This window comes from Dasypus novemcinctus, chromosome 1 (genome assembly GCF_030445035.2).
Source record: "Dasypus novemcinctus isolate mDasNov1 chromosome 1, mDasNov1.1.hap2, whole genome shotgun sequence".
Lineage (NCBI taxonomy): Eukaryota > Metazoa > Chordata > Mammalia > Cingulata > Dasypodidae > Dasypus > Dasypus novemcinctus.
The window spans coordinates 170,821,632-170,882,579 of NC_080673.1; the positions used below are offsets into that span (position 1 = coordinate 170,821,632).

General features: G+C 36.8%; 1 pseudogene; it reads right to left on the reverse strand.

Moving 5' to 3' along the window:
* Positions 1-22,472: 22,472 nt before the first annotated feature.
* LOC101411762 (small ribosomal subunit protein uS5-like) lies at positions 22,473-60,453 on the reverse strand (annotated as a pseudogene).
* Between the last annotated feature and the right edge of the window lie 495 nt (positions 60,454-60,948).

A 60,948-nucleotide genomic window follows, 5' to 3' on the forward strand; every position in this document is an offset into this window, starting at 1 on the left:
TTTGACTGACTGTTTTCAATCACACTGTTCCTCTAGTATGCCAAGTTACTACTGTCTTCAGGCTTTTGCTCTAGCTATTCTCCCTGCCTGGAATGTTCTGCATTGAGATTCTATGCTCGGCTCACTTCTTTTGACATTTGGTTTACAGCATAAATATTATTTCTTTTGCAAATCCTTCCCTGATCACTGAATCTAAATAAGACCCCAGACTTTTTCCATCATATTAGCCTGTAGTATTTTTTCAATGTGAATATGAACTGCCTTATATGCTCATATTTATTTGTCTATTGCTTATCTCCTACCACTATAATGTATGTCTTCTAATAGCAGAGCCTTTGAATATATCATTAATTGCCAGGCACATTGTTCGTACTCAGAAAATATCTGCTTAATGAATCACTATCCTGATGTTACATGATTTGCATGCTAGCACCTCACTATAACATTTTTAATGATCAGTTTGATTTATGGATTACATTATTGAAATTTCATAGTATGTGTATAAAAATGTGTTCAAGTCTTTGTATGTTGCTGGTCTATACACAATTTGAATACTGGAAGTAGCAGTGGAATAGAATCATAATTCCTGTTCTCCAACTGGATACCCATTGGCAAAAGTACAAGAGAGAATTACCATCTCATACTTTACACAAAAATCAACTCCAGATGGATCAAAGATCTAAATATAAGAGTCAAGACCATAAACTTCTTGGAAGACAATGTAGGCAAGCATCTACAAGACTTTGTAATAGGAAATGACTTCATGAACATCATGCCCAAAGCATGAGCAGCAAAAGAACAAGTAGATAAATGGAACCTCCTCAAAATTAAAGCCTTCACACCTCAATGGAGTTTATCAGGAAGGTGAAAAGAGAGCCTACCAATGGGAGAAAATATTTGGTAACCATATATCTGATAGGAATCTAATATCCAACATATATAAAGAAATCCTATATCTCAAAAATAAAAAGACAAACAACCCATTCAAAAAATGAGCAAGAGGTTTGAACAGACACTTTTCCAAAAAAGAAATACAAATGACTAAAAAGCACATGAAAAGATGCTCAACATCACTAGCTATTAGGGAAATGCAAATCAAAACTACAATGAGATACCACCTAACAACCATTAGACTGGCAGCTATTCATAAACCAGAAGACTACAGGTGTTGGAGAGGATATGGAGGAATGTGAACACTACAAGTGTTGGAGAGGATATGGAAGAATGGGAACACTCATCCACTGCTGATGGGAATGCAGAAGAATCCAGCCATTCTAGAGAACAGTTTGGCAGTCCCTCAAAAAACTAGCTATAGATTTGCCATATGACCCAGCAATTCCACTGCTGGGTATATACCCAGAAGAACTGAAAACAAGGACAAACTGATATATGCATATCAATGTTCATAGCAGCATTATTCACTATTGCCAAAAGTTGGAATCAACCCAAATGCCTGTCAGCAGAGGAATGGATAAACAAAACGTGGTATACACATGCAATGAATTACTACTCAACTGTAAGAAAGAATATGGTACTAACACCTGGGATAACATGGATGAATCTTGAGAGCCTTATTTTGAGTGAAGCAAGCCAGGCATTGAAGGACTAATACTACATGACCTCTCTGATATGAATTAAGCAAATCAAGCTCTCTCAGAGAATCAGAGAATGGTCGATAGGCTTATAGGAAATGGAGGGGAGAGGAAGGTTGTGACACCTACATGGGAGAAATCTATGATAAAGTGGAGATAAGTAGTTGTGTAGTGAAGGGATAGGATGGGGGCATAGGGTCACTATTGAGTGGGGCTTTGCAGGCTTGAGGGGCACTAGGGTTGGGAAGATGGGTCAGATGGCCCATGGAATTGGGGAGAGGAATTGGGGGGTGGGTGAACATGGGAGATTGTCAGATATGTGGTTGAAATTATAATGTTGAGAAAACTCTTTAGAAATATAATAAGGAAGGGTTACTAGTTTAAGGTGTTTGACGGGGGGCATCTGGCACAGGGTGCACCTGGGACAGATTCTAGGGAGTGTGTGAGTGCTTATTTTGTCATATTGTGTTACATCAGTGTGTGGAGATATATACAATGTGCAGGAGATTTTTCTACCCCTATCCTGGGGAGGCCTGATATTTTCAAACAGAGGAGACGATGTCTCTTGAGAGCATGGGTGGCTCCCAATGCGGGAGGACAGATTAGAGTATCATGACCTCAGCATCGTTGTATCTGTGAATCTTGTCCTTCAAGTAGTGAAGCTTGGTTGTCACTGTAGGCCTAGAGGGGAGGAGGAGAAAGGAATAGAATAGATGGAAGAGAGGGTAACTGGGGGACAATGGTAGTGTGCCAAAAGATCATGCAATGATGGATATAAGCCATGTTAAATTTCACCAAAAATTTATAAAAGGGTATAATCTAAAATGTAATCCAAAATGCAACTAAAAACTTAGAAAAGTCTGTAGTCTAAAATATAAAACATAATGATAGCTATAATGGAACCATGGTTAGTATCTATGTTTCAATATCTGTGCATCAACTGTAGAAAATATAACATACACATGTAAAAAATCATTGCTGGGGAAGGAGAAAAGTGTTTGATATAAGGTATATGGGAATCCCCTATACTGTATATATGACTTTACTGTGATCTAAAACTTTTTAGAAGGCAAAATTTAAAATTACAAAAAAACAGCAACAAAGGAATGTAGACACTGAGGAAGGAATGACAGATATTACCTTGCCACTGTACATGCAGGGTAACACCTAGTACTGTGATGAAAGGCAAAATGTCAAAAAGTTTTATATTTTTCATTTTTTAAAACCCCAATTTATTTTTTTACTTTATTTTAGTTTTTCTAAATTATTGTGTATTCTATTTCAAATCTTTAAACCTGTCAAGACTATTTCATTTTCCTACCAATTGAATTTGGCAATATATTAGACTTCATTTTTGAAGAAGTTTAGGATCATAGAGGGGTACAACTATGGCAGGGTAGGAACACTGGTATGGGGTGTCATTGATTGGGGATGCAGGGATGGGAGGGAGTTCTTCAGGGCATGCATATAGGGTATATAGATATGTTTGGATGTTCGTTGGGTATTGTCATAGTGGATAGGTTACACATGACAACTGAGGGAGTGCTGAGTTCCCATCTGAGCAAACTCTGTCTATTCCCAGTGGAACAGCAACAATCCCCCAAGTGCAAGGGCAAAGACCAGTGAAGGATGGTCTAATGATGGGCCCTTGATACTGACGACTATGTTTATGAGCCTATGTGCTTGAAATTTCAATTAGGCCTATAGCTGCAGGGTATCTAAGACTCACCTCCTGAGAGCCTCCAGGTTGTTCAAATGTGGCCACTCTCTAAGTCAAACTCAACATGTAAATGCATTACTTTCCCCCAGTGTGGGACATGACTCGTTGGGATGAGCCTTCCTGGTTCCAAGGGATTAATACCCACCACCAGCTGGTGATGCAACTAGAAAAAGACCTTGAATAAAAGGGGGACATGGTAAGACAAATGAGTTTATATGGCTAAGAGACTTCAAATTGAGTCGGAAGGTCATCGGAGGGTTTGCACTTAGGCACATCTCAGCAGGATCCCAGAGAGCCAAAGATGGTACAACCCCAGTTACTGGTGCTCCTGAGGGAAACAGAGACACACAGGTTCTATGGTCATGACAGATGGCTCTGGAGTTCATTGCCTTGCCAATGGGCCCTACCTTGGAATTTGTGCTCCTGATTGTGATAGAGTCGGACTCAGCTGAGACCTCTCTATACATGCCATTTCTGTCACTTTTACTGAACCTGTGGTAGGCACTTGGATTTTTGTATGCTCAGGGACTTGAATCTCTGAACTGTCCATGTGCTGGCTGGGTGCTGAGCCTCAGCAGAGTTGCAACACCTACTCTCCAGTTCATTATACTTACCCAGGTCAGCTGACAGGGAGGTGAGAATGGTCAAACACCACACCAGGAAACTGAGAGTGTCTACAACTGTAAGCAGGAGTATTGCATCCATCAGTCAGGTGGAATTTATGCCCCTTCCCAATTTAGAGGTGGAGTGGACATCACCATCCAAGGGTCCACAGGATGGAGGAATATAACATGGATTGGACTTGCTGGTATTCTACTATAGAACTGTTGTGACTCTAGCAATTGAAGAAACTGTATCATTAATATGGATATAGTGGCTACTGGAGTTGCTGAGGTCAGGAAGAGAAAGGAAGAGTTGTGATATGCGGCATTTTTGGGACTTGGAGTTGTCTTGAATGATATTGCAGGGACAGATGCAGGACATTTTATATCCTGCCATAACCCTCTGGATAGACTGGGGGAGACTGTGAGCTACAGTGTAAACTATTGCCCAGGAGGTGTAGCAATGCTCCAGGGTGTATTCACTGAATGCAATGAATGTGCCTTACTGATGAAAGGGAATGTTGGTGTGGGAGGAGCAAGGGTGGGGTGGGGAGTGGGCTATATGGGAATCTCTTATGATTTTTAAAGTAACATTTTATGTGATCTATTTATCTTTAAAAAAAGACAATAAAAAAAGAAAAAACATTACCTGTTCTCCATATTATAGTTTTGTGTATTTTTAGTATAATTTTCTCATTTCAGGTTGTTAATCATACGTACATTAATCATACGTGGTAGCTATTGGTTTAGGCTAGTCTATACACGTCAGTTCTGCACAGCAGTTAATATCATTCCCAATTTATAGATGAAGAAATGGAATTTCAGTCCAAGAAAAATGAATGCATTTCCTTTGACTTCATGGTCAAATTTCTCCACACTATTCCTTATTATTTCTTAAAATTAAAGCACAATAAATATCATATACTTTCTTTTTCTGTATACCCCCATGATGATGAAAGTGGGAGTAATATTTTTAAAATAATTATATAATTTATGTAAATTACAATTGAAAGTAATGAACATAATTCCTAAAATTAAAATCAAAGTGAAGAGAAATATTGAATAAAACATTATTAAAGTTTAGCTAAATAGAAAACTTTTCTATCAAGTAGTATAAAAGTTTGATATTATTGATGAATTCTAAAGAAAATATTGGATTATGTTTGTAAACTGATCTTTTCCTCTGGGCATATTAGAATATACTGGATTCAGAGGTTTGCTTGATTAAGTAACATGTAAACCTCTGTGCCAGTAGGGCATTGAGTCCCCGCTCTTTATTTTTTTATTTTTTGTTTATTTATTTTTCTTAAAGATTTATTTATTTATTTAATTCCCCCCCCCTCCGCCCCCGGTTGTCTGTTCTCTGTGTCTATTTGCTGTGTCTTGTTTCTTTGTCCACTTCTGTTGTCGTCAGCGGCATAGGAAGTGTGGGTGGCGCCATTCCTGGGCAGGTTGCACTTTCTTTCATGCTGGGCGGCTCTCCTTATGGGGCGCACTCCTTGCATGTGGGACTCCCCTATGCGGGGGACACCCCTGCGTGGCACTGCACTCCTTGCGCGCATCAGCACTGCGCATGGGCCAGCTCCACAAGTGTCAAGGAGGCCCGGGGTTTGAACCACGGACCTCCCATGTGGTAGACGGACGCCCTAACCACTGGGCCAAGTCCATTTCCCGAGTCCCTGCTCTTTAATGGGGATTCACAGATAAAAGGCATGGCAAAGAAAAGAGTTGGGGATTTTAATGTTGGAGTCTTGATGTTGGAGTTTGATGCTGAAGCTGGAGCCCCAGGGAGAGAGACAGAGCCATTGGACTTATAGTCTACAGCTGACCTTGTGGAGAGAGGCAAAGCCTAGAGAGCCTCATAGTCTATAGCTGGCCTTGTGGAGAAACCAGAGGAGCTGAGCCCAGAGGAACCCAACAAGCCTGAACCCTCGCAGCCTTTGGCAGCCATCTTGCTTCAACATATGAAAATAGATTTTGGTGAAGGAAGTAACTTTTGCTTTATGGCTTGGTATCTGTAAGCTCCTGCCCCAAATAAATACCCTTTATCAAAACCAACCAATTTCTGGTATTTTGCATCATTTGGCTGACTAATACAGAATTTGGTATCAAGGAGTGAGGAAGTGCTTTTGCAATTACCGAAATACTAGAACAGTTTTATAAATGGGTAAGGGGTATTTTGGGGGGGAATTGTGAAATGCTGGATGGAAAAGGCCTAGGTCACTTTGAAGAGACTGTTAATAACAATATGGATGCTAGACAGACTTTTTATGATGCCTTAGAACTAAATGATGAAACTATTTTTGCAACCTGGAGGAAAGGCAATTGTGTTTTAAAGTTGCAGAGAAATTAGCAAGATTATCTGCTGGTGTTTTATGGAAGGCAGAATTTTAAATGGTGAGCCTGGGCATTTAGCTCAGCAAATTTACAAAGTAAACCCAGAGAATGTAACTTGGCTTCTGCTTGCAGCTTATAGCAAAATGCAAGATGAGAGAGATATGCTGAGGGCTGAACTGTCATGTACAAAGAAAACAGAAACTGATTCTGGAAACTGCAAACCTCTGGAAATCAAGCTCCACTGGAGGACTTAACTAAACCTGGAACTTGTAAATTAGGATTAAAGATGCAGTTATCTCAGAAAGACTTGTGGAAAGTCTTGCTGTCTGATGAATTGGACCCCTGCTTCCTATATACTAAACCAACAAGCTTTTGAGAGAACTGTATGAACAAAACCACTGTCAGCCTGGAATAAAAAGAACATGGAAAGGAGAGACTGAAGGAGAAAGAGCTTTAACAGGAAAACCATGGAAGCTGAGGTCTGGAATCAGGACATCACTTTGGGCCAAGAGAGGAACCCCACCCATATGTACAGAGAGGGTGAGTTTGCCCCAGCAGTTGAAGAGGGTGGATGCTCCTGTCCAATGTTCTGGGAGAGTTTTGCCACCCCAGGGTACAGAGAGGGTGGAGCACATTCCCCAAAGATTAGGGCAGTTAAGGTCAGCATCCCACTGGTTAGAGAGGGGTGGACCTGTCCCCTAAAGATTAGGAAAGGCCACAGGGTCAACTCATTGCTCTGAGAGGGTTGAGCCTGTATGCCAAAGGTTAGGGGGAATGTTGTCTTCACATCACTATACTAGGGGAGTTAAGACTCTAACCCAAAGATTGGGTAAGGTGTGGCAATCACCCCAACACTCTTGGAGCAAGAGGTCTGGAGCTTGGTCAACACTCAGATGCTTTATGAGGGTGGAACCAAGGAAATGGCTGTTGGGCAAACTGGTGGAAAGAGTGGGTCCCCATATGGTTTCAAGGAGAAGAAACCATCATCTTAAGAATGACTCTCAGGGGAAGCAGATTTGGCTCAACTGATAGAGCATCTGCCTTCCACATGGGAGGTCTAGGGTTCAAACCCAGGGCCTCCTGACCCATGTGGTGAGCTGGCCCACATGCAGTGCTGATGCGTGCAAGAAGTGCTGTGCCATGCAGGGGTGTCCCCCATGTAGGAGAGCCCCATGCACAAGGAGTGTGCCCTGTAAGGAGAGCTGCCCTGCATGAAAAAAAGCACAGCCTGCTCAGGAGTGGCACCGAACACAAGAAGAGCTGACACAGCAAGATGATGCAACAAAAAAAGAGACACATATTCCTGGTGTCTCAGACAAGAATACAAGCAGACACAGAGGAACACACAGTGAATGGCCACAGAGAGCAGACAACAGGGTGGGGGGGTCAGGGGGAAGGGGAGATAAATAAATAAATATTAAAAAAAAAAGAATGACTCAGACTGAAATTGAATGGAGGATGCCCTGTGGGTTTATGAATATAGAGGACCCATGACTCATTCCCTTCCAGTTTCTCCTTATTGTAATGAAAATATTTATCCTTTGTCCATTTGTATACTGGAAGCCAGTGAATTGTTTTGTAAGTTTCAGTGATCTATAGCAGACAGGACTTTGCCCCAAGACAAACTATTGCTTTAAATTGATTGTGATATGATTTAGTCTTTGTATTGTAACTGATTTAAGGTTTTCTTTTTTGAATATTGTAATGTCTTTTTGGAAATCAGAGGGTGGAGTGTAGCAGTTTGATATTATTGATGTATTCCAAATAGAAATATTGGATTATGTTTGTAAACTGATCTTTTCCTCTGGGCATATTAGATTATATTGGATTCAGAGGTGTGCTTGAATAAGTAATCATGTAAACCTCTTGTGTCAGTAGGGTATTGATTTCCAGTGGGAACTCACAGATAAAAAGCATGGCAAAGGACAGAGTTGGGGGTTTTAATGTCGTAGTTTTGATGTTAGAGTTTGATGCTGAAGCTGGAACCCCAGGGAGAGAGACAGAGCCATTCAATTTAAAATCTACAGCTGATATTGTGGAGAGAGGCAAAGCCTAGAGACCCTCTTAGTCTATAGCTGGCCTTGTGGAGAAACCAGAGGAGCTGAGCCCAGAGGAACCCAGGAAGCCTGAACCCTCACAGTTGTTGGCAACCATCTTGCTCAATATGTAAAAATAGACTTTGGTGAAGGAAGTAACTTGTGTTTTATGACCTGGTATCTGGAAGTTCCTACCCCCAAAAAAGTGCACTTTATCAAGACTAGCCAATTTCTGGTATTTTGCATCAATACCCCTTTGGCTAACTAATACAGGTAGTGATAAGGTTAATTTGTCCACTGGAAAGAAAATTGGAATGAGAGGAAAGCAAAAACAAAACAAAACATAAAATCCAATCAAACAACCAAGAAAAACTTAAAAAAAAAATTCAACTAGCTTTCATTTTTTGATCTGAAATTAGTTTTCTTAATTTTAGATGTATGATCATATTTATTTAGCTTGGTTTATTCATGTGTAAGATAAAGATCATCCATTTCTTATTAATCTTTTAGTACTGCTAAAAAAAAGAGTTGAAGAAATGTTAAACTTGCTTTGATAAAGCAGAGTGTGTTTGTATTGGAATAATGACAAGTCCAGAGAAGCAAAGTGATGCATTGCACTGGAATCCTGCAGTCTTTCTTTGTCAAAGTCAGTGTTCATACCTTGTAAACTGAGAGGTTTACTCCCTTGTTTAGGCAAGAAGCTTGGGTTTCTACTCCAAGTGGATTTATAATGAAATCTCAGTTTTTGTTTTACATGTGTAATGTTTTAGAATTAGGAACTTTTAATGCTTATTTATTACTTCCTGTAGCAGTCTGGCATTATGAATTCCAAAAATAGATATTGGATTATGTTTGTGAACTGGTCTGTTCCTCTGGGCATATTAGATTGTATTGGATTCAGAGGTTTCACTTTTACTTGATATTTATGACTAAGTCTTTGATTTGGCCACATTAGTGGGATGTTGAGTGCCTGCCCCTTGGTGGACAGGGACTCACAGAGAAAATGACAAGGCAGAGGAGTTAGAATTTAATGCTGGAACCCAGGAAGTAAGCACATGGGAGAGCTGATACATGAGGAAAGAGAGAAGGCTCTACTGGACATGGCAGAGACCCTTGGAAGAGAGATGAACCATTTGCCTGATAGTCTACAGCTGACCTTGTGGAGAGAGGAGAGCAGCTGAGCCCAGAGTAAAACAAGCCATGGGAGAGAGCCAAGACTTATCCCAGCCTACAGATGAAATTGGAAGAAGCTGAGACCATGGAGCCTTAAGAGGAAGAGGAAGCTTGGACCCTTGTAGATGTCAACAGCCATCTTGCTCCAAAATGTGGCAATGGACTTTGGTGAGGGAAGTAACTTATACTTTATGGTCTGGTAACTGTAAGCTTCTACCTTAAATAAATACTCTTTATAAAAGCCAAAGATTTCTGGTGTTTTACATCAGCACCCCTTTGGCTGACTAATACACTTTCTTTTCCTGGTATGTGTTTCATATGTACTTATTTATCATAAAGAGTTGAATTCTACTTCATACAAGAGGTAAATAAGCCTTTAAACAGTATGTGTCAAGGAATAAAGTGTAGGGGAAGCACGGCTAAGACCTAGTCATATACTGTGTATATTCTAAAGCATAATTTACGAGCACAACTTTTCCTTTGTTTCAGGGAAGTAGTTTGTAGGGACCCAGATGCTCTTTGAGCTGTTTTGTGGCCACCACAACTGCTATTATGATTTTGTCTACTCTTACCTCACATTTCATTGTCATCAATAACTTCTTTCCTACTGACATTGTTTTTAAGTTATTCCCTTTTAATAGCATGGTTTCTTCCTTGAGCATAAGAAAAAAAAAGAATCATTTGGATAGGCATTTTCACTTGCAAATACTATAAGTAACTAAGTTTGATGGCTTATTACAAAAGCTATGGCTTGTTATTCTCTCTATAGTCAGCATCTTCATTATAGAAAAGTTCCTCTCCCCAATATTCAAAATTTCTCATTACAGTAAAAAATCCTTCAAGTATAGAAAACTAAATAATGGTTTCAATGGGATTATACAATGTCTTTAATTCCATTTCCATGCTAACAAAATTAAAATATAACAGGATTCAGTAAGATCATAAATCTGTAATCTAAGGTGATCTGATTATGGAAATAAGATGCTTCTTTTGCCAATGAGTAAGCTCAGTTTATTTTGTTGATCGTTTTACTTTTTATGATAAAGACAGCATTTATGTATCCACCAAAGTAACATGAAATGGGGCAAAATATGAAAGTGCATTTGTTTTGTTCCACAGTGAAACATCCAATTAGAAATCTTTATTTTAGTTTGGGATCCCTTTTTGCATATCAAACCTTGCAATTCAATATATACTTTTATTTCAAAGATCTATTTTTACCTATTTCCTACTAGCTATGTTACCTCTCTGCCATAGTTCTGAGTTGAGTGTGCATCAAGATTGCCAGGAGGGCTGTTAAAACAGGAATTTCTGAGCCCATTGTCCCCAGAGTTTCTCCATCTGTAGGTGTGAGGTGGCCCATGATTTTGCATTTCCAAGAAGTTCCCAGAGGATGTTGATGCTGCTGGTCCATGACCACACTTGGCCTTCATCCATTCCATCTGTGAATTAATGGTGTTAAAATAAATGACCATTCCACCTAAGTGATTGAAGTGACTTAAATATAGCAAGTGCTATGCTAAGGCATGGTCTTGTCTTTGAGAAGATTGCAGAAAAGAAAGTAACTTTTTCCCTGCAACAAGATATTCTGAGAACATTTTATAGAGGACATGATAAATTCAAAACCAGGGAAGCTTGTTGAAAATCTAAAAACTGAAACATAAATGGATACTAACACACATACTAACTAAAATTAAAAATCAAGGTCAGATAATATCATCAGAGGGGTGTTGTATGGGAATTCCACCAATGTGCATGATTGTTTTGTAAGTTCACAACTTCTCTAATAAAATTTATATTTTTAAAAATCAAGGTAAAGGGCAGCATTGACTAAAATACTATCAGAGAATCTGTGTAAATATACAGAAATACTAAAATTACAAGAAGAAAACATTTACCTCTTTTTTTTAAAGATTCATTAATCCAACCCCCCCCCCCCCCCACCATTGTCTGTTCTCTATGTCCATTCACTGTGTGTTCTTCTGTGTCTGCTTGTCTTCTCTTTAAGTAGCACTGGGAACTGATCCTGGGGACTTTTGAAGTGGGAAAGAGGTGCTCAATCTCTTGTGCCACCTCAGGCCCCTTAGCTGCAACATCTCTTATTGTCTCTCCTCTGTGTCTCTTTTTGTTGTGTCATCTTGCTGCACCATCTCTCCGCTAGAGTCAACTTACCACATGAGCCAGCACTTCTGCGTGGGCCAGTTTGCCTTCACCAGGAGGCCCTCAGAAATTGAACCCTGGGCCTCCCACATGGTAGATGGGAGCCCAATTGCTTGAGCCATATCTGTTTCCCAACATTTATCTCTTGATGTCTATCTCCATAATTCCCACTCCATAGATATTATGTTGTTAACATTTTCAAATGAAATCTATCATTGATGTCTGCAAGTTCTCCAGATTTCTGAAATGATTCGTTACATATCCAAATACAGTGACTCAAGCTCTATGCCTCATATGTATAGAAATTTGAGTACCTTTGCAAGTATTTCCCAGGATTCCCAAATATGTAAGGAAGTATTTACTGTTACTTTGAGCTCCAACTTCTGTTTTCATTCTTTGTTTTTATTCTCAGTTTCTCCTTCTTTGGCTACTGTCTTCTTTGCACTGGTTTGTTTAAAGCGTGGGCACAGTCTGCACACTTTCCCTTTCCAAATATATATATAGGTATATAAATTTGAAGGCTCCCTAAAGACTGTTGCTTTAACAAGTCTTATTCCTCACTGTGTGGTTAAATAACACATTATATAAATGTTCAGGCATTGAAGCATCATAGAAATAATTCCTTCCCTCAACATGCAAGTAAGGTGTCATCACATGGTGAAATGAAAAAAATCATATTGAATTTTGCAAGCCACTTTTTGGTTATAAAAATATATCATTTCTAACACCTGTGCATAATATAATGAGAAGACTGCTATGCTTTTGCTAGGTCTCCACAGATTGAAATGTTTTCAAAAGGTTTAGGATTCCCTGGCATTCAATTTTATGCTCTAAAATCCAATCTCCTCAGAATATTTTCTCCTTTCATGAGACTGACCTCTCAAAGTTGCCTTTAACCTTAAGGAATCTATAAGAATTTTTATTTAAAAAATGGACTCCGGGTTTGCTAGTACTATAACATCTCTTTTAAAATGTAAGATATATAAATTCCTTTGCCAACAAATATGTTACTGGTTTCTGTTTTGTTTTGTTGTTATTTGTGTAAAAAGACTCCATCTATGAAAAGGAATATCTTATTGAACCTAAAGCTTTATTTCTCCTCATGATATATTGCATTTTGTCCTATTTTTAAAACCTCTTTATTGAGATAAAATTTGCATACCATAATATTTTAATACATTCAGAGTTGTGCAACCACCAAAAAATAAACTGTTTAAATCACTGTCAGAACCCCACAAGATATATACCTATTAACAGTTACCCCATTCTCCAGACCGAAGCTGTAGGCAACCGCTAATCTAACTTCTATTTCTACAGATTTGTCTATTCCATATGAATGTAAACATTCAATATGTGGTCTTTTTGTGCCTAACTTCTTTCCTTAAGCATGTTTTAAACTTTCAGTGTTGTAGTATGTAACAGAATTTCATTCCTTTCAACTGTCAAATAATATTTTTATTTCATCAGTTGGAGGGCATTTGAGTTGTTTTCGCTTTTTGAAATTGTGTGTAAAAATTTTTGTGTGTAAATACATTTCCATTTCTCTTACATATGTATCTAGCAGTAAAATTGCTGGGTCATAGAATAACTCAATACTGAAAATTTTGGGGTAACTGCAAACTATTTTCCAATATGACTGCAAAACTTTACATTCCCACCAGCAATGTATAAGGGTTGCAATTTATCCACATCCTCACCAATACCTGTTATTGCACATCTCTTTTATTGCAGCCACCCTAGTGGATGCAAAGTGGTATATCATTTTGTTTTTGATTGGTTTTCCCTAATGCACTTATTGGTCATTTGTATATCTTCTTTGGAGAACTATCTGAAGAAGACACTTTGCCTCCTTTTTTGATTGGGCTAGTTGACATTTTCTTATTGTGTTGTATATTTCTTTATATATTCTGGTTCCAAGTCCATTATCAGATAAAAGATTTAAAATATTTTTTCTCAATCTGTGAGTTGTCCTTTCTCTTTTTCAATGATATAATTTGCAGCACAATATTTTAAAATTTTATGTGGTCCAATTTGTTTTTCTTTGGTTGCTTGTGTTTTTTGGTATCAACTAAGAAAACTTGTTTCTGTTTCATTTAAGAGTTCAGTATTTTTTTTTAAGATTTATTTATTTATTTATTTTTCTTTCCTTCCCCCTCCATCCCGGTTGTCTGTTCTCTGTGTCTATTTGCTGTGTCGTCTTCTTTGTCCATTTCTGTTGTCGTCAGCAGGCATGGGAATCTGTGTTTCTTTTTGTTGTGTCATCTTGTTGTGTCAGCTCTCCGTGTGTGTGGCACCATTCCTGGGCAGGCTGCACTTTCTTTCATGCTGGGCGGCTCTCCTTACAGGGTGCACTCCTTGTGCGTGGGGTTCCCCTATGTGGGGGACACCCCTGCGTGGCACGGCACTCCTTGTGCGCATCAATACTGTGCATGGGCCAGCTCCACATGAGTCAAGGAGGCCCGGGATTTGAACCATGGACCTCCCATGTGGTAGATGGATGCCCTAACCACTGGGCCAAGTCCACTGCCAAGAGTTTAGTATTTTTAGTTCTTACATTTATGCCTATAATTAATTTTGATTGAATTTTTTTCAACTGTTTGTTGAAAATGTAATTTATCATGTGGTAAATAAGTTTTTCTCTGTACAATATAATACCAGAATACTTCATATAAATCTTTTTTTTAATAATAATATAGTTTTTATTTATTTTTAAAATATACATAGATCACACAAATTGTTGTATTAAAAATATAGGAGGTTCCCATATACACCACTCCCCACATTCCCAGTTTTCTCACATCAACAACTTCTTTCATTAGTGTGGTATATTCATTGCATTTTTTTAATACTTTTTAATTAAAGTTAATAAATCGAAAAGAATGTTACATTAAAAAAATGTAAAAAAGCATAAAAAACACGAGGTTCCCATATACCCCATTCCCCACCCCCCACCTTATCATTTTTGTAAATTGTATTCTTTTCAAGAAATACAAATTCATCACCAAAAAAATGTTACATTAAAAAAAGATAAGAGGTTCACATATACCCTTCCACCCCCCGACCCCACTCCTCCCACACCAACAACCTCCTCCATCTTTGTGGCACACTCATCACAATCGGTGAACACATTTTGGAGCACTGCTGCACCACATAGATAATAGTTTACCCTGTGAGTCTAACTCTCCCCCAGTACATTAAGTGGGTTATGGCAGGATATATAATGTCCAGCCTCCCGTCCTGCAATATCATTTAGGACAAATCAAAGTCCCAAAAATGCCCCCACATCACATCTTTTCTTCCCTGTCCCTGCCCTCAGTCACTACTGTGGCCACTTTCTCCACCTCAATGATACAATTTCTTCTATTACTAGTCACAATTGTTTTATAGTAGAATATCAGTAAGTGTGCTCTAATCCATATTTCATTCCTCCATCCTGAGGACCCTGGGATGGTGATGTCCACTCCACCTCTAATTCAAGAGGGGGCTTTGATTCACATGGATGATGGATGCAATTCCTTTGCTTGTAGTTGTTGGCATTCTTGATTCCCTGGTGTGGTGGTTGGCCATCTTCACATCCCTGTTAGCTGACCTAGGTAAGTCCAATGAACCAGAGAGTAGGAGTTACAACTTTGCTGAGGCTTAGGGCCAAGTTGGCACATGAGCAGTCCAGAGATTCAAGTCCCCTGAGTATGCACCATCCCTAGCACCAACCGCAGGTTCAGAAAAAGTGACAGAGAGGCATTGCATTTGATGAATACATTTTGGAGCACTGCTACACAGCATGGATTATAGTTTACATTGTAGTTTACACTCTCTCCCACTCCATTCAGTGGGTTATGGCAGGATATATAATGTCCTGCATCTGTCCCTGCAACATCATTTAGGACAACTCCAAGTCTCAAAAATGCCCCCATATCACACCTCCTTTTCCTTCTCCCTGTGTTCAGCAGCTACCATTGCCAATGTCTTCACTTCAATGATATAATTTCTTCCATTGCTAGAGTCACAATAATTCTATAGAAGAACACCAGTAAGTCCATTCTAATCCATATTTTATTTCTCCATCCTGAGGACCCTGGGATGGTGATACCCAATCCATCTGTCAATTGAGAGGGGACTTCAACTCCACATGGGTGGTGGAAGGGACTCTGGTGCCTGCAGCTGTAGACTCTCTCGGTTCCGTGGTGTGGTGGTTATCCATCCTCACTTCCCTGTCAGCTGACCTGGGTAAGTCCAACAAACTGGAGAGTAGTTGCTGCAATACTGCTGAGGCTCAGGGCCCAGCTGGCGCATGGACAACCCAGAGATTCAAGTCTCCTGGGCATCCACCAACCCCAGCACCAACTACAGATTCAATAAAAGGAACAGAAGAGGCATGTGTAGAGAAGTCACATCTGGGTCCAAGTCCCTCACAATTAGGAGCTCAAATTTTAAAGTAAGGCCCACTGGCAAGGCATCCAACTCTGCAGCCATTTGCCATGACGGTAGGATCTGTGTGCCTCCGTAGCCCTCAGGAGCATTTTTTACCTGACCTGAATCTACTTCGGCTGTCCCCAAGATCCTGCTGAGATGTGTATGAGTACAAACCTTCTGATGAACTTCTGATTCATTTTGAAGTCTCTTAGCTACATAAACTCATTTGTCTTTACCATTTCACCTTTTTATTCAAGATCTTTTTCTAGTTGCATCACCAGCTTGTCCCTGGTTGACTGAATTTTTATATATGTGAATATCCAGTTATCCCAGCATCATTTGTTAAAAAGACTATTCTTTTCCCATTGAATTATCTTGGCACTTTTATTGAAAATCTATTTCCCATTAATGTATAGGTTTATTTCTGTACTCTCAATTCTATTTCATTGCTTGTATTACTTTTGTCCTGTCAGAATCACACTGTGGTTGGTGATTACTATAGGTGTGCAGTAAGTTTTGAAATCAGGAAATGTGACTCCACCAATTTTGTTCTTTCTGAAGATTGTTTTGGCTATTCTGTCCCTTAAATTTTCACTTAATTTTTGGATTGCCTTGCCAATTTTTGCATCAAAAGCAGCTGGGATTTTGATTCAGTTTATTTTGAATTTGTGGATCAATTTCGAGTGTTCCATCTTTGTAATATTAGGTCTTCTAATCCATAAACATGGGATATCTTTCCATTTATTTAGGTCTTTCTTAATTTCTTTCATCAATGTTTTGTAGTTTTCAGTGTACAAATCTCGCATTTCTTTTGTTAAATTTATTCTTAAATTTTTTTTTTTTTACTTTTGGTTATATTACAAATATATTTTTTATTAATTTCATTTTGTATTGTTTAATGATTTTCTATAGAAATGCTTTTGAACTTTTCATATTCTCCTGTATCTTGCAAACTTGATATATTTTTAAGTTTAATAGATTTTAAAAATTCATTATGATTTTCTATATACAGATCATATCTTCCACAAATGGTTTAGCTATAATTTTTCTTTTCCAATCTGGATGCATTTAATATGCATTTTACTTGCTTAATTGCTCTTGCTAGCACTTCTAGTACAAGATTGAAGTGGTGAGAGTAGACCTTTTTTCTTGGTCTTAATTTTAAAGCAAAAGCATTCAGTTTTTCATCAAGTCTGATGTTAGCAGTAGGTTTTGTTAGGTTGAGAAAGTTCTTTTCATCTCCTGTTTATTGACTGTTTTTATTGTGAAGGTGTGTTGGATTCTCTACATCTATTTAGATGATTATGTGGTTTTGTTCTTTATTATATCATTATGATATACAACATTGGTTTATTCTTATAATTGAAACCAATCTTGTAATCTCTTGAATAATTTCACTTGATCATGATGTATAATCCTTTTTAATTGTTGCTGAATTCAGTTTGCTAGTACTTTGTTGGTTTTTTTTTTTTTTTGCATCTGTAATCACAGGAAATATTGAACTGTGGTTTTTTTGTCATCATCTGGTTTTGGTATCAGGGTGATATTGGCCTAATAGAATAAGGTGAGAAACTATCTGTCATTTTCTATTTTTTAGAAGAGTTTGAGAAGGATTTGTATTAAATCCCCTGTATATGTTTGATAAGAGTCATCAGGGAAGCATTATGGGCCTCAGTTTTCTGGTGAGAAGGTTTTTTTTTTTTTAATTGCTAAGTCAATTTCTTTACTTGTTAAAAGTTCTTTGAAGATTTTCTATTTCTTCTCAAGTTTGTGTTAGTAATTCTTACATTTCTAATAATTTGACCATTTCACCTAGGTTATTTACTTCTTTGGCATACAAGTTTTTATGGTATTTTCTTATAATCCTTTTTTACTTCTGTAAGGTCAGTCATGAAGTCTCCACTTCATTCTTTATTTTAATCATTTAAACCTCTTTTTTTTTCTTTGTTAGTCTAAATAAACATTTGGCAATTTGGTTGATCTTTTCAAAAATTGTTTTTCTTTTTTATTTCACTTATTTTCTTTCTATTCCTTATTATACCCTCCCTACTAATGCTTTAGACTTAGTTTTTTTATACTTTTTCTAGTTTCTTAAGGTGAAAGATTAAGTTATTGATTTGAGATCTTCTTTTCCTGTTATAAAAATCTACAACCACATATTCCTCTGTGAGTGCTACTGTAGCTGCATCCGTTTTTGATTGCTGTGTTTTCATTTATCTTCAGTTATTATTTTTTTTTGAATTTCCTTTGTGCCTTCTTATTTGACTATGATTATTTAGAAGTGTTTTGCTTTATTTCCACTAATATTGAATTGCCAAATATCCTTTGGTTATTGATTTATAATTTAATTCCATTGTGGTTAGAGAACGCACTGTATAATTTCAGTCTTTTCAAATTTATTGAGTCTGGTTTTAAGTCCTAATTTATTGTCTATTCTGACAATGCTTTGTGCACTTGAGGAGAATATCTGTTGCTCTTGGGTGGAGTGTTCTATAGATAGCTGTTAAGTTTAGTTGCTATAGTGTTGTCCAAGTCTTCTATTTCTTTGTCTAATGTTTTTTCTATTATTGAAAGTGGGGTATTGAACCTTCAATCATTACTTTTGAATTACTTATTTCTCTCTTTAAATTTGTTAGCTTTCCTTCATGTGCTTGGTACTCTTTTGTTAGGTGCATATCTATTTAAAATTGCTATATTTTTCTGATGGATGATGCTTTATTCATTGTGGAATGTACCTATTTATCTCTTGGGACATTTTTTAAAAGTCTGTTTTTCTGGTACCATTACTGTTCTCTTATGGTTGTTCTTTGTGTGGTATATCTTTTCCCATCATTTTACTTTCAACACTTTTTGTTCTTTGAATCTAAGCTGTGTCTCTTATAAACAGAATATAGTTGGATCTTGTTTATTTTTCTAATCTGATAATCTCTGACTTTGGTGTTTAATATCTTCCATTTGTCTTCCACTTTTAATTTTGAAATAATTTCAAACTTACAGGAAAGTTGCAAAAATAATACAAAACTCATATAAAGAACTACAATATAACAAATCTCCTCCCCTTGCCACATACCCAGATCCACCAATATTAGCAATTTTCCACATTTGCTGTATTGTTAGATCTACTAATCCATTCACATTAATGCTGCTGCTGACATAGTTACATTTACATATGCCATTTTGCTTTTTTATTTTATTTGTCTTTTTCAATTTCTTTGTTCCTTTAGTGCCTTCTTTATGTTAGGTGGATATTTCCTAGTGTAATATTTTAATTTATTTAATAAATTTTCATTCCATTTTAGAACTATTTTATTTAGTGTTGCTCTAGGGTTTTCAATATATATCACTTTTATATAACAAACTTTATTTTTAAAGAAGTTTTAGATTATAAAAATGTTACATTGAAAGTATAGGAGATTTCCATATACCCCACCCCTTCCCCTCTCACATTTTCCCCTATTAATAATATCTTACATTAGTGTGGTACATTTGTTATAATTGATGAACAAATATTGAAGCAATGCTACTAACCAAGGTCTATATTGTACATTATGGTTTACACTTTGCACTGTACAATTTTGTAGGATTTGTAAAAATGTATAATGGTCTGTATCTGACATTGGTGTATCATGCAGAAAAAATCCAATGCTCTAAAAATGTCCCAAGTCTATTTCTCCCTTTAGTTTTGCCAGTATTTGCTTCATGTATTTTTCTCTTGCCACTATCAGAATTCTGTCTTTGTCTTGAGCATATGACAATCTAATAGGTATGTGTCTTGGGTTAGATCTGCTAGTATTTATTGCGCTTGGAGTTTCTGTACTTCCTCGACATGTATTAATACATCCATGCCTCTTATAAAAGTTGGGAAATTTTCAATCATTTTCTCCTCAATCAGTCCTACTGTCCCTTTCCCATTATCTTTTCCCCCTGGGATGGGCATAACATACATGTTTGTGCATTTCATGTTGTCATTCAAATCCCCCAGTCCCTGCTGAATTTCTTCTATTTTTTTTTCTATCTGTGCTACTATATGTGTGAATTTGGATGTCCTATCTTTGATGTCACTAATTATTTATTCTGCCTGTTCAAATCTGCTGTTTTGTGCTTCTAGTGTGTTTTTAATTTCTTGCATTGTGACTCTCAGTACCATAAGATCTGTTATCTTTCTATCTATACTTACAATTTCTTCTGTATGTTATCCCAGGGTCTTCTTGATATCTTTTATCTCTTTCTTCACTTCATTGAGTTAATTAAGATTATATGTTTGGACATCATTGATTAGTTGTTCCACATTGTACATCTCATGCTTTTTAGATTGTTCATTTGACTGGGCCATGACTTTCAGTTTCTTAGTCTGCCTTCTAATTTTTTGCTGATGTTTAAGCATCTGTTCATCTTGTTGGGCTTGTTTAGTTGGTTAATTTCTTTCTATTCTAGGATTTTATTTTTGTATGGCTTCATGTTAAGATCCTTCTTTACACTTGGTTCCACTTATTCTATATCCTTGTAGTTGTAGTCACCCATGTTGAATGGAAAAAATATTAGGTCCACAAAAAAGGAAATAAGAGATAAAAGAAAAAAGAAAAGAAAAAATTAAAAAAGGAAAGAAGGAAAAAGAGCAAAAAATGTACAAAAATAATAAGAGGAAAAATATGAAACAGAAATAAAAATATAAAAGGGTGAGGAAAAAAACAGGAAATAAAATAAAAGACCAGATAAATGAGAAGAGAAGAAAGAAGGAAAAAACAGGAAAGGCAACAGGGAGGAAAAAAAGAAGGCAAATGAAAGAAAGAAACTTTAAAAACAGCAAGGAAGGAGGAAAAAAAGATTGTAAAAATAAAAAATAATAAAAGGAGGTAAAGAAGAAAGGGAAAAATAAAAGAAAAAAAGAAAAATGGGAGAAGAAGGAAAGAAAATAAGGAAAAGGAGAAGAAAAAACAAACAAGTACAGAACAAAAATCTGGGCCTCCCTTTCAGAGCACCAGAATGGACTAGGCTCCTCTTCTCAGGTTGCCTGTTTTGGCCAATCGATCACTCCACAGTCTGCCTCTCTGAAGGTATTTGGGTGGGGGGGGGGGAAGAGAGAGAGAGAGAGAGAAACAGACCTCTCTCTGAGGCCCCCAGTGACCCACTAGTCTACTCCTCTCCAGCTGCTTGTACCCATCAATCAATTACCCTACAGTTGTCTCTTTGCCAGTACCTGGATGAAGAGGGGAAAAAAGGGAGAAAGGAAATAGGAAAAAAGAAAGAAAGACAAAGGAACCAAAAAAACCCTCCCTGGCTACATTCCTTCAGCTCACCCCATGGCTCACTCCCTTCCTCCTTAGCCTAAGCAGGCCTGCCTGTGGGATCATTCCTCAGCAGTTCCCCCTCCCCTAGAGTTAGCAGCATGCCTCCCATGTCCCAGGCCCTCCTGGGTCATCTTCCTCTCCCACTTGGCTGTCTGGTCTGCTCCTCTCTTCCCTGGTGCTCAGCTGGGCACCCGCTCTCCATTCGCTCTCTCCTATCACCTTGCAACACCCCAGCTTCCCTAATGCCCAGCAGCCTGCCTGCCTACCTTCTCACAGTTTCTAGAGGAAAAGTACAGTCTGCCTTTCCTTACTCCACCATCTTGTCTCTCTCCCACAATATACATGTTAACTTATCAAAATTTACCTTACATTAAATGGAACTTTATTGCAATCACTAGACACTTTATTCCTAGGTAGCTTCGTTCTCTTTCCCTCTTTTTTGGTGTTCATTATTACATATGTTTGATTTATATATGTTACAAATCCAACAATACATTGTTATAATTATTACTTTATATAATTTTATGTCTTACAAATAAACTAGGAGAAGAAAGGATAATAAGTATATATTTATAGAATTTGTTATATTAACTTTATTTACTGTTTCTGATTCTCTCCATTTCTTCTTGTGAATTCAAGTTATCATCTTGTTTTATTTCCTCACTCCAATACATCTTTGTTCCCACCCACCTCCTTCTGCTGTTATTGTCAAATATATTACATTTTATGTGGTATACATGTGCAACTAAACAACTATATATGTATGTCAATGTAATTACTTTTTAAGATCAGTACAAAAAGAAAGAGAAAAAATATAAATTATGTTCTTTATTTATATAATTATCTTTACCTAAACTCTGTGTTTGTATATGTGAATTAAAATTACTCCTTGATAGCTTCTTTAGCATTTTTTTTGTAAGACAACTCTACTAGCAACAAATTTCCTCAACTTTGATATACCTGGGAATGTTTTTTACTTTGTTTTCATATAAAAAAGTTCATTTTTCTGTATATAAGTTTCTTGACCGATGTGGTTGTTTGAAGCTGTATATAACCTGTGACAACACATCCATTTAATCCATTCCTGTGAGTGTGGACAAATCATAAGACCATTATTTTTTTCCAGTGAATTCAAGCATTTATTATTTTTCTCATAAAAGCCTATGTGGTGGCCACAGTGGGACTTGGGCCCCTTTCACAGGTATCCTGGAATACATCTTGATGAGATGGTTGGTGACCTTCTAATAGGGAGACTTGGTGAGCATGGTCTCCTTTCAGAGGTTGGGGTGAGATAGCTGTAGGTCTAGGAGATGGCATCAAATGTGGCCTTGGGGGAAGCAGATGTAGCTCAACTGATAGAGCGTCTGCTTACCAAATGGAAGGTCCAGGGTTCAAACCCAGGGCCTCCTGACCTGTGTGGTGAGCTGGCCCACGCACAGTGCTGATGTGCCCAAGGAGTGCCGTGCCACGCAGGGGTGTCCCCCGCGTAGGGGAGCCCCATGTGCGAGGAGTGCACCCCACAAGGAGAGCTGCCCCGTGTGTAAAAAGCACAGCCCGCCCAGGAGTGGCGCCACACACATGGAGAGCTGATGAGGCAAGATGATGCAACAAAAAGAGACGCAGATTCCCAGTGCCACTGATAAGGATGCAAGTGGACACAGAAGAACACATAGCGAATGGACACAGAGAGCAAACAAAGTGGGGAGGGGGGAAGAAATAAATAAACCTTTAAACAAACAAACAAACAAACAAACAAAAACAAATGTGGCCTTGGTGTAATTTCCCATGGTGGCCATGCAACCACTGGCCGAGGTATAGCAGTCATCGATACTGACCATTAACAGCAGCTTCTTACGCACAGGGACTGAGACAATACTAGTGTCTCTGGGGACAGGGATGAGGTGCACCAGCATGGAGCAGCAGCATCCTCTCACCTTGAAAGAGACAGTGTGGGTCTTGCTGATCTTGTTCCCCCAATAGCCCTGCTGCACAGAGATGATGGAGAGCTTGGCCCAAATGATGGCCCCACATTAGGCAATGGCTACCTCCTTGGAGCACTTCACATCCAGATCCCATGGGCATTGTAGTCCCCAATGGCAACAAAGACCTTGAACCTGGTCTGCCAGCAGTGCAGGTCTACTTCTGCACAGGCATAATTTTCAGATCCTTATCCTCGAGGGACATCCTTACAAAATAAGTCAACGATCTCAGACTCTCTCATGGGCAGAGAGAAAAGACAGATCTCCAGGGATTTGATCTTTGTTCCCTTGACCAAGTGGCTCAAATTAGTGACATGGAGCCATTCCTTGTATTCGGCCTTGATGCTGTGTGCTCCATGGATGTGGCCACATTCAGATCCCTGCTGTAATCTTAGCCCTGGACCCCACTGCCAAAGCCCCCACAGAAGTCACTGTGGTCTCCCATTTAGGGCCCCTGGGGCCTCCTGAAGCCCAAGCATCACCTGCTATTTGGTGTTTTCTTAAAGAAGAAGCATAAATAAGACTTTTTAATGAAGTTTCTTGAGGTAAGGTGTGGCCCACCTCAATCAGGATGGCTCTTAATCCTATTACTAGAGTCCTTTATAAGTGGAATGAAATTCATGGAGAGAAAAAGCCAAAGGAATCCAGAAGCTGACATTGACAGAACCTGGAAGAGAAGGGAAAGATTAGGAGATGCAGTCATGGGCCTTGTCATGTGACAGAAGCACGAAGGATCACCAGCAGCCAGTCCCAGAATGCCAGTCTTTGGGAAGAAAATATCACCTTGATGGCACCTTGCTTTGAACTTTCTTTTAACCTCAATATCATAAGCAAATAAATTCCCTTTGTTTAACCTAACACATTTCCTGGTGTTTGCTTGAGCAACCTAAGAAACTAAAGCAGTTGACAATAGTTTACTTTTAACACTTTGAATATGTCATTCCACTGGCTTCTGTTTTCCGTTGTTTCTTATGAAAGCCAGTCCTTAATCTTATTAGGGTTCCCTTGAAAGTGGTGAATTATTTTTCTCTTAATGACTTTAAGATTGTTTCCTCTCTTTGGCATTCAACATTTTGACTACAATATATCTAGGTTTGGATCTTCTTGAATTTATTCTACTTATACTTAGTTGGGCTTTTTTGATGGGGAGATTAATGTTTTATATCTATTTTGGGATGTTTTCAGCTATTATTTCTTTGAATATTTATTCTGTCCCTTCTCTCTCTTGATAATCCTGACAATGTATGTTGAAATGCTTAACGGTGTTCCACATTTCCTGAGGCTCTATCCATCATATTTCTTCATTATTTTTACTAATTGTTTTCAGATTGCCTAATCTCTATTGTTCTACATACAAGTTCGTTGACTGTGTCTTCTGCCACTTCAAATCTACTATTGATTTCCTCTAATGAATATTTTAATTTTGATTATTGTATTTTCCCGCACCAGAATTTCTGCATAAATGTCTACTGACCAACTGAAAACTTGGCATTTTATTCCTATTCACATTCAGAAAACTATTCATTTTTTAAAAAGAAATGACATTTTAACTTGCATAATAATCCATATAGGAAGTGTTTCCAGTTAATTAAAAATATTTCTAATAGTGAAAACAATATACTGCTATTCACTGGCCTTGTATTTTTCTCTGTGTGTCTGAGTATCTATGAGTGTATGTGAAATATAAGGAAGTTTTAGCAATAGTTGACTGTAGCAATTTCTAAATTTAGTAGAGTTATTAAGAATGATTAAACTTTTAAAATGTTGTTAAACTTTTAAAATGTTTTACATTAAAGGAAAAGGTTCTTGTGGTATACATTATATATTTCTTCTTAATTTATTAATATTATTTACCATAATTGTGTAACTTCCACAATATTAATTTGCTATAAATAGGGATAAGTGCTCCCTTTCAATTCAAATTCTGAAGCAAAAGGTTTGAAGAGAAAGTTCATGTCACCCTAGATAGAATCAGAATCGAGTAACAAAATTATATAAGCAAACGTAACTCCTAAGTCATAACACAGAATCATCCAACTTAAATCATAAATTATTTTGTAAGTCTTAATAACAACATACAAATATTTAACTATTTTGGATATGCATTGCTTCCTGTTTTTGAAAAATGTGCTGTGCAGTTTTCTCCTGAGAAGACATTATTATACATAATATATATTATAAATGAAGTATATGGTGATTCAAAATATTGATTAAATAAGAGTAAAATAAGGTTTCTGTAAGGTTTCAATTTGCACTCTAATCTCTAATGGTAATCCCTTCTGAATTATTCATGGTTTCCACTAAAATTCATAATAATAAAAAACATGGTAGGGAAATAATAATATTTAATTGGATAATTTATAATATATTATAAAAACACAACTCTCATGTATTTAATTGTTTAAATGATGTTTTAGGGTTTTAAAAATATAAATGTCTGTAATTAAGAATTTTTTGAAAATCATACTTATATATTGAATAACTTTTTTCTTTGAGCTACAATATTTTTGACTTTCACATTTATTCTTTTTTATGCTTCTTTCTTCTTCAGCCAAATATAATATCTGATATTAAAAAGCAAAAATAAATGTTTATTAGAAGCTAACTATGGTAGATTGAATTATGTACCCCAATTTAGACATGCTCCTATTATTAATCTGCATTACTATGGGTGTTAACCCATTGTAAACAGGATCTCTTGAAGATGTTATATTTAGTTAAGGAGCAGTCCAACTGAATGAGGTGAGCTTTAATCTTGATTAGGGTAGTCCTTTATGAAGAGAAAAAACCCAGAAACAAAAGTAAGAGAATACCATCAGGGAGCAAGAAGTCATTGAAAGTAGAAGATAATACAAACAGAAGAGAAAATAGAGGGTATTGACATGTGACAGGAAATTCAAGGAACCCTAAGGATAGCCAGCCAGTCAAAATGCTGCCAACCCCAGGAGGAAGAAAGCCTTCTAATCTCCAAATCATGAGACAATGCGTTCTCTTGTATAAGTCAACCCATTGTGTAACATTTGTAAGAGCACCTGAGTAAACTAAGATACTAATTCCCTGATGAATGTCAAATAATTGACATCAAAAAGAGAGAAAAATTCTTACAACTCTCTTCTCTGGAGCCAGGGGGTGGTGAATGGAAGTTGCCAAAAACTTCTGTGCTTCATTTCCTTATGTGTAAAATAAGGAGGAGGATGATAATTCCTACCTCAAAAATTAAATGTACTAGCACTGTCTATGGTAAGGCCAGTGCTCTAATTTTAACAATATAAAAATTATGTTATAATGTTATACTTTAATAATAGAAAGGTTATAGCACTGTGACCTGGGAAATGATTAAATCTCTTTAGGATTCTCTTAACCTCACATGCAAAAGAAGGGAGAGGGTTTGATTTGAAAATCTTAATAATCTCCTTTTTCTCAAATCAAAGATTCCTTGACAATCTACTTAGTCATGTGTGTGTGTTCATTTGTGTGTTTAATTTGCATGCATAAGCAGCCACAATAAAAATCAAAGGTTACAATGCAAAGCAGATTTCCTTTAAATTATTCCTTTTGCCCTTGTTTCTATGTAAGCATTTGTTACCATAGTAGGATAAGGGGTTTAGAGGGAAGGGAAAGAGATTAATAGTGAAGTAAGGGCTGCAAATTTACTTTAACTTCATATATTAAGGGCCAGCACAGTACAGATGCTTTACTATGTTGCATTTTTGTTAATATCACAGAAACCCCACAAGGAAGGTTTCCTGGTCTCCATTTTACAGATGAGAGAACTGAGACTCAGAAAGGTCAAGTGATTTGGCTAAGTTCACTCTATTAAGTGGTAGAGAACAAATGAAAGAGAGAACAAAAGACAATGGTAAAAAGAGCATCAGGAAAAAGGCAACAATATGGGCAATTTGAAAATAGAAGGAAACAAGCCAGAGTCACATAGTTAGTGTTTTAAGTTCAATTATAATCCATGTGGTGTAGCAGCACTCCAAAATGTATTCATCAAATGCAATGAATGTGCCACACTGATGAAAGAGGTTGTTGATGGGGGAGGAGGGGGGTGGGTTGGGGAGTGAGGTATATGGGAACTTCTTATTTTTTAATGTAACATTTTGTGTGATCTATGTATCTTAAAAAAAAAACTTCTGAAGAAAAGTGCTTCTGTGGTCTACAAATTTTCCCAATGTTAACTATAAATCAAGCAACTCTGGTCAATTAAAGAAATAGAGTCAGACTAGGAAAAATCAAGACACTTGTGTTCTAACCCTGACTCTGAACTTATTAATACCATTCATTAATGCTTACTAAAGTTTAATATCTCCTGGCACTGTTTTAGATTTTTAAATGTTTTAACTCATTTAATCCTAGTAACAAATCTTTGAGGTAGAAACTATTTTCTCATCCTTATTTTACATGTAAGGAAACTAAACACAGAATCTTTGGCAACTTGCTCACAGTTATGCTGCCCATAAAGTGTTGAACTAGGATAAAAATGCTGGCATTTTCTTTCTGGAATAGTGCTGTCCAATATGGCAGCCACTAGCATGTGGCTACTGAGCACTTAAAATGAGGCTGGTCCAAACAGATATGCTTTACTATAAAATAAACATTGTATTTTGAAGACTTAATATAAAAAAAGTAACTATTGATTACATGTAGAAACAATATTTTGGAAATATTTATTTAAGTAAAAAATATTGTTAAAATAATTTGCACCTGCTCATTATTTTATGTTGTAAATGTGGCTACTAAAAATTTAAAATTGTCTATGTGGCTCCCATTCAATTTCTTTTCATCAGCATGGCCCTAGATGCCAAGGTCTTTATCACCATACAACCCTCCCTCCTTTTATCTATGTAACAGGAAAGATCTATGTTTCTGTGGCTATTTTAGTTCAGTGAATGAACTCCCAAATGTTCTTGGTAGAAGTGAGACAGGGATAAACTTTTAGCTATGCAAATGTAAGGGAAACAGGCCCTCTTTGTGTTATAGCCTGTTTAAAAAACAATCCATGGAACTACATTGCACAGAGAGTCAATCCCAAGTTAAATCATGGACTATAGTTAATAGTACAACTATAAAAATGTGCTTTCATCAATTTGTAACAAATGTTTCACACCAATGCAAGGTATTAATAATAGGCGATTATATAAGAATCCTGTATTTCATGGATGAGCGCCCCGTAAACTCACAACTTCTCTAATAAAGAAAAAAAAATGTGATGGTTTAACAAAAGCTGTTGGATTGAAATACAGAGTTAGCCCCTGGGTAGTGAGCTAATAAATTTGCATAAAGAGCTCTGAGCGTTCTAGAAGCTAAGAGGCCATGATCACAACTCCAGCACTCCAGGAGCCTAAGTCTGGCACTAAGTTGAGGGTAAAACAAAAAGTTAAAGTTTATGGTCTACATTATGGACAGTAATTAGGCCTCTGAAATAAAATGACCTTGAGAAATTGGGGAACCTAGACTCATGAAAAGGACTAAAATTTTGTGTCAGATGATTGTTTTTGGCACAGGCTATTGATGAAGTTAGAGACACTTAAGATACGAGCAGCTTTGAGAGACCCTGGGATAAAATGGGTGAGCAAGTGAATGTGAGTTAACAGAGCAGTGACTTTGGTCCCCAATGTGGAGGATCACTGCGGTATCAGTGGGGAGATGGAGCAGAAAGTCGCCTCTCCAGATACCAGCATCAATCCTGCACTTGTTACTCAACTGAAGCATTAATGTGTGGCAGGGAGACACAAGGGGAAGTAGTGAATGGAACTAATTTGAATTCTTTCTCTGCTCTACTTTTGGACTCAGTCCCTGGGGCTCTTGGACATTTTGTAGGGGACTGTATCAGCAGGAATGCTTTGAATATTTGTGATTGGCCACATGAGTGTCTGAGCAATTAATTAGAAAAAAATAATGAATTGTGACTATATTTATACTCTTGAGCATGAATACTTTGAATGCTTGGGGAAGACAGTTTGCATATAACATTATGATAGAATTTCCTTTTTGCCCTGTAGTATGTGGGAGAGATTCATGAACCATAACGTGCTGAACAACTGTACTTTTGTGCAAAATATGCTGACATGCCATTTTGGATTCTCTTCCTTGGAATCATTCAAGCCTTAAATGGAATGCTAGAATCTCATTTTAGAATAGCAATCAGTTCACATGTAGTATAAAGAAATATATCCTGCATAAAATGAAGATAATTAATTGAATTAAATAAAATATTTATATATATTTACAAATTGTAACTTCTGATACTTAGTGATAATTTGATCAAAAACCACTCAAATTTATATAGAAAATAGGATTTATTGGAAGAGAACAAGGGTATTTTACAACATTGATTACTGAAGTTTGATCATACCCAATGAACTGATAAGCATAAATGTATGATGAGGTGACAATTTTGCAGAAATTTGAAGCAGATGCTTGATAGATAATAAAATAAGAGGAAAATTTATTCCCTAATCATTTACTCCCATGGTGATTTGTGATTTTCTTTAGTAACAATGGAATTTATAGTTATTTATTTCAATTTTTTTCATTTACAATTATAATTAAGTACATAATTTGTATATGAACATATATAAACCATAAATGTATAGTAAAAATTGTGAACTTACAAAACAAACATGTATATCATCATACAGGGCTCCCATACATACTCCACCACCAACAGCTCTCATTGTTGTGAAACATTTGTGACAAACAATGAAAGAGCATCATCAAAATATTACTACTAACTATAACCCGTATCTTACACTTGGAGTAATTTCCCCCCAATCCACCTGATTATTAACATCCTGATCAGTTCTCTCATTTTCATCACAGACGTGTGCTGTCATCACCTCAGTCTATTTTAGAATGCTCTCATTACTCCAAAAGAAAAATTCCTATACTCCATGTACCCCCTTATTGTTATCCCTCAGAATTAATACATCTTCCTTACCATTGCTGCAAAAATATTATAATATTACTGTTAACTATATCCATAATTTACATTAGGTTATCATTTTCCCATGTATCACCATATTCTTAACACTTTGCAAAAGCAGAATATCCTTATATTTATACTATTTACCACAATATTCATCCACAACCAAAATCACTGCTGTACATTCCCTAACTAGATTGTTCTCCAGCTTCCTTTCAATTGACAGTTACATCCACAGACTACCTCCTTTATCCACGATCACATTTATATATCAGCAGTGTTACTTATACTAACTAAAATGTGTTACTATCACTCTGTTCATTTCCATCTTTTATAATAAACCTTATTAAATTCTACATTCATTAATCATCAGCTCCCATTCTCAACCCACATTCTATCTCCTAGGAATCTATACTCTAGAGAAGTTACCTCCGTAAGTTTACTTATTGTGTTTAGTTCATATTAGTGATCATACAATATTTGTCCTTTTGTGTCTGGTCTATTATCACTCAATATAACATCCTCAAGGTTCATCCATGCTGTCATTCATGTGCATCCTGATTTCACTTCTTACAGCTAAATAGTATTCCATTGTATGTATATACCACATTTTGTTTAGCCATTCATTGGTTGATGCACAATTGGGCTGTTTCCATATATTAACAATTGCAAATACTGTTGCTATGAACATCAGTGTGCAAATGTCAGTTCCTGTCCTTGCTTTCAGTTTTCCTGAATATATTCCTAGTAACAGTATTGCTGAATTATATGGCAGTTATGTATTTGGCTTCTTGAGGTGCCACCAAACTGTCTTTCACAGAAGCTGCACCATTCTACATTCCCATCAATAGTGAACAAGTGTTCCTATGTCTCCACAGCCTCTCCAGCACTTGTAGTTTTCTTTCTTTTTAATAATGGCCATTTTGTAAGGTATGAAATGGAACTCTTTGTAGTTTTCATCTGCATTTCCCTAAAGTTAGTGTTGTTAAACTTTTGATGGCTCATATGTTTTTATCATTCTGTCAGTCCATGTCTTTTGAGTTCAATCCATTAACATTCAATGATATTACTATACAGGTATCACTTACTTTGTTCATTTTATTCTTTGACTTTCTGTTGTCATATCTTACTACTATCTGGTTTTTTACCCTTTAAGTTACCCTTCCTAATAATCTTCATTTCTACAAACTTCTTTTCTTTTCAGGTTATAGCTCTCCCTTTAGTATCTGTTGTAAATCTGGTCCTTTGGGAACATACTTTCAGTTTTTGTTTGTCAGTGAAGAATTTAAACTCATCCTTATTTTTGAAGGACAGTTTTGCTGCGTAAAGAAACCTTGGCTTGCAGTTTTTCTCTTTTACTACTTTAAATACATCATACCATTTTATTCTCATCTCCATGGTTTCCAGTGAGAGATAAGCATTTGGTCTTATTGAGGTTTTCTTGTGTGTGATACATTGTTTTTCTCTCTCTGCTTTCAGAATTATTTCTTTATTTCTGGTATTTAACATTCTGAATAGGAGGTATCTTGGAGTAGGTCTATTTAGATTTATTCTATTAGTCATTATTTCCTCAAATATTCTTTTTACCCCTTTTCCACTCTCTTTTCCTTCTGGGACACTGATAACATGTTTGCATGTTTCATGTTATTCAATTCCTTGAGACTGTTCATTTTATCCAGTTTCTTTTTCAGCTCTCCTGGTTTTTCAAGTTCAGTTGCTTATTTTTCCACTTTTAATATGTCTTCCATGAATTCAAATCTGCTTTTACATGAATCTAATATAATTTTAATCTAATTTATTGTGTCATTCACTCCATAAGCTCTATTACTTTTCTTTTCAGACTGAGCCATCTCTTCTTGTTTTTTAGTGTGCAATGTAATTTTTTGCTGATGTCTAGGCATCTGAATATGTTGGTGAATTTACTCTATTTCTCGCTTGCCCAGTGGTTTTATTTCATGGCTCTTCTTTGATTTTTGATTCAACTTATTCAGACTTTCAAATTTCCCAGCTTAAATTATCAAAGTGTGACCAGGACTCATTAATGGGGCACAGAACCAATCCAAGTGTTCTGGAACTAGAGACTTGAGAGAATGTTTTCCTTGCAGTTTCACAGCTGACCACCAGATGGCACCCATTGACACATTTTTCCTTGGAGGTGTCTTTTTCAACCACCACTTGCCGGTGATTCTTGTCTCGCCAGTGCTGAATTTCCAGGTGGGCTCTATTGGCCAAACTCAGTGAAGAGACACCATTTTCCACCCTCAGTTACACCCTTCTTTTCAGGAAGGAAAATGTCTACTCCGCTCTCAATTGGCTGCGGGGAGCCACAGGTTTTATCCAGGCTGTTTGCCATCAGAGTGGGGAAATGGGTGCCATTCCCAGCCACAGGGACTAGTAACTCACAATTTTCATTTCGGTTTCTTTATCTGTCTGTGGTTTGCCATCTTTGAGGATGTACAGGACTGTCCTTATCTACAGAACCCCAAAGCAATGTCTTCAGACAGCTTTTTTCCCTTCCTCTGTTAATTTTTTGTCTTTATTTTTTTAATGTTATGTTAAAAAAATGAGGTCCCCATATACTCCCCACCCCCCTACCCCCACTCCTCCCCCCATTAAGCTTCTCAATTTAGACTTGAATCTCCATGTAAACAAGAATTATACTCTTCATTTTAAAATAGGCTGCCCCATCTGCCATGTACTTAGCATAATGTAGTTGTATTGTATGTTGCTTGCTGTTACTGTTATTGAAGACACACTGTTTCTTGTAGGTGCTTATTTAATAATTTTCTATTATATTTTATAAGAAATTATAGCTATCATGTTTGACCAGTTAAAGAATAGGCTAAGATATTCTAACACAAACATACAGAAATTATGTTATTTTGCCAGGGGGTCAGGTGGCTCAGTGCAGGTAGGGCACCCAGTGATACTGTTTGCCTGGGCAGTTCTGTCTTTTTCAGCATATTGCCTCCACCTCAGGGTCCAAGGTGGCTGCCCACTTTGTCATGATTTCTCAGTTAGTGGGAAGTGAGAAGGTACGAGTGCAAGTGGCTTCCTTTTTAAGGAGATGACCTTAACTCACTCTGCCATATTTCTCTCTGAGTCCCCCAAAAGACATGTCATTCTCTTACCCAAAATACATTCACTCATTACAACATTCCAAAAGTCTTAAGCCATTTTCAGTAACAACTCTAAATATAGAGTCTCATTATAATCATTTTTCATTGTGGTCCATTGTGGGGCAAAAACTCCTGTATGTGGACCTGTGAAACCTATAAAACAAGTTATCTGCTTCCAAGATATAATGATACAGGACAGACATTCCCATTCCAGAAAGGAGAAATCAGAAGGAAAACAAGGTCCATTCCCTTCAGTTCAGTCTTCAAATAAACTTAAAAGAAACCTTGTGGTTTTCTGTAAAGTTTACCTTAGCATCAGACAAAAGGATTTTCCACAGATCCTTCCTAGATAAATACATTTCCAATGCAGACTTCCTCCAAGATGGCTGACAGGGTCAATGTTTAGTCACACTGACTTTAGCAAAGACTTTTTAGACACACTCACTGGAGGAGTCCTGTTCTCTTAGAATTCACTTCCCAAGAGTTCAGGGTCATTCCTGATATTATTGCTTCTGGTCCTTTTCTCAGAGTACCCTTTCTGGGTAGGCTGAAAACTTTTCCAGATAATCAATTACTGGTTCCTTCATGCTTACAAATTCAGTACTCAGTTATTTTCTCATCTTGTATTTTATTATAAGAAACAAAGAGAAGCAGGCCTAGCTTCCACCCTTAGCTTAGAAATCTCCTCAGCTAAATATTCAAATTTATAGCTTACAACTTCTACCTTCTATCTGATATCAGAACACAATCAATTGCACTAAATTGTCTGCTACCTTATAACAAGGATAGTCTTTCTTCTAGTTTCCAATAACATATCCATCATTTCCTTCTAACACCTCACCAGAAGTAACTTTAATGTTTGTATTCCAACAATCTCTTCAAAACAATATAGGATTTTTTTTATCAAGCATTTCAGTCTTCTTCCAGACTCTATCCATTTCACCCAATTCCAAGACCACTTCCACATTTTTAGGATTTGTTATAGATGCATTCCACTTTCTGGTAGCAAAAACTAGATGTTATCACAAATACAATACAGTAGGTAGATTTAAACAATGGGAATTTTTTTCTCATGGTTTTAAGGTCAGAAGACTTGCCTCCCCCTGGAGTAGGTAACATTCTGGCCCTCGTTGTCAGCAATCCTTGGGGTTCCTTGGTTTGACTCCATGCATCACATCACAATGTCCTCTTCTATCTCTTCTGTGTTTCTGCTGACTCCCAGTTTCTGGCTCCTTCCTGTGGCTTCCCCTTTACAAAGTCTCCAGTAATTTGGATTAAGAACTCATCCTCACTCATTTGGGCCACACCTTAAATAAAAGTAATATCTTCAAGAGGTCCTGTTTATAATGGGTTCACATGCACAAAAATGTGGATTAAGATTAAGAAAATGTTTTTTTCTGTGGTACATAACTCAATCTACCACATCTTGACACATGGAGCTTTTTGTTTAGTATCTGAATAGAAGAGTAGTCAAAGTAGATAATTTTACTTCTATTTTATGAATGAAAAAGTTAACAGACTAATAGTATATGTGCAGATTTAGAATTTAGGCCTTCTGACTCCCAGTACAGGGATTTACCTTTATGTTCCACTGCCTCAGCAGGGACAGTAAATGAGAAGTATCACTTGTGTGTGCAAAGTCCACCATATGATTAACCTACATGCTAGTGAAAATGAGTGCCAACCAGTAATATTTTATTTTGGTAGCATACGTAGAGTTGAGGAGCGTTCTAAGAGGAAGCCAACATGGAATTTCAGCTTCCCTGCAGAGAGAGGCTTACCAAATGCCAAACTGGCCCACAAATATGACCTTTTGATTATCCAGCTTGTGAGAGTGAATATTCTAATCTTTTTGAAATTATAAGAGAAAAAAGGTGAAAGCGATAGCAGCTGGGAGCTCCATGCTGGGGTGTTTACTATCATTTAAGTTGAAACACAAAGGCCATACTTATTGCTAGTATTCAGTGATATTACCTGGGGAGTAGATCTATGGGTTTAAATCCTGAAGCACTTATTGTTCTCTATGGAATTATCTGAAATGCAGTTCAGTGTGTGTAGCAATTTGATATTATTTATGAATTGCAAAAAGAGCTATTGATTATGTTTGTAAACTGGTCTATTCCTCTGGGCGTGATACTCTTTGATTATACTCAGTTATATTAAGAACAAGGCTCTGATTTGACCACGTGATTTGGGTGTGCAGGTTGAGCTCCTGCACCCTTGTGGGCTATATAAATGGACACTCACTCAAGGAGAACACAGAAGTAGATACATGGGAATAAAGAGAGCTCCATAGACAAGGCAGAGGAGAGAATTTGATCCTGGGGCCCTGGGAGAGAGATGAGCCATTCGCCTGATAGTTTGCAGCGAAGATTCCAGAGCCCTGAGCAGCTGAGCAGGCCCAGAATGAAAGGGGTCCTCTAACCTATAGCTGAATAGGGAAAAATTGGGCCCACAGAGCCTTAAGAGGAAAGAGGAAGGCAGAATCCTCACAGATATTGGCAGCCATCTTGCTTCAGTGTGTGGTAACAAATATTTGGTAAGAAAGTACTTCTTACAGTACTTTTAATTAGACTCTTTAGGGCTTTGTGACTGTAAGTTTTTACTACAAATAAATACCCTTTATAAAAGCCAACAGATTTCTGGTATTTTGCATCAGCACCCCTTTGGCTGACTAATCAGAGTGTAAGCTTACTTCTAAGATAAGAGAGCTGAGGAACCCTGAAGGAATGGAAGAAAGACTCAATACTGAACTTGATATTGTATTCTGGTGTCAGTTCATGTATATATTTAATGGTTTACCTAGTTTAGCACATACCCTGGGCCTCATGACACCCATAAAATGTTGGTAAATTTAGGTTGCCTTTGTCTAGGATTTGGTGCTACTGAAACATCAGAGCTGATCTAAGGAGACTTATTTTTCTGTGACTCATTTAATAATAATAGTTGTTTTTTTTCTTCCTGCTTGTGTAGACTATGCACTTTCAAATGACTCCCATGGTATCTATCTTAAGTGAGTCTCACACTTTTTTCTTGTGGTTTAGGAGGTATTGTTATCCTGCTTTTACAAATGAAATAAGAAGATATCAGAGAAGATAAAGCAGATGACATAAGTGGCAGAATTACAAAAGTAGGAAAGGTAAGAGCTAAACACTGGGCCTATCTCTTCAATCAATAATCTCTCCTCTACTCTAGTAAAAACAGATATTTAGCTTCATAAACACAAAATCTTGCAACTCCAAATGTTATGTGGCAATGGAGTGTGAGGACTTGAAAACTGAGCTTGTTAAGAAATAGCCATTTGTTGAGTCATTACTTTCTGTGAACCATACTGTCAACACATTCAAGATATAATTAATACTCACAGACATCCTCATAAGTAGATATCATTCCCATTTTACAGATAAGGGAAATTAAGGTGTGGTAAAGTTAACTAACTGGCCAATGAGCACATATCTACCTTCAAATAAATACCAAAATAATATAGGCAAGCCACTTGAGAAAGTAAAATAAGAATTCATTCCACAATTTGAGTGAGGTTCATTTTAAATTTTATTTTTAATATTTTGAAAAGAGGAATTATAGAGAGGGAAGAAGAAAGAAGTCTGATAACCAAAGCAGCATTGTCTACCTACACACCTTTTCAACTAGGCTGGTAGCTCATTGAAAGAAAAATCCATGCCAGATTCTTTTCCTTTCTATTGGTCCAATGATTTGAGAAGAATGGATGCATAATAAATATTTATGGAAAGAATTCTTCCTAAAGCAGAATTACAAGCATGTTGAATTTGTATAACTGAACTAGTAATGGCTTCCTTCTGTATTCTTTTTACTCCCCATTGTTTCTGTGCTAAGTTTGGCTTCCTTCTGCAAACTTCTGCCCCTCTTTGCTTTTGGGCTTTTCCTGTCACCAGAGCAGGCATGGTTTTGTGCAAGGCAGTCTGTGAGTACTAGGAAGTTAAGATCTCCCAGAGCCAAAACAGATGGGAGTCATTGAAAAATATGCCAACCATCTTGCTCTGAAGACTGGTCTTGTGTTAGAGGTCCACAGGTGGATTGAGTCCCAGCTGCCCATATTGGTAACCTGTTCATTAAGGCATTCTATTTGGATTTCCTTCCCTTCCCTGTCTCAACTCTCCATAGCCCACCAATGCTTCCTAAAATTACTTCCCAAATAAATTCTTTGCACTAAAATCCTAGTTTCAGAGTTTGCATCTTGGGTAACCCAAACTAACACATAATCCTTAAAGTTTTAAAATAAACTATACAAAAGACCGTATTCAATAGATAATGATAACTAGCATTAATTAATTAGCTTGACTCTGTGCAAGACCTAATTCTTTTATGTCTCCCAATCCTCTGAGGTAGATACTATTAATTATTGCCATTTTACAGATGAGGAAACTCTCACACAAAGTGATTAAGGAACTTGGTCAAAGTCACAGCTATTAAAATCAACTTTAAGATTGCAACCCAATAACCGAATCAGCTTTACAATTTTAGAAAAAGCTTTGCCTAATCATGATGAAACATAATTGATTTACCATCAGAATGCCTGTTGAAGATAACACTGGAGATTTGATTATACTCTTTTACTTAAGTGATGCAAATATATTAATTTATTATTCAATACATGTGATTGTAAACACATGTAATACATGTTTTTTAAAAAACATCTTAAGTGTAGAAGTACTTCCAAATATCCCAACAAATCAGACTGTGCAGCACTAGATTGTATATTTTAGCTTCAAAAAAACGACAATGGGACCTGAATGATCAGAGTTGACTCTCCAAGTTTTTCAGTTCAGTAATAATGAGCTTTTCTTTCTTTGGCCCTTCTTTACCTCCTCTTTCTCATTCTTCCATCATTTTCTCGTTCTCACCACTCTTCCTCCTCCTTCTTTTTCTTTTGTTTTTTATTTTGTAATGCCCCCAGAGAACATAGCTTTCTTGTTGAATTAAAATAAAAATTGAAGCATTAAGATTTTAATGATTAAAATTCAACAATTAATTATAAAACCAAGGAAAAATTAACTATTAATCATAATTGACTCACATTGCAAAAAAGACTATAGCACATATTAGGTTTTATTGAATGATGTGCCAGAATTTTTTTTTGCCAGAATAAGAAGAGAGGAAATGCATCATTAGCTACAAGAAAGTCATATAAGCACAAAATGATAAACTAACCAACTGTGGACAAGCACTGCACATTGCAAAAATTAAATTTTCAGAGGCAGTGGGGGAGATGTTTTGTAAATGTCAGAAAGTCAAATGTGAATGTAAGGTAAATAAGTAAAAAAATGTAAGGTTGAATATAGGAGGGGAAGTGTGAGAAGCACTCTTAAAACAGCAAATATATATTTTTAGAAACAAAGTTTTAAAATTTGTGTGAGTACAGTATTTAATGAAAATGATTACATGGAAACAAGTAGGTGGTTAAACCTTTTCAATAAGTTTTGAGCAAAAAAGTTATGAAGAAATTAATTTATTCTTAGGTTTAAAATAAGTCTACTTCAGAATTAAAATGTAACCCATCATAGATTGTAAGTCATGCAGAAATCTGACTTTCAACCTGAAGTATTGAACATTTCCTAAGCAGTTAAGCATCATTAAAAATGTTCCTTCACTGCTTCTCCATTCAATTCCCATTTTTATGTTAATTAAACCATGAGCTATTCTTTTATGGAATAGCATTGAAGAAGAATTTCTGATTGCAAAAAATAAGTAAAATTATATAATTAGATGTTTATGACAAATCAAGATTAATTTGGAGTTACATATACATTTTGGAAGAATGTTTCTAACTATCTGTATTATATTAATTTTGGTAATTCCAAAACATATTCTTTTTAGCAATATCTTGCTTTCAAGTTTCACAGTATAAACACTGCTATGTTACATTTTGGAGCTAGTAGGGGTTCTAGATTTTTATTTGTGACATTTCATCTTTCTTGGTTTAATTTTTTCATAGATGGAGTGGGGAGGATAGGAGATATCTTCTAATTAGTATACATAAGAGGGTCATTCAGTGACTGAGTATAGTTGGTATCCCAGAAAACCTGATTAGAAGATTGACTCTTATGTTCTAGTAGATGTTTGGCATAGAAAGGGATAATATATATTATATCATATTTAATATTTAAATACATATAGTATTATTTCTGAAAGATACGCTATGTAACACATGTCTTCAGGAATATAGTCTGTTATTTTTTTATTCCGAGGTCTGCTTTATGGACTTCACTGTGTTTACAATTTGGACATTCTCCCAAACACATCCAACAGGGCTCCTCCTCTGAGACTTTAGTGTTCCGTGATTTCTTTTCTTCATTGCAGAATAACTCCACCATAAGCCCTTTAGCATTGTCTACCATGTGTTATGTTTATTTGTGAACTTGTATCAGTTTCTGGGTAGATATGATTTTCCCTTATATATTCTATGATATTTTAGGATGATATCTTATAAATGTTAGATATTCAATGAATGCATGTTGAATTAATGAATGAACAAAAGAGTCGATGAATGGGTTACATGATTCCATGTCAGTAGAGTGAGTCCTGGTCCTTTCTCTCCTATTGACTGATGGCAAGTCTCCATATTTCTCTGGGCAAGCTTTCTTCATTTGTAAAATAAAGGTCTGAGACCAGATATCCTCTCAGGTCCCCTTCAGTCTTTACTTTCTATGAATTTATGAGTCACAGAGAGCCAGAATAATGAAAGTGCAGGGAAGAAGAGAGGATATTATTACAGGCATTCTGGCACCTTGATAAACAAATCTTAGCTCTTGTTAGATTTCACTGGAACAACATCTATTTTCTTTGAGATGGTAATCATCATGACAAAGGAAATTATTTTCACTGATTTATTTACTGTATTACTTATTTTAAGAACTTCTCTTGTTGTAAAAGAAATAGATGTTCATAGTTTTAAATATAGAGGAAAAAAGGAACAAAAGTAAATAAATTATTCTTGATGTCATCACGAGAAATAACAGCTGTTAACATTTTGGAGAACTATTCCCATCTTCTTACTATGTCTCCATGTAGATCTTTACAAAGTCAGGATCATATTATATGAATTTATTAATCTATGTATTTACATATTGTCTATCAATAAAAATAGATGTGTATAAAGAGACATGCACAATGCTGCATCTTATTAACTCATTAAATATACCCCAGTTTGCCAATCTCAGTAAAATGTCTTCGTAGATATTATTTTAATGTCCATTGTACTTTTAACTTTCCCCTTTTTTCAGTAATAGAGATCATCTTTATTAGGAGAAATGCTTTCCAAGTAATTTACACTCACTGACATAAGTCTGGATACCAGACTCAGCTGTGGCCAATCAGTATGTTATATTCCTGTTTGCAATAGTTTGGGGGAAAATAAATGAACCAAGACAACTGGAACACATGAATATTTCTCAGGAGCTTTTGGTGGAACTATTGAGAAAAAGGCACTCTTATTTCATTGGATTTAGTCCCTGTAAGATTTATGTAAGCCTGTTGGCTGATGCCACCTTTGCTTGAAAATAAAGGCCACACAGGAGATAACAAACCTGAAAGATGGAAAAAAGCACCAGATTCCTGATGATATCTTGTGGGTTTTTTTTTTCAAGCAATGCCTAAAACTAGCATAACTTTGAACTTCTCACTTACGTGAGTCAATAGAGTACCCTACCACCTCCTTTCTTAAGTGAGATAGGTTTATATGCCTTAAAAAACAGTTCTAACCAGTGCATTTAGAATGGGTTATATGGAATTTAATAAATTTATTCTGTTTGTAATATTAGAATAATCTAGATTTTCTATAATAAAATATATAATAATTCATCTTTGTAAATTAGTTTTTGCGCATATATCTGAAGGATGGGAGAGGATAGTATAGGATAGTTTCCTAATTACGTGAATTTGTAGAATAAAGACTTCTTAAAAAACTCTATGTATATTATCAAATTGCTGTACAGGAAATTTGAGAGTTTGAGTGGTCTCTAATTGGTCTGCAGTATAAAGCACATCTATATCTGTCATCTATTTTTTCTTTACATTGACTTTGTGGTGCTAATCTTCACCTACCTCCGTACTGGAAAGCCCTATAACTTTGATGCCTTATAAAGCCATCTTGACAATAATTAAAATTTTCAGAGCTCTAGTCTGGACCAGTAGCCAAAACATACCCCTACTTGAGCTTGCTTTATTCACACAAGGAAGTGGAAGAGGTATGAATGACTTTTCTCTTTCTTCCCTTCCAATTAAACTCTTTCTTCTCTCATCTTACTAACCAAAGTTTTTAAATAGTACTCCCTCCCCATTTCTCTTCTCTCTATTCTCCTGCCCCTATGATCTGGGAGTAAGAAGAAGGAATGAAAAGGAGCAAGAAAGTTCTTCTGTTACTGTGACTAGGGCTAATATTGAGCTCTCTAAGTCCTGGAGTTTAAATACTCCCTTTTGAGAGCTGTTATGGGTTCTTTGGCCTAATGTGCCTTCTGCCCCCACTACCACGGCTGAAGATTTCTTTCCTGTAGCTGTATTTATAAGAGTGAGTAATCTCTGTTACAGATGATTGCTTACTCATTTGATGCCTTTAGATTTCAGTTGTTATAGTCTGTTATGCAAAAAAGAATGTTTCTATAATAAAAATTTGGTGATATATTATTTGTAAATAGAACAGTATCAATACAGAAGTATCCGAAGACCAGACTCATTCCTCCATCCCCAGTGTATTAGTCAGCCAAAGGGCTGCTGATGCAAAATACCAGAAATTGGTCCATTTTTTATAAAGGGTATTTATTTAGGGTAGGAGTTTACAGATACCAGGCCATAAAGCATAAGTTACTTCCCTCACCGAAGTCTATTTAGAGCAAGATGGCTGCTGATGTCTGCAAAGGTTCAGGCTTCCTGGGTTTCTATGTTTCTGGGGTGTGCTTTTCTCTGGGTTCAAGGTTCCTTCCTTCCTGGGGCTGGCTTCTCTTTCCTCTGTGTGCTGACTTCCTCGGTCTTCAGGATCAAACTCTAACATCAGAAATTCCCTCATCAAAATCTCCAACTCTGTCCTTTGCCATGCCTTTTATCTGTGAGTCCCCACCCACCAAGTGGTGGGGACTGGGTGGGGACTCCACACCCTAATGGTAACTCAATCATGCCCAGGTACAGATCAGATTACAAACATAATCCAGTATTTATTTTTGGAATTCATCAATTATATCAAACTGCTACACCCAGCATATTACTATTTTGAACTACCAGTAGCAGCAAAGTATGCTAATAGAGCTAATAGAGAATATGATGCCCAATCACCTTACATTCTCCTTGACCCAACTTGACCATATGCTCTAAGAAGTCCTTATTGCATTATCTCTATTCTATATTCATTTTGCCCTTGCATCCATAGCTTAGTGAGAGCAACCCTTTTTAAGTGACCTTCAATTGAGTAATCATTATTTTTAGGATAAAATCTTTTATTTACTATAGGATTTATTTATTCAGAATTTAATGTCTTTTGAACAATAGAACTATGACTTTTGAAAAATAGTACTATGTGTGTGTGTGCGTGTGTATGCATAGATTTTCATTACTTTATTGGAACTTATGTTGCCTGTAACCTTTGGGTTATTGTTGGGGATTGAACCATGTTCCTCAGAAGAGGTGTGTTTGTAGCTCAACCCTTGGTCCTGTGGTTGTGAACTCTTTTGTAAATAGGACCATTGTAGATTTTATTAGTTAAGGTGTGTCCAAATTGAATATAAACAGATATAAAATGAGCAAAGGAAATTGGATATTGAAACAGTAAGCTATAGGGAGCAGCCAGAAGCTGAAATTCAACAAAACTCAGAAGAGAAAGAAGATGCTGCCATGTGTATTGTCATGTGTATTAGTCAGCCAAAGGGGTGCTGATGCAAAGGACCAGAACTCTGTTGGCTTTTATAAAGAGTATTTATCTGAGGTAGAAGCTTATAGTTACCAGGCCCTAAAAAGTCCAAATGAAGGTACCATAAGAGGTACTTTCTCACCCAATGTCTGCTGCCACATGTTGACCCAAGATGGCGGGTAATGTCTGTGAGTGTTCAGCCCTCCTCCTTTCTCTCAAGGCTCTGTAGTACCAGCTTATTCTGATCTCAGCTATAGGCTGGCATAAGGCTTGTCTTTTTTCCTGGGACTCATCTCTTTCTGGGGTCAGTTGCTCTACTCTCTCCACAGGCCAGCTGTGAACTATCAGGCTAATGGTTTTGCTCTTTCCCTGGGGCTCTAGTGTGAAAAAGTCAACTCTCAGTGTTCTTCTTCTCCATGTATTTTCTTCTCTGTCTTTGAGCATCCCTTTATAAAGCCCACAGCTGTAGGCTAGCTGTTGGCAGGGACTCAAATTGAAATACCCTAATGATGTTACCAAATAAAAATCCCTGATCTTGATTTAATAAAGTAAAAGTGAAACCACTAAGACTAATTCAATCTAATACACCCAGAGGAACAGACCAGTTTATGAATACAGTCCAATATCTATTTTTGGATTTCATAAACAATTCCAAACTGCCATACCATGTGATGGAAAAATCAAGTGCCAATGATCACTGGAAGCCAACCCCAGAATATCACAGTCTTTGGGGAGAAAGCATAGCCTTGCTGATGCAATGATTTGGGGCCTCTCCTAGCTTCAAAACCAGGAGCCAAAAAATTCCCTTTGTTAAAAACAACCCAATATCTATTTTTAGATTTCATAAACAATACCAAACTGCCACACCATGTGATGGAAAAATCAAGTGCCCATGATCCCTGGAAGCCAACCCCAGAATATCAGTCTTGGGGAGAAAGCATAGCCTTGCTGATGCCATGATTTGTGGCTTCTCTTAGCCTCAAAACGGTGAGCTAAAAAATTCCCTTTGTGAAAGACAACCCACTGTATGATATTTGTTTTTTGCAGCTAGGAAACAAAAACATTATTTTTCTTTAGCTTTGTCAGGAACACATATATCATTATTGCAAAATGACTGTACCTCCATCTTCTTTCATGAAATGTGTTCCAACTTTTAGCTGATCTTTTTGGGAAGGATACAAGGCTGCACCATGCTAAGTCTCTTTTCCTTGCACATCATGTACACAGGAGTGGTGCTGCCATTCTTTTCTCCATAAAACTTTGAGATTACAAGTAGTCACAAATTTAGTAATTTCTTTTGCTTTGCCATATAAGCAGCCAGTAAACCCATATCTTGACTGTAATCTTCCATTTTCTCATCATGTTACATATATTTCTATCTAATATCTACATCTGCACCTATTTATAACTATATTGAACCACATTCCAGAGAAGTTAAGTTAGTGCATTTCATTTAACTGGAAAAACACGTAAAACCTGTATTTCCTTCCATTTTAGAATTTCTTGTCTTTTTAAGGCACAGTGACTTAATTTAAAGAGCCAGGCCTCAATTTATTTGACAAAATGTTATTGCTCTGAAAATAAATGGAGATACTTTATGTGGCTCTATGAGTTATGAACACATGGCTCAGAGTTATAGAAAAGTTATAAAAGCATGCACCACATCCTTCAGAGTGTGTGCATTTCTTGATCACTTTAGTCAGGATAAATGCTCCTACTGATCATGGACTGTCTTTTAAACTATTTACCATGTGTTTTTTTTTTTTTTTTTCACATTTTTCTTTTCACCGGGGCATACTTCTCCTGGGATCCATGATCTCTGCTCATCAGTCTCGTTTTTTTGAAGGACTAAATGCTAAAAATCACCACTGCTAACAACATTTGAACTCTGTGTGGGTTCTGAATCACTCTCCTGAAATATAGGTAGTATCAATAGGCAGAAACAGTTTACTGGATATAAGCTCTCTTTATTCATCTGTTAAAGCACAATTTTTAAAAAGTGAGATAAAAGCATGATTCTCATAACAGATATAAAACTGATATAGAATGAGCAAGGGAAAGACTTTGACTCATTAATTAATGAGGAAAAAAGTGTGATATGACAACTGGTTCAAAAGAGAACTGAAAATACCACACATTTATAGCCAGGTAAATACTGAAACAAATTTATAAATGGATGCAAAACTAACAAAACTTCAATATCTGAAGGGTCATAATTAATTGCATTCTGTTAAATATAATCTGCACTTCTATGAACAGGAATTATTTACATTAGTCTCAGTTTGCTATAAGTTAACTTTTATCTCTACAGTATTATAAAATAGCCTAGCATGAGAAAAAAAAAAAAAAAGGTGACGATAACCTGAATGGATGAGCTGGCCAGGATACCCTCTATATTCTGAAGACTTTTACAATTTCCCCCTAAGAAAGCATATCTCAGATTTTTCTAGACACCTCTACATATATTTGGTGGGAAAGTTAAATCCTTAATATCCTTTTTATCTACCATCTTAGTTTGTCAGTCTGTCACAAATACCATAGAATGAGGTGGCTTAAACAACAGGAATTTTTTGGTTCATGGTTTTGAGCTGTGAGAAGTCCAAAATCTAAATATTAGCGTGGATTGCTTTCTCCCCAGAGAGTGTAGTGTTCTGGAGCTGGCTTAAGGCAGTTCTTGGGGTTCCTTAATTTTCCTGCAACATGGTGGTACCCCTCCTTTCTCCCTGCTCTTCTAGTTTCTAATGACTTCCAGCTTCTGTCTTCTTTCTTTGTCCCTATTTGAGACCTCCAGGAATTGGATTAAGGCCCACCCTGCTTCAACTGACCACACCTTAACTAAATGTGACATCTTCAAGAGGTTCTATTTACAATGGATTCACACCCACAGGAATATGGGTTAAGATTAAGAACATGTGTTTCTTGAGGCATATAATGCAACTGACCACATCCGCTATTAAAGTTTTGTGGTGAATCATTACTTCTATAGAGAAAGGTCAGAATTGACTCTACATTATGCTTTGCCTCTGTAGTTGAGCTACACTTGTTCCTGTCGAGAACCTTCACTAAAGTAAGACCTCCTGGAGGCCAATGACTAGGATTTGTATGCAATACCTAGTCTGATTTCTGGTTCACATCAGGTGCTTAGGTAATGTTGAAGGCTTGAATGGTTTGAGAGACAATTCTCCTAAGGTCACTTTGCTAATTGAAACATATATTTTCTTCCTCCCTAAAAAATTTGAGTTATTTCAAATGCAAGGACTAAAAATGGGTCTCAAGATATATCATGCTTATTTATAGGACAAGTAAACATTTAGATCATTTTCTTATTTTTATGAACATTATTGTTTGAGAAAATATTATTTAGAGAGGATTGTGCACAATTTTCAGTTAATTGTCACAGTTCTTTTCGTGTTCAAAGTATTCTTTGTCCTTACCTTGCAGCACTTGGCATTTATACTACAAGGAGCAGCCCTCGTAATGAGAGAATATGTTTTGTGCACTCTTGGTACTGCCAGAAATGTTTTCAAAGTAAAAATTAATTTTTAAAAGGTAAGCTTTTGTGACCATGACACTCTTATTAAAATCTCTTTTTGGCACAATATCCAGCTGTCTTTAGTCACTGTTGATACTTTCATTTTTAAAAAAGCTATATTTTATCCTACATTGGTACCTTTTCCCCAAAATTAATATTTAATACAAACTATATTGGAAAATAAAATAGAAATGCATTAACATTACATAAGCTTGAAGTTAGTAGGGTCTTAAACTTTTATTTTGCAAATTGGAACCAGGGCACCTTGTTTTCTTTTCTTTTTTGGGAACAAATAAAAATGAGGGGAGTGTGCTAAGGACAAGTAGGTTAGGGCATTCTACAGTATAGAAAAGTTAAATAATAGCCATGAATTTCCAGAATCAAAATGGCTTCAACATCTTAGGCATTGGAATTTACATTATTTTCATATATATTTATAATTTGTGCTTTAAAAATGTTAAGATTTCAAAGGGAGGAGAATTTCAGAATTGCTTATGAGAGTTATCTTGAAATTATTCCTTATTGAAACTCCCTCTTTAGTTTTAGAATAGTAATACTTACCATTTAAAAGAAGTAGTAAGAGCATCTACTTGTAGAAGGTAAGTTCTTTTAAGAATAAACTTAGATTGCCTGGGACATTTGCTGCTGCTTCCTTGAATTAAACTGACCCAGTTTCCAAATAGATTCATTCCCTTTTGGAAAATATCAACTCTCCAATCTAAGTTTGCCTCTTCTATAAAACTGCTGGTCAGTTCAGTTCAGATCAGTTCATTAAGTATCTCCTGACAGTCTCTTATATGTCAGACTTTGTTTTTAATTCTAGGGGTACAAAAATGAATGTTACTTTCTGAGCAGTAGGGGAAATAAACACAAAATTAATTTCTTGTACCAGGTGCCTAGGATGCTAAGGAAGCACTTATATTGGTCATGTTGCCCAATCTTTGAATTCAGGGAAATCTTCTGGGAGTATGTGACCCCATTCTGAGGTTGAACAACAAACAAGATGGAGAAACATAAAAAAGGATTTCCAGGCAGAGCAGTCATAGAGTCTTGGAAAGGTACGTAGTGTGGGTGGGTGTTCTTTTACGTATAATTTCAAGTTGTTCTTAATTATAAAAGTTAAATGGTAAAGTGGGGTGTGGAAAAGAGATGTGGTCAGTGAAATTGGAGAGGTGTGTTTCTAGCAAAAACCAAAAGTACCACATAGTTACTTCTTATATTGATCCCTCACATTATTGTCAGTATAAATAATCAAAGAAGCCATTATAGTAACATAACAGTTAGAGAAAGTGTAGAGTACTCTCAGAATGCATAAAAGATGCTCCTAACTTAGTTCAAATTTAGATATGACTGCCTGGAGATGTGTAAAATAAGGTGTGATGTCTATTTCATGTGTCATCTTGGCTAGGTTATGATGTCCAACTGTTGCATCAAGGAAGCACTGGCCTGATTATTACTGAGGATATTTCATGGAAAGATTTGCATCCATAAGCAGTTTTTCATTTCATAACCAACTGCATCTACAATCAGCAAAAGAGATTGCCTTCCATAATCCAATCAGCTGGTGGTCTTAAAAGCCAGAACTGAGAATTTCAGAAGTCAGAAAGAATTTCTACTTCTATTTGAGTCAGCAAGCCTCACTTGGGGAATTCATCTTCACCTTTATGAGAGTTTCTTGGGTGAAGTTGCACTGTGGAACTCAGACTTGCCAATCCCCACAATTGTGTGAGACAATTCTTAAAATAATCTCTCTCAATATATGTGTATATCATGCTTCTGTTTCTCTGGAGAATCCTGGCTAATTAATAAGACAAAAAAGATGAGTGTGAACTCATTATACAGGAACACAGTGGGGGGAAGGGCTGAACGAAGGCAATGCAGGGCATAAGAGAATATGTCATATTGGAGAAACTGTTACAAGTTCAGTGTTTTTGAAGGGTGATATGCCAAGAGAAACTGGCAAGATTTGAAATAGATGAGGCTGGAAAAATACATGTGACCTTTATAAATATAATTACATCTACAGAATTATTGCAAAGAGAGTTCTCATATATTATTCACTCAGTTTCCTTTGTTATTAATATCTTACATTAATATTGTACATTTGTTGCAATTAATGAACCAATATAGGTATAATATTATTAACTGAAGTCCATACTCTGTTCAGATTTCCAGTCTTAGAAGCAACCAACTAAAATGAGCATCAGGACACATATGGTATGATATGGTATATGGTATGATTGATGGGACCCTGGAATCGAAAAGGACATTTAGGAAAACACCACTCTCCTGGTGTTTTATGACCTTGAAAGTTATGAGGACTCCTAGACAGGTATTTTAAAGAATACATTACCACTGGGATTTGTGTAATGTTTTTCTCATGATTCGACTGAGGTAATGAGTTTTGGGGAGGAAGACACAAAGGCAAACTGCTTTTATCATCATATCGAGTATATATTATATTATCACTGATCACTGTTTATATGAATCTTGATTACATGACTTGAGGTAGTGTTTGCCGGCTTTCTGCACTGTAAAGTTTATCTTTTATTTTTCTCCTTCCATATTATACTCTTTAAAAGGTTGGCATTATGGATAGCCCACACTTAAGGAGTGAGAAATTATGCTCCACCCCCTTGAGAGAGGAGTATCTACCTAAGAACCTGGAGTTCTTCTGTATGTGATATCTGTTGATTCTCCCATTTATTTATTTATACATTTATTCTAATCAGTATAAATAGATGAATATTTATTTTATAATATGTGTTATAATCCAATACTACTTTTTACTTTTGTTGTTTAAATTATTCCATCTTTGGCCACTAGTAGCTCTTTCAGTTGACTTCTGTGTCTCTTTGAAGTACACTTATCATTGTGGCTTTTCATTTATTTTTTGGCCACTTCCATACATTCTGCTGTTATAAGATGCCCAAGTTTCATCTTGTATATTTCTTGTGCCAGTTCTAGAATCAGTCCCTTGTCCTAAGAGCCCTAGTACCTTTTATTGGAGAATGGTATTACAAATCAAGATCCTGGAATTGGTATGATCATTGGTACTGGGGTGTGGTTGCTTCTAGCCCTCTCAGCTGACAGAGAAATGGACTATGTATATTTATTATTCTGAGTATATACATTTATCTATAAAACTTTCTATACACAACCGTTTTTACCTGTATTAAGCTAAACATGAGTTCGTATTAATGTCTCTAACTCTATTCCATTCCCATGGATCTTTCTAGCCTTCTGCCCTTGCTTATCTGTAAATTCTCTCTGCAACACTGAGAAACTTGACTCCAGCCATTTACTATCCATTTACTTAATTGTTCAATTCAAGTATACATGTGTAGTGGCTTCAGCATTAACTCGTATCCCCAAGAGAAACAATTTTAGCAACTAGATCACAGTGCATATGTATACTTCGCTTAATCTTACGTACTTTCTTCATTCCCAAAGTTACCTAGGTCAGCATCTTTTTCTCCCACCCCCTTTAATGAGATTGTTTCAAAAATTTGTAATATAGTTAGTTTGTTCTGTCACATTCTGCAAACGATGCCAGCATCTTCTGACTTCTTACATAAATTTAAAAAATTACACACATAAAGGTTTACTTTTCATGCTATAAAGTTTTCTGTTAGTTTTGACATATACTTAATGTCATACTGAATAGTTTCACTGCCCTAAAAAACAAAAACAAAAACAAAACCTGTCCTTCACCTATTCATCACCCTCTTTGGCGCCTTGAATTTCTGACAAACACTGATCTATTTTATCTATAATTTGCTTTTTCCAGAATGTCATATATGTAGAATCATATATTCTTGTGTGACTTTTATGGACTTACTTCTTCCACTAAACAATGTGCACTTAACATTCATCTATCTCTTCTTGCATGATAGCTGTGATGGTGAAGCTAACTTGTCAACAAAGTGAAGTAATTGTGCCCATTTTTTGGGGGTCAAGCAAGCACTGTGCTAATTGTAATATAAGGAAATTTATGGGTTTTAGTCACCAGTGAGTTTACTGTGTAAATGGCTGATTACATCTATGATCAACCAGGGACCATCCATCAGCAATGAGTGATGTTTTATTTAATCAGTTGAATGCCTTAAAAGGAGAAGTGATTTCCCAGCTTGTCTTTGGACAGCCAATGTCTCTGGGAAACTCATGAAAGACCTTCATTGGACTTTCACTGGAGCCCCTGGTCTGTAGACTCCCTGAGGAACCTGAATTTGTGCATCCCCATGGTCACATGAGAGAATCTTATAAATCTCATACTATTTACAGATAGCTCCTGTTGATTCTGTTTCCCAAAAGAACACTGACTAATACGGCTTGGTACTCTGAGTGGTTCTTGAGGTAGAGAATCTTAAACATGGGATGTCTGAGGTGATTCTGGGAGTTTCGTAATTGACTCTGTACTCTAATTGAATTCAAGGGTACTAATGACTCCCTTTCCAATAATGAAGAGGCCATTAACAGTCTATGGCATGAGTTGGTAATGAATATATGCAAAATATCATCACCAGATTCCCCTACTTCCATGCTTACAAGAGGCAAGAATCTGGGTGAAAGTGTTTTCAACACCATAGCAGAGTTTTGTGGAGTCAAAAGGTATAATGATGTTGGCTGGCTCCTCCTAGATACTCTGGATACAGTTACAGAAGAAAGAGATGAGCTAAAGGCCTCAAATTTGAAACTTAAGCCCTTCATGAATGATATGAAACTATGTGTGCTTTCAAAGAAAATCTTATCTCCAACAGCCACAGGCTTGAGATATCTGAGAACTGAAACCAGACTCTCATTGTACAAGTAGCAGAGTTACAAAGCAAATCTAAAATCTCAACCCCAGAGAGTATCTGAGGTTAAAGTGAAGGCATTGATTGGAAAGGAGTGGACTCCAGAGTCCAGGAATGGATACATATAGGTGGATGATAATATTGGAGGGGTCATTGGAACCATAAATTTTGCTGAGACTTTACCAGACAAACCTGTGATAGCCTGCACTGTGGAGACCACACTTTGTCAACCTTGCATCACCCAGCATCCAGCCTACCTCAGGGAGTCTGGACCTCCTTCCTGCCCTGAAGTGAGTACTAGCCAAATTGAAGCCTGCACTGCCCAGCCTCTGGCCTGCCCAAGGGAGTCTGGACTTCTTCCAAGCTTGAGGCAGGTAGCAGCCTGACTCCAGCATGCACTGTCTAACCCCCGCTCAGCCCTGAGGAATCTACCTTCCAACCTCTGCCTGAAGAGATCAATCCTGTCGTACCAGAAGAAAATGCAAAGGAATGCCTCAACAAGGTTGGTAACTTGCAAGACATTTCTAATCCTTCTCCTTACCCACCCCCAACATCCATCTTCTTTTTGAGACCTATTACTGGACTAAAATCACAATAAGCCACCAGAGGTAAGCTACAAAGTGTGACCCATGAGGAAGTACACTGTATTCTGAAAGAACTACATGAATTTTCCAAATTAAATAGGCAGAAATCAGGGTAATATGTGTGGAAATACATACTAAGGGTATGGGTTAATGGTAGAAGGAATATAAAGTTGGACCAAGGTGAATTTATTGACATGGGCCCACTAAGCAGAAATTCTGGATTCAGCACTGTAGTGCAAGGGGTTAGAAAGGGCTCTCACAGTTTGTTCAGGTGGCTGACTGCAACATGGGCCAAAGATGGTCTAGAATTTCTGAGGTTGAGATGCCTGTTTATACAGTAGAAGAGGGAATTCAAAGGCTTAGAGAAATTGGAATGCTAGAATGGATTTACCATTTGAGACCTGTGCACCTAACCTAGGAATGCCCAATGGACACACCTTTAACCAGGACTATGAGGAATAAATTTCTAGGACTAACTCCACTTCCCTGAAGAGTTCTGTGATTGGTTTTCTCTGTAGTCCAGATATTACTGTAGGTAGGGCTGCAATGGAATTACAATCCTTAAACATTATGGGGATGGTCAGATCTTGGACAGGTGCAGCTAAAGTATTGGCAGTTAATCACTAAAGACAAGGTGGGCATGGCTACTGCAATGAAAGACAGATTCAAAGCCACATTCAAAATAGTCTGAGTCACATAGAGTTATGTCATTGACTAATAAATCATGGGAGGCCTAGAAGTGAAATAGATGGGCGGTCTACTAAATTTCTTTTGGATCTGTCAAAGCAGAAGGGTTCTAGGTCAAGTGAACAAAACCCTAACTCAAATTACACACACAGAGAATCATGGTCCCTTAATCAATTCCCAGACTTGAGACTAGTTACAGACCCAGAGGTCCTTGAATTAGGAGAAGGCCAGGTTACCTTGAGGAGGGATCCTGTTAAACTGCCAAAAATTTATACTGTTAATTTTCCTCCTACCTTTCCCCAGGAAGACCTATGGCCTTTTACCCATGTAACTGTGCATTGGGGAAAAGGAAATTATTAGACATTTCAGGGATTATTAGATGCTGGCTCAGAAGTGACATTAATTTCAAGAAACCTAAAACATTACAATGGTCCACTGGTCAGAGTAAGTGCTTATGGAGGTCAGGTGATTGGTGGAGTTTTAGCTTAGGTCCATCTCACAATGGGCCCAGTATTTCCCCAGACACATTCTGTGTTTATTTCTCCAGTTCCAGATTGCCTAATTGGAAGAGACATACTCAGTAACTAGCAGAATCTCCACATTGGATACCTGATGTTGGAGTGAGATCTATTATGGTAGGAAGGGCCAAGTGGAAGCCACTAAAACTGCCTCCACCTAGCAAAAGAGTAAATCAAAAGCAATATGGGATTCCTGGAGGGATTGCAGAGATTAGCGCCACATCAATGATCTGAAGGATGCAGGGGTGGTGATTTCCACCACATCCCCATTCAACTCTCCTATTTGGCCTGTATAGAAAACAGATGGATCTTGGAGGATAACAGTAGATTATCATGAATTTAATCAGGTGGTGATTCCAATTGCAACTGCTGTCCCAGGTGTGGTATAATTACATTAACAAATCAACACATCCCCTGATAACTGGTATGCAGCTGTTAATCAGGCAGATGATTTTTTCTCAATTGACATTAGTTAGGACCACCAGAAACAGTTTGCTTTCAGCTGGCAAGGTCAACAATATACCTTGATTTTCTTTCCTCAGGGATATATCAACTCTCCAGTCCTATATCGTAATATTGTCTGCAGGGAACTTGATCATCTCTCCCTCCCACCAGATATCACACATTGATGATATGAATTTATTAAGGAGATTTGTTTGAACATCTCTGATTAGTTGTCTCAACTCCTTTACGTCATCTGGAGGCCTATCTTGTTCCTTTAACTGGGCCATAGATTTCTGTTTCTTGGTGTGGATTATAATTTTTGTTGGTGTCTTGGCATCTGGCTTACTAGAGTATTTTTTCTGGGTACAGTTTTTTTCCTTAGTTTAGGGTTTCCTGCCCTTTCTTCTTTGCTGGTTGCACAAAGGTGGGAATCATGGATGTAGTTGGTGCTATAAACTGTGGAGGCTTAGGCTGCCCTCATTGCCCCAGGGACCGATGAAGCTTCTCCCAATTTTCTCCTTTGCCAGAGGTAGGGACATAGTCGCAGCTATGTAGAAAAATCCAAGTCATGCAGGCCTAGACTGTAGTTGCCCAGAAAGACTGATGAAGCTTCAAACTCCTTTCTCCCCTGCCTGGGGTGGGGATGGAGCTGCAGGTGTGGGCAGCAATCTATGCCATACAGGTCCAAAATGACCACACTTGCCCTGGTAGACTTCCGATTATTCAGTCTGTGCCAGCCAAAGGTACTTGTAGTTACTTGGATAGGCTGCCGCAGGGCCTGCCAGCCTCTTCCCCTACCAGAAGTGGAACTGAAGCCTAGCGTAGGGCTGCAGGCTAATCTGGGTGGAAAAAACTGGTTCCTACCATCACTATGATTTTCAGTCAGCCCAGCTTCCCCTGATGTAGGGGATGGAGTAAAAATGGCTGCTACTGGCCTCTTTCCAGCTTGGACAGATTCACACCGTAGTTCTTCCTGGGATTATATCTTAGCTAACTGAGTCTACTAATCAGTAGCCCAAATCAGTGGCCAACTGTCTCCTCCTCTCCTGTTTTTGGGAAATGGAGCTTCTAATTCCAGCCATAGAATAGCTCCTGGGGCAGCTTGCATTGCCAAAGTAGGATTATCACTGGCCTACGCAGCTTGACCGGTAGTTTCTCTGAGAGGCTGGCACAGGTCCCCTCAGCTTCCTCCCTGCTAGAGGTGGGACTGGGGCCTGGGCTAGAACTGCAATCTGGCCTGGATGAAAAGAAGCTGGTCCCTACCAGCACTGTGATTTTCAGTCTGCTCTGCTTCCCCTCATGCCAGATACAGAGTTAAGACGGTGGCTTCCAGACTCTTTCTGACTTGGACAGGTTCAAGTTTTAGCTGTTCTTAGGATTATACTTTAGCCTGCTGAATTTACTCATCAGTAGCTGAAGTTGGTGGCCAACCATCTCTTCCTCCCCTTTTTTTTGGGAAGTAGAGCTTTCAATTCCAGCTGCAGAACAGCTCCCAAGGCAGCTTGTGCCTCCAGAGGATGATGGGCACCGGCCTCTGTGGCATGGAGTGTTCTACTTACTAATCTCTGCAGTTGGGCAGCGTCCTCATTCCATTCCTTCAAGGATGTTGCAGGATGCCCTCTGGTCTCCTGGAGCCCCCAGATAGTTGCTTCAACTAGCTCTAGAGAGCTCTGGATGTTTACTGACTGCCCTGTAGCAGGACCTGACTCTAGGAGCTCCTTATTCTGCTACCATCTGGCTGGTTGTCCTGTAGGTTATTTTTGTATATATTCTTTATAACATTGAGGAATTCCCTTCTATTCCTAATTTGCTGAGTTATTTTTCACATGAATGAGTGTTGGATTTTCTCAAGTATGTGTTCTGCACCAGTCATATAATCTATTTTCTATTTATTCTGTCCATATTACGGAGTACATTGATTTTATGTTGATCCAGTCTTACATACCTGCAATTAATCCCACTAGGCCATGGTGTATAGTTATTTTTATATATTGCTTGATTCAATTTGCTAAAGTTTTGTTGAGGATTTTGGAATTTATGTCTATGGTAGGTATTTGTCTATAGTTTTTCTTTCTAATGATACCTTTATCGGGTTTAGGTATTAATGCTGGCCTCATAGCACAAGTGTAGGAAGTATTCTTTTTCTGTGTTTATTTTCTGGAAGAGATAATGGAGAATTGGTATCATTTCTTCGTTAAATGTTTGGTAGAATTCCATCTCTACTGGTGATTTCTTTTTTGGAATGTTTATAATTATTGATCCAATTTATTTATTAGATGTTAACTATACATGTTTTCTATTTCTCCTGTATATTTTGGTAGTTTGTGTCTTTTAGGGAATTGATAATCTAAGTTATTAAATTTCTCAGCACAGAGTTATTCATAATATTCCTTCTTTATTATTTGAATATTAATGGGCTCACTAGTAATCACTGCTCATTCCTTTCTGATACTGGTAATTTTTTTTGTTTGCTTGTTTTCCTTATTAGTCTTGCTAGACAATTACCAATTTTATTGACCTTTTCAAAGAACTAATTTTTGGTTTTGTTGATTATCTCTATTAGTTTTCTGTTTCCTATTTAAAATTGATTTCTGCTCTAATTTTTATTTTATTCTTTTCTTCTCCTTGCTTTAGACTTAAAATTTCTCTTCTTTCTACAGTTTCCCAGGGTGAAACCTTAGAGTATTAATTTTAGAACTTTAATACTACAAATTTCCCTGTAAACCCTGCTGTCATTGCATATCACAAAATTTGCTAATTTGGACTTTTGCTTTCATTTAGCCAACATAGTTTGTAATTTCTCTTGAGACTTCTTGTCTCATGTTATATTGAGAAATTTCCTGGGGAATTTTCCAGCTATCTTTCTGTTATTTATTTCTAGTTTATTTCCTTGTCACATTGCTGCTATTATTTTAGACATTCATCTTTTAGATCACATTAATAGCAAAAATGACATTTTGTTTTACCTACATTTATTCCTTCTCTGATGCTCTTTCTTTCCTTATGTAGATACAATTTTATTACCTGTATCATTTTTCTTCTGCCTGAAGAAAATCTTTTAACATTTATTACAGGACAGGTCTGCTGGTGATGAAATACTTTAGTTCTTTCATTCTTATATACAATACTGGAATAGGAGTAAACGGAAGAGATTTATTTGTAATATATGAAGCTTATAAGTACTTTATTTCTGGAATATAGAGAAATTAACTGCAAAAGAATTGGGAAAGGGGAATGTCAAAAACAAACAAACATAACTTGCTACACAATAATTCCTGTTGAAGCTGGGAGCTAAATCCCAGACTTCTTCCAGTATTAATGTTCTTTTCACAATAACACTATATTCTTAAATAGCCCCTATAACAATTTTATCTGTTATTTGCATATTGCAAAAGCAGGAAAGAGTGTGCTTGTGTCTAATTATGTGTACACACATACAATTTAATAGCAAACTTTTATTTAGTCCTGATTACATGCTTTGCATGTTTTTAGAGTGTTATATATATTTACTCATTGTACTGTTACCACAGTTCTAGCAATGTTACTGTTATTATCATTCCATTTTCACAGATTGGTCACCTGAACTTGACCAAAGTTACACAGCATTAAACAACTCAATGCCAGTTAAAACCAGAATTTAAGTTCAGTTAATCTGGCTCCAGACCCATGGTCTTAACCTCTTCTCTATAAGGCTCACAATGAAGGATCATTGAATTATTTTATTAATATTTATATGAATAACAGCACAAATGAATATTGTATTTATTTGTTTCCAAATTATCAATTTTTTCATGGTATAATAATGCTTTTAAGGTATAGTGACTGAGGATTGTTTTGCCTCCTTTCCAAAATCATTTTTTTATACTTTGCTTCAGTTTCTCAAAGCTCTAATAATGGCAATATCAGATGAAGGTATCAATACAACACTAATACTTAGTTTGATTCCTATTTATTTGCCACCTATCTATCATCTCTCTACCTATCCAAAGAGGTGGGGGGCGGGGAGAGGGAGAGGGAGAGAGAAAGAGAACATAAAGGGATAAAAGGGATTGCCTTATAATATGGTGGAGTGTTTGGAGGACACTTTATCAATGCTTCATTCACCTGAACAACCTCTAGACTCCTTCCTGTGGTTTCAGTAAATTCATCATTCAAATTGTAATCAAAAGCTAACCTCAAAAGTAGTCAAACAATTATTCACAATGTGAGAAGAAACCATATTTCTTAAGTCTAGGATGTCAGTGTGTCTTCTGGGATAAATGGTATTTTGAATATGTTCACTATTAGCTTTCCCTTCCAGTACACAGATTGGATTTGTTATCAGTTATATTGATGGGATGTCCTCAGATGTTTGAATATTGGGTCTTCTGAGATGATTGAAATGTGTAGGCGGAGAAGACAACTGCAGTCTCTGGAGGTGTTAGAAGTCTGCAGTGTTTGGAGGTCTGGTGCTGCCATTTATATTTCTCCTCCCTGGAAATCTTCCTTCATAACAGATTTTGAACTAAAAATAAAGAAAATCTCCCATACTCTGTTAGAAGTTTAATTTTTCAAAGAAACCTTGCCACCTCCTTTACGGAATTTTTTCTAATGAATTTTACACTCTTTCTTTCTTTTATTATTTCTACCGGTGTGGCCACACTTTTCTATTGAAATGAGAGCGCTAAGGTCAATAGCACTTTAATGCTTGAAAGTTATCTAATTTTTTTAGAAACTTTTGAGTTCTTGGAGCCAATGTTCATTAACTATATGTATGATTTAATTCTTGACATCTGTTTGATATTTGGTAAAAACTCTTTTAAGTTTACTTACCCAGCATATTTAAATATGTATGCTGTGTATGTGTGCATGTTTAAGGCACAGGCAGTTGACTTTTTCTCTCTGTAAATAATTTAAGCCTATGAGCTACATAAAAGAAATGCTTGCATTTTGCCACAGACAAGATGCTTTATGTTGGACCTATAATTTCTAACTGGAAGTACATATCAATATACCAATGAAGTATTTTCAAAATACATATTCTTTGTCAATCTTTAGCACACCTTATACTGAAGAAGTCTTTAAAAAATGGATTAATATCATTTTTTATTAAGAGGTTTGACCTATATTAAAATTATACCCTATAATCTGGTTATATACAAAACTACTTATTTAATATAAATATATGTATATATGATCAGAGATTTGTTGTTATGATATTTGATTAAAATATAGTTTTAATATCATCCAAGTCCATAGTTTCAGGATCCTTTCTCTAGATAGTTTGCAGCTAGAAATTAATACTGATAATCAGAGCAGTTACATGAAAAATATCCGAATGTATTTTATGTCCTACTTAGTATTTGAAATGGATAAATTCCAGATTAATTTGAACATTTTGAAAATTACTAGTAATTTAAAAAAATGTTAGCATAATATATTTTATATAAGTTAAAATATATATGTGTTTTCTGAATTTTTATATGTCACTAGAATAAAAAATACAAAGCAAACAAACATAGGACTGTACAACACAAAGAGTGAACCCTGTTGTAAACAATAGTACAATTATAAAAATGTTCTCTCATGTTTTATAACAAACATGAAACACTAATGCAATGTGTTAATAATAGGATAATATATGGGAGCTCTGTATTTTCTGCACAATTTTTATGTAAACCAATAACTTCTCTAAAAATGTATATGTATTTTCTTTTTCTCTATAACAGTTTCTGAGGAAGCTATTTTTAGACTTTGGACATATTTCATGGACAAAATCTATTTAGAGACAGAAGATTGTATTATTATTATCATAAGATAATCACAGACCTTTCATTTGGAAAGGATATTGGAACTCACTGGATCCCAAATCAGAAATTAGTTTTATTATATGTCTGATCACATGGTGGTCAGCCATTTTCTGTTTGGACATATCTATAGTTGATGGTTTGACCTCTCATAAGAGTATTTCTGTTACTGAGCCAAACTTACTCTCATGAAGATTTCACTCCTGGGTGCTATTCTTCCATTTGAATTTAATACAGAATAAGGTTTATTCCTCATTGATCTAATGTCAATGGTTAGTACAGCATAGCTAATTGTCCATATTATCTTTTCTTTTCTGCTCTAAATAACTTTAGCCTAGTCATTCAGATGAATGTGTGCTGAAGAGATTATCAGTCTACTATTCTGAGTCCTGGTTCTTTCATTTCTCTCCTTTTTTCATCTCTCCCCTGCCCTTCCTTTCTTCCTTTCAATTATGTGAGTTACTATATCTTGTACCATAAATATCTTTTATGCTAAAGTTAGCTAGAGTTGGATTTTGTTGTTTGGGTCCAAAGAACTACAGGATGGTTATCATCATCATAATATAAATATCTGAAAATATTATATAAATGTTAAAACCCTTTTTTCCCTCCCCATCCCTCTCCTCCACCCTATTGTTTTTGCTGTCTGTGTCTATTCATTGTGTGAGCTATTTCTCTTTTTGTCTTCTCTTCTCATTCTTTCTCCTCTAGGATTCACTGGGATTCCATCCCAAGGACCTCTGATGTGGAGAGAAGTTCCCTGTCAATTGAGGCACCCCAGTTTCTGGTTTCTGCTGTGCTTTACCTTGACTCTCCCCTTCATCTCTTTTTTGTTGCATCATCATCTTGCTGCTTGACTCACTTGTGCGGGTACTGGCTAGCCATGTGGGCACTTGGGCAGGCACTCAGCTCACTGTGCAGGCACACTTTCTCCTTTTCTTTCTTTACCAGGAGGCCCAGGGACTGGGCCCATATGGTAGGCAGAAGCACTATCACTTGAGCCACATCTACTTCCCACAACCCAACTCTTGAAGGGCATGAGTTGGTGAGGCTTTGAGACCAAAGAACACACCTGGCATTTAGTTAGGCATAAGCTTTATTGGGATTTACAAACAGGAGAGAATCGAAGTTCAGAGAATGAAGGTAGCAGTCTGCAAAGAGATGAGAAAATGGGTAATATATAAGGGGTTTCAGAACAAGGACATTCCATAGGGCATGAGAACAGATTTCCTGCTAAGGTCACATGAAGTGTAGACCTGGGTTTGGTGATGTTTTCACCATGCCCCTAGGAAGAACATTTACCAAGGACCTTTACTGCTTTTGGAAGTTCCTGGTTTATGATACCAGCTATACATTCTCTTCCCTCTGGGGAGGGTTGTT